The 72,089-nt window shown below is 44.1% G+C and overlaps 1 protein-coding gene across 2 annotated transcripts; it reads right to left on the bottom strand.

The window, feature by feature from the left end:
• Window positions 1–37,782: 37,782 nt before the first annotated feature.
• On the bottom strand, window positions 37,783–61,937 carry DLK1 (delta like non-canonical Notch ligand 1). Of its 2 annotated transcripts, none has more exons than XM_029597948.1 (5): window positions 61,805–61,937; window positions 59,296–59,359; window positions 58,591–58,721; window positions 56,256–56,397; window positions 37,783–38,828 (listed from the first exon to the last, which is right to left on the bottom strand). In XM_029597948.1, the coding sequence occupies exons 3-5, from the start codon at window positions 58,679–58,681 to the stop codon at window positions 38,093–38,095; spliced, it is 969 nt and encodes a 322-aa protein (XP_029453808.1). In that variant the 5' UTR covers window positions 58,682–58,721; window positions 59,296–59,359; window positions 61,805–61,937; the 3' UTR covers window positions 37,783–38,092. The 2 variants fall into 2 exon arrangements, with proteins under 2 accessions (XP_029453808.1, XP_029453807.1); XM_029597947.1 differs by lacking the exon at window positions 61,805–61,937 and adding an exon at window positions 60,803–61,075.
• Window positions 61,938–72,089: the final 10,152 nt, after the last annotated feature.

Raw genomic sequence — 72,089 nt, 5'->3', positions numbered from 1 at the left:
TAAAAAGTGCAAATTTAAGAGGCCACCCATTCAGATTTCACGTTGTCAATAAAAACTGGTTCTAACACTAATTTTTTTTTTTTACATGAATTTCGGATACATTCCACCAGCTTTATCCAAATTTCACACAATAAAATATAAAACGTACAACTTCTGTGTTTTGCTTATGAAGGAGGAAGAGAACATGTAAAAGTTAGAGAGATGCCAGATGGCGTGAATACTTAACAATTTCTCAAGCTCAAAATGTGCCACTTTGAGAAAAGCAAATCTCTAGCCTCACATTTGCACTTTAAACTACTGTAGCTGGAAATTAGCAGTTTACCTAACTTGAAGATGCCGCTCAGTGTGTAGTATACTGCACAAGTTGTGTTGTTTAAACTATAAGAAGATGAATTTTGGTGTAAGTGCAAATTATTGAATTTAATAGGTAGAGTTTTTAATGACTCCATTGAGAAGAAGGGCATCAGAGTGGGACAGACCTCAGGATTTATTTATTTATTTTATTTTATTTACAGATTTTTATATACCGACATTCACTCTGAGTATCACATCCTTGTTAATCTGAAATTTTAGTGTACAACAGACCCCCAAGGGTTTGCACTCCTTAGCAGTGAAATAAAGAGAGCCAAGATTGCTGCTGAGGCAACAGATAATATAGGGACCTATTTACAGTACTAAAGATTTTCTCCCATTTTGCCTGTATGGGAAAAACGCTTAGTAATAAGTAGGGCTCATAATTTTCTATGTGTAGCAGGAAGCAGGAGAGGGTGGAGCTGAGAGGAGGGAGTATCAGGTGTTGCTCAAGGTAAATATATAGGGGCAGATTTTTAATCTTACGCGCGCGGGGTACATTTGTGCGTGCTACCCGGCGCACACAAAAGTACACCCGATTTTATAACATGCGTGCGCTGCCGCGCGCATGTTATAAAATCTGGGGTCGGCGCGCAAAGGGGTGCACACTTGTGCACCTTGCACGCGCCGAGCCCTAGGGGAGGCCCAATGGCTTTCCCCATTCCCTCCGAAGCCGCTCCGAAATCAATTGACAGCTGACTATTAAGCTTGTTTTGGTTCAGTGATATACAGTCTATGAACCCCATGCAGAACACCTTATTCATTCATTCATTCATTCATTCATTCATTATGATAGTGGTCTTTAAAATCATGAGAGATCTAGAACGGGTAAATGTGAATCAGTTATTTACTCTTTTGGATAATAGAAGGACTAGGGGGCACTCCATGAAGTTAGCAAGTAGCACATTTAAGACTAATCGGAGAAAATTCTTTTTCACTCAACGCACAATTAAGCTCTGGAATTTCTTGCCAGAGGATGTGGTTAGTGCAGTTAGGTCCGGATTTTAATACCTACGCACGTGGGGTATATTTGTGCGTGCTACCTGGCGTGCACAAATGTATGCCCGATTTTATAACAGGCGCGTGCAGCCGCGCACATGTTATAAAATCCAGTGTCGGCGCACGCAAGGGGGTGCACACCAGTGCACCTTGCACGCGCCGAGCCCTAGGAGAGCCCCGATGGCTTTCCCCATTCCCTCCGAGGCCGCTCCGAAATCGGAGCGCCCTCGAAGGGATCTTTCCTTCAGCCCCCCCACCACCACCTTCCCCTCCCTAACCCGCCTCCCAGCCCGACCTAAATCCCCCCCTACCTTTATTTTGTAAGTTTGCCTCAGGCCCGCCCAAGCCCCGCCCTGCCCCTTTTTTCAAGCCCCGGGACATACGCACATCCCGGGGCTTTGCACGCGTCGCTGGGCCTATGCAAAATAGGCTCGGCTCGTGTAACCCCCCTATGTGCATAACTCCAACTGGATTTACATGTGTAGGGCTTTTAAAATCTGCCCCTTAGTGTAGCTGGGTTTAAAAAAGGTTTGGCTAAGTTCATGGAGGAGAAATCCATTAACTGCAATTAATGAAGTTGTCTTAGGGAATAGCCACTGCTATTACTGGCATCAGTAGCATGGGGGTCTACTTAGTGTTTGGGTACTTGCCAGGTACTTGTGGCCTGGATTGGCCTCTGTTGGAAACAGGATGCTGGGCTTGATGGACCCTTTGTCTGACCCAGCATGGCAATTTCTTATGTTCTTGTGTTTGTAGCCAGCTATAAGAAAACTGGCTGCCATTAACCTGCCAGATCAACCCTACAACACAAGAAATGTGTAGCCTGCCAGACAGTTCCAGGTACACGATGCCTGCTTTTCCTGCTAGATTTTTAACTCATTCTTTCCCTCATAGCCTACTAGACAGACTCAGCTACTTATGCCTGCATCTTCCACAGCGTTCAGCTGTAGGGCCTGCTGTAGGCTGTCCATTATTCACTGCTGTACTTCCATTCCATGACCTGCTGCTGCGCTGCCACATGCTTCTCTGTAATGGGGGGTGCTTCCACGTCCTGCCTCATCTTCACCCTCCACCAGAAGACCTGTCAGGGTGCTGTTCTTATCCTGCTAGTTGCAGGTTCTGCCCCCACCCCCACCCCCTCGGCTGCCTTGGTTCTTCCCCTCCATTGCATCTCCTGGCTCAGTCTCCTATCCATATGGACAGGTTGTGGTCTTCTTACATTATACTGAGGCTTCTCTATATAGTTATTCTTGACAAGAATATTAATTAATGTAGTTTAACTTGGAGAGGGCGATTTCCAAAGCAATTTCCATGCATAAAACAGTGTTTTATGTGCAAGAATGGAGCCTTTCAAAACTGCCTACCCTATCTGTGCATACAGTTATTTATTTTATTTATTTTTAACTTTTATATACCGACATTCTTGCATTAAATGCAAAATGTGCATATAGTGCTGCAAAGGGCATATCTTTGCATGCAGATAGGAAAGGAAAGGCGTTCCTGGAAGCGGGACTGGGGATGAGTTAGCATGAGTGTGCCTTAGAAGCTTCAAAAGTACCCAGATATATTTTACCAGAAAAAAGTATGCCCATAAATAGCAGAAGAATGCCAGTGTATGTACTTTAACTGATTCAGTTTTCAAAGGAAATATTTTCCATTTACAGGTAATAAATTCTGTGGTGGATTCAAACCGTCGGCCACTATGCCAGTCAAAATCCAGCTGCACCGCTGAATATGCCTGTCTATCTAACAGCTAGCTACAAAGGTTTATCCAGCTACCTTTAAAACCTGCAGTTATAACTCATCCAGCTAAGTTAGCCGAATAAGTAGTTCTACTCTGGAATGTTCCCATCCCCCCCCCCCCCCCCCCACTTAGCCAGCTAACTATTTAACTGGATAATAATTATCCTGCTAAGTGGTGGCCATTGAACGTAGCTGAATATTGAAATAGTACCATTTAGCCGGATAAGTCTGAACTTCTCCGGCTAAGTGGAACTGAAAATGGTGCTGTGTGGCGCCTGTTCACCAGAGGGTGATAAGTTTGGTCCAAAATGCCATCTACTTGCCAAAACTCATATCACCTTAAATGTTCCACGTGGAAAGGGGCCTATAGACCCTTCACTAAGGTCTATGCTCCTCCTATCAGAGGACATATTGGGGTTCTCGAAGGAGTGAGCGGACTGAACTATTTCCCATAGCACGCCGCATTAGGGTGTTGGTCAGAGAAACCCTGAGAATATTATTAGGTGAGAAGCGTAACAGATGGGCCCTGCATGATCTGCTGACAGTTTTCAGAAACGCACTTCTCAGAGCCAGTTACTTGCTGTCAAATCATCTTTATTTCATCTGTCAGTGTTTAGTTCACATTTAAAGCTTCCAGTTTCTCTCCTGAGACATCAGGGTCACCTCAGTAGGATGCATTAATAGTCAATTGGAGACCAGCCCAATTTCCTTGGACCCATATAGAACTCATTTCTCAACTGCGTCTTTTGCAGATTTGAAAGCCCTAACTGAAGGCCGCAGGCATGTCTGCTTCTGGGTGCAGGTAAGCTCTCGCCCCCTGAGCTCCCCATCTGTTTCTCTGACTCTCTCTCTCTCTCTCTGTCTCTGTCTGAAAGGCAATCTCTCTGGCTTAAGACACATGGTGATTCTGTAATTTAGCCTCAGCTGTGTCTCCCACTCACTAACACACCTTTCCCTGTCTGCTGCCTTGATCCTAATTAATTCTCTACCAAGGATCTCCAGATTACATTTCCCAGCAATGCTTGCTTTCTGTTCCTTCTGCCCTTACAATTCCCTAGCCAACTCCTGCTTCCTTTTTCCTTCTGTTGGGTTTTGAGGTGGGCCGGTCTGATTACTCTTGAGGGTTTAAAAGTGAGGGTATCTTCCCCTGCCCTTTGTTCTTTACAGGAGATGTTGCAGTGAAAGAAGGAGAAGGTCAGACTTCTGTCTCCCTGGAGGAGACTGGAGAGGGAGGAAGCAAACATCCTATCTTCCAAGGCCTGTAGTGGGTATGAAGGGCCACACAGAAAAGTCCCTGTGATGGTGCCTTGGATACTTCACAGACTTGGCTGTTCCAGAGGGATCCAGCTGTGGAGTGGAGAGTATCCCCACTCTGAGGGGGTAAAGCTCTTACTCTGAGTCTGTCTCTCTATGGGAGGGGGAGAAAATCTGATCTGAGTTCCAAGAGTAGCAAAATGTGTCAAGAGCCTGTCCTGGGGCCCAGCAATGAGGAAAAGAAATAAGAGTGAAGAAGAGGCAATGGTGTCTCAATAACGAGGTATTTGGGACGGCAACAGCGGGGGGGGGAACCAAGTTTAGTGATTCCGTTTATGAATCTAGAAATAGAGATGGATGTATTTACGTAATACTTTTCTGCTGCTAAAAATCTGAAATTTAGATGAGTGTGTAAAGTAAACAAAACTACTTCAGCACTTCAGTTGAGAAATTAGAAGGAGAGTATATGTTACTGTTCCAGATCACTCGATTTAAAGCTCTACTTTCAGTACAGAGTGCCACCTGCTGTATCCACGGTGTAGGTCTGTGGCCTGAGGTGTACAAGATGTGGGAGAAACTATGGTCCAAAGCTTAGAGCAGACAAAATAGCTGCTGAGATGCTGACAACTGTCAAGCTATACTGAATGCAAATAAATCATCCTTTAAGAATTATAGTATTTACATTATTACAATATTTGGCGATGAAGTTTTAGTATTGTTAATTTGTATTCAATTAATTATTTAACTAATTTAACTAATTTACTTAAATTAATTTAATTAATTATTTATGTATTTAATTAATTATGTATTTAGTTAATTTAGTATTGTTAATTCAATAGTTAATTTGTTGACTTCATCCTCAATTGTTAAAGTAATCGATGTATCTAAAAACATGAAGTTATCCCACATACTAACTCTACCTTTCCCTTATAGATTAATCTCTTTCAGCCTTTAAACTATTGTAAAGCTTGTTACTATGCCATGTTATACTGTGAACCGATATTTATACTCATTGTAAAGCTTGTTGCTATGTTATGTTACACTGTGAACCGAGGTGATGTTTTTTTACGTGCCCCGGTATATAAAAATTCTTTAAATAAAATAAATAAATAAAAATAAATATTGCAAGTTGAATTTTGCCAAATCTTGCAATTAATCCAGTTTACCGCCACCTGTAAACTTGAATGCACATTATTCCTGTACTGAATATACAGAATGGATAGCATATTTCTCATTGTATAGGATTGTAGATAGACTAAAAAAGGTGGATGATGTGAACCATCTTATTATACTTGCTTTCCTATTACTCCTTTACTCTTTAATCCGGGCTGCAGAGTTCATTGACATTTTTCAGTAAAAAAAAGTTAGATTATCAATAAAAATCTGGAACACTGTTTGGGCCTAGGCCGAGGCCAAGATGCTGGGGTCACATTCGGGTGTAGGTTATGGTCCATGCTTTGGGCCTCGGCCTATACCCAAGGCAAAGTCCTAGCCTAAGGCCTAGGCCTAGGTCTGATACATTCATTTAAAATGAATACAACAAATAAGGTGGGTCATTTATCAAAATGCTATAAGGCATTTTCACATACGTTAAGGGCTTATTGCATGCGAAAAGCGCCGTTAACGCATGCGAAAATGCCTTTAATGCCTTTAATGCATGCGATAGCACCATATCATATGGTGCGATGCAAATCCAAAAAAGAGGAGGAGTTAGGGGCGGGAGTGGGCTGGTTTACCATTTTGTGAAGTCCTATTGCATGGCTTTAACTACACCTTTTTCAGCTGGGTTAAGGCTTGATTACATTTTGTGATGTGTTTTCACAGGCCTGTTTGACTAGATTTGAAGCACCAGCCTAGCTATCCAGGGGGAGGGAGGGAGGGAGAGAGAGAGAGAGAGAGAGAGACTAGCCATAATGCCCTCACCCTAGATAGGTATTTATATCTCTATGGGAGGCCCACCTAGTAATGCGAGGTGAGGGTTAGGTATCAGTGTAGGGGGTTAGGGGCCCCTTTGACATTCAATGTTAGATGTACGAACAGAACAGTGGTCTCTTGTGAAGATTTGATGACCCTCGGAGTAGGAAACTCACCCAAAGATAAGATTTGTGCAATGTTCTCTCAACCTAGCTTGATGGAATCTTCACAAGAGAGCACTGTTCTGTTCGTATGTCTCACACTGTGTTGTGTCCGTCGGTTCCCGACGCCCTCTCTCCACCCTCCTTACCTCCTTGGCGCCTCCCTCTTCATCCATGGGAAGATTGGCTTCCATGGCGTCCTTCTGCTGAGGTCCTCTGGCATCCCCGGACCGGCTAGACGCTGCAACCTGCCATGTTTCCTAGAGGCCTAGGGGCGCTCAGCCCCAACTGAAGTACCGGCGATGACGCGAACCTCTGGGGCATCCCCCTAAGATGAAGTCACCCGCGACGGATATATAAGGTCTTAGAATTTGCTAATACACCGAGTTAGCAAGGAATGACTACAGACTCGCTTCGACTTTCCAAGCTACTCTGCCTCCTCGGACTTAGTAGGGGTACCCGCTCCTCGGGGGCCTATACATTCCAACTTCTGGGCTTCTATGAGACATTGTGTGAGTGTTACCATCTGGTTCAGTACATGAACTCTGCATACCCTGCCTACTCACTATATTTCAGTTTCTTTACAGCTCAGTCTCCAGGGATTGCTGTTCCAGTATCTGAGGGACTACAGCTCAGCTGGGCATTCCAGCGCACTACTGCCACCTCTGGTGGTTCAGTATACTGTCTAATAAAAGAACTAGTGTGTGTCTGTCTCCATACTCTGAGCCTGACCGGTGGTCCCTCTTGGCATTTTCCCTGGGGGCGTGGTCATCTGCCACCGGTCCAAGGATCCACCCACAACTCTCCTAAATAACAACAGATTGCTAATCCCAAGCAGACTGTTAACTCCGAATTGAACACATTGAATGTCAAAGTGGCCCCTAACCCCCTACATTTGTTAGGGGTTGTGGACCCTTGGGCCGGTCGGGACGAGAGATGGAAGCTGTGGAGGACCTCAGCTACAGGTCCCAACCGGGAGGCGGCTTGATGGACGGGGTGGCTTTGAATGCTGGAACAGGAGGAGTCCTATGCGACCAAGGACTCGGGGATGACCTGGAGGCTGGACAACGTTGGGCCCTGGAGTATGATCTCTTCACCCTGGAGACCGGCGCTCCCCCGAGAGGAGCTCGTAGGAGCCCGGCCGCTGGGACTTCTGGAGATTCGCCCTGGAAGCCGGAGCCCCCCCAGGAGGAGCCCGTAGGGGCCCAGCCGCTGGGACTTAGGAGAGTCTTCGGGCCAGTGGAGCGATGAAGATCCGAGACGGAGTCCAGGAAAGAAGCAAGTCGGAGTCGAGGATGGAGCCGGGTCGAGTCAGAAGTCAGATGTCGTACCAAAGCCAAAGGGAATTCCAGAATCGGAGTCAGGGACGGAGCCGGGTCAAGCCAGAAGTCAGATATCGTACCAAGCCAAAGGGAAAGTCCAGAAGCGGAGTCAGGACGGAGCCGGGTCAAGATGGAGAATGGTCAGCAGGCAAGCCGGATCGGAGCGAGGCGAAGATCAGGAACGCAGCAACTGGAAGCAGGAAACCCTGGGAACCTCGTTGCAAGGCCAGGAACGCTGTGGCTGCAGGACTTAAATAGCCCTGCAGCGTCTGACGTCACCAGCCGGCTGCTTGAATCTCCCGCGCTGGCCCCTTTAAATGCAGAGGCTTGCCACGCGCGCGCGGCTAGGGGGCGGGGCCAGCCGCGGGAGGACCCCGGCTGCTAGCTCTGCGTGGGAGCGCCGTGCCCGGGGCCTGCATGGCCCGAACGGGGCTCGAGGAGGTCTGGGACTGAGTCGGGGTAAGTGGCGGTCCTGGGGCCGGCCCAGGATCGCAACAACATTAATACCTAAACCTCACCTCGAGTTACTAGGTGGGCCTCCCATAGAGATATAAATACCTATCTAGGGTGAGGGCATCATGGCCAGTCTCTCTCTCTCTCTCTCCCTCCCAGGCTGGTGCTCCAGGAGCTTCAAATCTAGTCAAACAGGCCTTTGAGAACAAATCAAGGCTTAACACTACTGAAAAAGGTGTAGCTAAAACAGCATTAAAGCCATGCAATAGTACTTTGCAAAATGGTAAATCCCACCCCAACTCCTCCTCTTTCTCAGGTTTGCATCGCACCATACGATATGGGATATGGTGCTATTGCATGCGTTAACAGTGCTTTTTGAATGTGATAAGCCCTTAACGCTTGCGAAAATGCCCTAAATGACCCCCACAGCTAGCAAAAATAGCATTTCGAGGCATGTCACTTATTTTGATCTTACTAGAGAAAGCATTGTAAATATTCACCCTTATTATGGACTGATCACGTGTATACACAGAGAGAGAGAGAGAGAGAGAGAGAAAATGGGGAGTAAGGAATGCTGAGGGTCTATTTTATTTTATTTGAAAACTTGGGCATCTGGATAGTGTTGTTAATTTTAAGAAAGGAATGAACCAAACTATCAGCAAAAGCAATAAGTCCATAAGAAATTGAAAGAGGAAATTTAGCCGGAGTCAGCTGTGTAAAAAACAGTCTGATATCCAGATCCAGAAGAAATAAAGCACATATTTCATGAACTCTGAAAGAAACTAGAATTTCAATGGGCAAAAGAGATAATGGAAATTGAGGCAGGAAATAAAAATGTCATTTCTGTTGAACTTTTTATGAAACTGATTTTATACATATTATCTGATCTAATATCAACAAAGAAACATTTATTTATTTATTTGTTAATTAAATTTCTGGATCACTTTTCAAAAAACTTCAAAACAGTGCTACAACATAAAAAATATAAACAAATATAGAAGCATAAACAGTGTAAAATATAACTATAATTTATATATAAGAAAAACAGTATAAGATATAAGAAAATAAATATGAGATATAAATAATCATAATGCAAATCTCAGCCAACTGCTAAACTATAATTACAACCTAAAGATTATTAAATGTATTCATAGGTTTATAATCCCAACTCCCATCTAGGCACAATAACCAACAATATAGACATTTCCATCGTCGGCTACTCCCCATGCAAAAATCTGCTCTGACAACTGTAAAATGAATAGCCTTATACCTTTATCATCTGCAAATTTATAGCTAATTCCCCTAGATGCAACATATTTCCAGACAGCAATAATCAACACCCAAGCAAACAGCTCTGAGGTCAGCTATCTAAACAGGAAAGACTCTTAAAAAAAGAAGTTTTAATTATACATTGGAAACACAGCTAGTTCTCCTTCATTAAGACCTCTTTAGACAAAGAGTTCCATAATTGGGGTGCTGCAACCCCATAATTGGGGTTCTCTCCAACCTCATTACTGACAGGGATGGTGAACATAGGAAAAATTAATTAGCTGACCTCAGAATCCATGGAGGAATATACCCGGATGATCGAGATTTCAAGTCTGAAGGGTTATTCCCTCTTAAGGCCCTGAATGCCAAAGTATCGTAGAGGGAGCAAATGAAGGCTTTGCAAAATGGGAGTAATTCTATCCCTGCCCATAATTTTCCTTGCAGCGATATTCTAAACCAGTTGAGACATTCAACAATTGGAAAACCCACATAAAAGGGATTGCAATAATCTAATTGAGAAATGACTGACTACATAATTGTTTTCAAATCTGAATTTTGAAGGCAAGGACACAGCTGGCAAACTAATTGACGTTTGACAAATGTATCACTAGCAGTTCTCTGGCCTTGTTGATGCATTGTATTTTTTTATTTACTTATTTCTCATTTCTTATATACCCGACATCAGATACCAGATCTGGCCAGAGCGGCTTACAATAAAAACACAATAAAATACAATCAATGTAAACATACACATAACCAAAAGAAGAGCATTATAAAAATACACAATAACTTAAAAACCCTAAAATAAGTACCGGCATTACAATCTATGTAGTCAAGCTACAATGGGAAAAGCCAGGCCTTTACCTTTTTCCTGAAATTCAAATAATTTCCAACCTCATCTCCAAAGATGCAGAGTTCCATAATTCCGGACTGCTAATCGAGAACACCCTTTTCCTATGCACTGACTTAGAAATATCTTGTCTAGATAACTTTGAGCGAAGATTATGAGCGGAAACATAACTCTTGATCTTTACTTGTAAATACTCAGCACCTCCTCCATTTAATGCCTTAAACATCAGGGTCATTAATTTAAAATTAGCCCATTCTTCAATAGGTAACCAGTGAAGGCCACTTTTAGTGACCTGGAGGGCAAAAATGACTTGAGCCATTGTATAACATTATTCACCAATCCCAAAAGGGCTAACCTACTCAGGAAGGTATCATACATGATATATTGAAAGCTGTGGACAGATTGAGCAGTGCCAGTACTGCAGACCTGTCACCCAGGCTAATAATAATAAGTCTGAATCTTTGAGCTGGGGTCTCATCAGTCTCTTCAGGTAAAGCACACACAGCAATAAAACATTCTCCCTCTTCTCCCCATACTAGGCTGATGAATAATAGAGAAAGCTGGGGGAGATGGCTGGGGCACAACTACGTTAAAAGAACCCCTTCAGAATCTGATAGCCAGGTTTCAGTAATTCAAGCAAAGTGTACAGCTTGATCTTGTATGAGAGATCACATATTAAAACACTTTTTCCCACTGACTGATCTAGCACTAAACAATGTTACAGGTAGCTGTGAAAGGGCTAACATGAACATCTCGCTTGGAGATGGTAGAAGTATCAGCCGATTGAGGAAAGGTTAACTCCCATAGAATCTGTGGGCATCTCGGAACCCAAGGGCCTCTATTAACCTTATCACTTGCACCTGCAATCATGAACATATCAGTGATATGAATGTAGATACTATGAAGTCTCCACGAGATGGCCCTAGTTCCCAGCTCTTTAGTTACCAGCTAAGAGGGACCTGCCATTCCAAAGAGCACATGCTAGAATGGGTAGCCCTTAGTCCATGGGGGAGGGGGGTTGAAGTGAGGAGAGTGAGGCAGTGTAATTTCACTTTTAGGAGGGAAAGAAGTGTTTTCAGGGTGCTCTCCAAGTTTAGGTCCCAGCCTAATAATAGAAGGACTAGGGGGCATTCCATGAAGTTAGCAAGTAGCACATTTAAGACTAATCGGAGAAAATTATTTTTCACTCAGCACACAATAAAGCTCTGGAATTTGTTGCCAGAGGATGTGGTTAGGGCAGTTAGTGTAGCAGGGTTCAAAAAAGGTTTGGATAGGTTCTTGGAGGAGAAGTCCATTAACAGCTATTAATCCAATTTACTTAGGGAATAGCCATTGCTATTAATTGCATCAGTGGCATGGGATCTTCTTAGTGTTTGGGTAATTGCCAGGTTCTTGTGGCCTGGTTTGGCCTCTGTTGGAGACAGGATGCTGGGCTTGATGGACCCTTGATCTGACCCAGTATAGCAATTTCTTATGTTCTTAGATAAGGAATGGACAGAATCTGCCCTGCCGGGTCTTGGTGAGGGATGCAGGGAAGAGAAGAACAGAAAGTAGTTTTATGATTTTTTTGCACACGGTATTAAGATTTTTACTGTTTTTACCTGTATCCTCTGGGAGGTAGAAACCCTTCTCCAGAGGTGTATGAGGGACATGTATACCCCCTTCACCCATCCAGAGGAGGTTGCAGAGACCTTTGAGAGAAGACCCAGTGTGTTTTTGGCAATATAAGTGTTTTTTCATCTTTCGGGAAGAAAATATTTTGCTGCCCCCCACCCATAACTGGACTGTAATAACTGTTCCAGTAAAGGTAGTTCCTTCTGGAGGGTCCCATGTTCTGAGCAGGAGTTGAAAAGGGAAGGACAAAGAACATCTGGAGAGCCCCTAATGGGAGTTTCCACCCCAGGATGCAGGACACAAGCAGGTTAGATTTCTGGAGTGCCCTCTGGACTTCAGGTACTGTGGGGAAGGGGACACCCCAGCCCCCTTGGGACATCAATTCATTCCACACCCTAAATGAAACACCAGTTCCAAGCTTCAGTACAAAGGGACACTTCCACAGCGAAAGATACAACTTAAACAATATGCTCCCTTAAGGATAAAGAATCCGGATGTCCTTGGACACTTCATTATTTACTCATATTGATTCTTTTCAAATCAAGCACAGTAAACTTTAATTGAACACCTATCTAGCGAGTCCATCCTGATTTGTCATGGTGCATGTCCCAAAGAGCTATGGTTACACACAACAGAGAATGTTTCCAGTGCCTGGGCCCAGAAGATTAGCCTTCCCCCCACTGAAAAGAATCCACCCCTTGGAGACAGAAGAGTTAGGTTAAAGGCAAAGGAGCTAGCCTAGTCTAATAAAGTCTTTTATGGCTCTTTGGAAACAGATATATTCACCAAAAAAGGGTTGCATGAAGAATAATAAGAAAACTCCAAGCCTGCAAGCGTCTCTGAACCCCAGTTCTTAAAGTGAATATATTTCCCTTTACCTGTCATCCCTTGAATACAGTCCTGGTCCTGGATAGCATCTGAACCTATCTCTGCCAGAACATTCCTCAAATACATAATACAATAAATAATCATCAAACTAGCTAGTCATAGTGCTCTCAGGATTTCCTCAGCTACTCCTGAAGGGGCTTCCATAGGGGGCAAACTCCTTTTAGTGCACCCGTTTGGTGACACCCCGCTGGTGGCATTCGACCTCTGGCGTTAACGTGCCTTTTTTAGCCCCACTCCCAGAAATGACATCAGGAGTGGCTGGGGCTTAGCAGAGGCAGCATTTGGGCAAGTAAAGCAAACCAGGAACAGGCTCTCCCTGGATCAGATGCAGGCCACTACAACCTGTGAGTTTGCTGGGAATGTTGGCTGCTGGACCTCTGACACTGAATCTGCCTTTCTAGCTTTTCTCTCTGAAATAAGATGAGGGAGTGGGTAGGGCTTACAAGCAGCAAGGCAGAAACAGAACAGGTTTCCTGGATTAGTTGCAGGCTATTATAGCCTGTTGGCTATCCATGATCAGACAACTCCACTATATTGCATAGTCTATTTCAAAACACAGATTGGGCGGATGAGTATTGCAGCTTGTGACGACATATATATCGTCAATTGAAATGTGAAAACCTTGGAGAAAAGAAAGGCAAGTTTTGACCTGCGTGCATTAAGAAAAGGTACTGGAGTGTAAGTTGTAAATAATCAAGAAGAGCTTCTCATTCTTGTTGAGGAATATGATTCTTTGTCTTCCAAATGTCGTACATAAATGCTTATTGCCATAGCATTGCGGTGACTGATAACGTTTCTCCAGGAGCGCAGAGTCTTTGTTACGTTGCATGCGACACACTGAAAGCTGGAAACCAAGAAGTAGATAAAATATTGGATAATAGAAGAGACAGAATGGATATCAAACCTCCCCCATTATTCCTACGAAAGAGAGAAATGCATTGAGCTGTTGTAAAATAAGGTCATCCAAAGCCAACTTTTGATACCATTCTATGCAAGGTTAAACCTTCTTTCTCAAATTTGTCTTCAAGAAAGATTTTTTTCTGCAGCTGGAACTTACACTTGATTCATGTAAACTAATAGGGTTTATTTGTTATGAGCTGTGACTTCCACAGAATTTACGCAGGTCCTTTGGAATCTTCAATGTACCTGAAGCTTATAAAAATAAAGACGACTCAAATTATTGCGTATGTTAAAACTAAAGTATGTATGCCTGGAATAGTTCTAGAACGTGCTGCTAGAAAATATGAGTAGAAAAGATAACGTAAACAAGTCTGGGAGTTGCATTTTTGTAGAACTGGCAGCTTCTGCCTGACCAGCACCGATCTTGGCCAATGCAGCTTTCTCACCACAATCTCAAACCACACCAAAGCACACCATTCTACCTCTTATCATTTTGCCTGTGATTAGGAGCTCGCAGACAGAGAGATGGACAGACAGACATTGTACAAGAATGATTAAAAAGTGAAGAATCGAGAATTACCAGTTTTATATAAAGAGCTCTTGGGGCAATTTTAATACTACCCATGTAGTTTGCAGGTCCACAGGTCAAAGACCTCCAAGTTAATATTCCAAGGGAAATTCCCTGAGGAGTTTCTCTTTGAATATTCAGGCCAGCAAAGACCACTGGTACTTACCATGGACTTTGCATCTGCTTTGCCGTGAGCATAAAGTATATGCCTAATGCTGTCCCTTTTGCTTGTGTCTAAAAGTCATGTGCACTGTGAAAGTGCAAGTTTACGTTGGGAGGGAAGTTTGCACCCATGGGGATAACTGCTTGGTTACACAGAAAATTCCTTTGAAAATTGTTCGCTTTAAAGTGCAACAGCGCAGGTAATATGGTTTATGCGCATAAATAATTTTTTATGCATACTAAAGCACATTTTTGTGCATACATTTTTGGGTTAGTGTTTGGGGGTTTTTTGACTCTCAATGCAGTAGCATACTATTAGCTTACTGTTTTAGTTGTGATAGAAAGCAAAACTGTATGAGAGAGTTTATGGTTGGTATGTGTGTTTGAGGAAGGTTGAAATAATTAATCTCTTTTTTTTTAAACCTACAGGCCAATCCAATGCAGTGCAGTGTGCTCTGCTGAGTGCAATGTTTAACCCGTGGTTGGATGCAGGTTTTGGACATGCGTTCACAACCCTTTATTCTATAAGGGGATTAGCGTGTCCAAAACATGCGTCCAACACCCTGCAAAACTAATAGCGCTCATCACATGCAAATGCTTGTTGTTGAGGCTATTAACTATTCTCTTCCGATTCAAAAAAAATAAATCTGCACCCAACCTGCACATTTTTAGGCTCAGAAATTAACGCCTGCCCAGAGCAGGCATTCATTTCTGAGCATCCCAAAAATGTGTACAGAAAAGCAGAAAATATCAAAATACTGCTTTTCCGTATTTCCTCTGACTTAATATCGTGATGATATTAAGTCGGAGGAACAAAAAGGACAGAATGTAAAAAAAAAAAAAAAAATTGAAAAAAGTGTGCCAGCAGTCAGGTTGGGAAAAGGGACGCTCAATTAACAGGTTAGGAAAACGGACGGTCGTAAAATTGAGCGTCCCTTTTCCTAACCCGCTGACAGCCAACCTCTCCTGGGCGCCTGCTGCCAAGGAGGTGCTAGGGGCGCATGTTTTTCCCTAGCACCTGCTTGGCAGCGTGACCCCCTCATATAAATATTCAAGTGCGCGTCCAGGAGAGGTGGCTGGGCACATGTTAGGAAAGCGGGCACGTGCTAGGAAAGCGGGCACTCAACACTGAGCACCCATTTTCCGCGCTGATTTATTGAATTGGCCTGAAATGCTTGCAGAAGTCATGAGAGCACTGCACAAGGATCAACTACTCACAGAAGCCCCTGCTTCCCTTTAGATCCTCAGGCTCATAGGGTAACAAACATTCATTAGAATAACAAAATACGCCTAAGTTATCTGAGCTGCCTGTTTAACATAAAGGCTATAGCTTCTCTCCACAAACAATGAGCTAAGCAGTCCAATGTGTCAGGGACAGGTCCTGGACTGAAAAAGAGCCCAAATCTGCCTGGCGACAAAAAGCAACCTATCCAAAGGGGCGAGTTTATCAGACAGGTTGGCTCACAGGTAAGTATTGACACAGTAGGGCAGCTTCTTGGTCAAGAGGTTACAGGATTGAGATTGCGCACCTTGGTCCAGAGTTGCCATGTAGCAGGAGCACTGACACCCTGCCCCCTTGGGAAAGGGGGGCAAGAAGACTGAAATGAAGGAGACGCCTTTTTTTTTTTTTGGGGGGGGTGGCTCCTGTTTGACTATGCATGATCTGTTTGACTATGTATGACCCGCCTGTTAAAAACAGCAGGGGAGAAGCATGGGGAGGCCAGCAAAAGAAGAACTATTAATATCTGAAGATGACGCCCAAGCCAGCACCTCCTGCCCCTCTGCGATGAATCAGGTGAGCTCCTGTACCCTGGAAGACTGCACATGAGGAAGTCCTGCTGTTATCTGGCTGCTCACATTGAACCTGTCTTTTTTTTTTCTTCAGGATTCAGACAAGCCTCTTTAACCCGGCAAGCAACTGGGGCCAAAACACCTTCTCCCTTCAGCAGAGTCTGCCTCCAAGACCTCCCCACAGAGGCTGCTCCATGGTGAAATGGAAGGTAATCTCCTAAAGATATGGGGATAGTTAGCTAACTACATTGATTAATATACCCTCAGCAAGTAAGAGCCTCTGATATGTTTAAGTTCACTAATGATGCAGAACTTTACTCAGTATAAGTCTATGTTGTGCTAAGGACTGTAGAGACATGTGTTGTCCATTTTATCCTATCTGCTGAACCTGATATGTCTGATCAATAGAAGTCTGATTCTGAGGCAAACTGTGGTCTTTTCTAAGTTGCTCAGGTTGCATATATATACAGCAGGTAGTCCATTTCTGTAGTTCTTCCCCTCCCCCAGAGACAGATAAAGACAAGAGGGAGGAGGAAGCTGGCTGCCATCCACAGATACAGAATACTCTTATATTTTCCTACATTCATAATTATCTGTCTGCTTAGAAGGGTTTTGTGCTTAGAAGAGATCATACCTTTTTACCAGTATGTAAGAACAGGAACATTTTGCAATTATCATATGAAGTCCAGCAAAGCATGGGGAAGAGCATTTGCCCAGGAAGAAAAAAAATGGCCACCTGGAAAGTTGCCTTCACTCGGTCTGGCTAAACTTATGTGCATGGTTTCACCTGGATCGCGAGAAGGCAATCCCAGGGGCATGTTCTGAGCAAGAAGTGAAGTGCAGAGATTGTATTTTCAAATGTATGCATGAAATTGTCCATACAAACTTTATCCGCACAAAAAAAAGTAGGAGAAGAAATATCAATTTTTCCTAAAAGAACATTCGTTCTTTCCCTTTGAAAATCAGATAGAAAGTTTATGGATATTTTGCACCTATGCGGGTGGTTAGAAATTTGCCCTTCTATGCACTCAGGTCCTCGAGTGCCACCAACAGGTCTGGTTTCCAGGATATTCGCAATGAATATGCATGGGATATATTTGCATGCAGTGCCTCTATTGTATGCCAATAGGTGTCAGGCGTATTCCTTGGGTGCATCCTGAAAACCAGGCCTGTTTGTGGCAGTCGAGGGCCGGAGCTGCCTACCCCTCGTATAAATCATGCAAACATAAAGAATCTGCCCGCGGATGAGGTCAGTAAGGTCCATCTAGTGGGTTTGCCCATTTTTTTGGGGGGGTGGGATGGGGGGAATGATCACTGCTGATGTTTCTCTTCCTCTCCGTGCATCCACCACTCGTTCTGTGAAGCTGCATTTTCTAATGTTACTCCAGGGTTTACATGAGGGTTAGGCGGCTCCGGTCCTCGAGTGCCGCAAACAGATCTGGTTCTCACTATATCTACAACGTATATTGCATAAGATATATTTGCATGCAATGGAGGCAGTGCCTGCAAATATACCTCATGCTTTCAAATAGCCCCTGACTCCTGGATTAGGGAGATGCCCTTGGAGTGTGGAGGCTTGCTACGACTAGTTGTCGCTGCTGCTGCTGCTGCGAGATAAGTTTCTCTGTATGTGACTAAAAAATTGATAGAACATATAAGTCTTAAAATGAAAGGCTTCATTGCAATATAATTCAGCACTATTCATCCACAGGGGAGGGTTTTATTAAAAATGATTCGGGACCACCTAATGTTGAAAAATGAATGCTATTTTCCATGCAACTAATGTGGGTGAAGTTTCTGCTTCTTAAATGTTAAGTAACTACTTTGTAAATTTCTTTATGAATTTTGAACATTTATAAAGCCACGGTGCACTATTTGATATTGTTAGCAAGAATTCAAAGTGTAAACAGAGAAAGAAAAGTGGATAGGGGACTGGAGGGACAGAATGTTTTATGCTCAAATGCTGCCATCAAGTGGAAATGAAAAGTATTATTTAATACATGACAACAGCAAAATTCTTTTTTTATATCTAAAAGAAAAAGCGTACTCCTCTGCCTTTCACCTATCCATCTGTCTCCCTTCCCTTTCTTCCACCTCTTTGTCTCTTTCCCTTTCCTCTTTTTGAGCTCTAAATCTCTTCTCCCCCCCCCCCCCCCAGCTCCTTCCACCTTCTCAAATATTCCAACTCTCTTGCCCTCTACCTCTCTACCTTGTGCTCTGGGTCTTGTTGTCAACCACATATTAAAATTGCCAACTCATTTTCCCCCTTCGCCACCACCACTGTAAGCATTCTCTCCTCCTGTCTCCCCTCCCCCACCATGTGGGCTCCCTTGTACAGATCTCCGTGCCCACCCCCTCCTCCTTAACCCATAGACCTTTACTCTTTACCTCTTCCTCTCCCTTTTCACCTATGAAAGCTTTCACTTCTTGTCCTTCCCCTCACCCAATCCTCTCCACTCACATCATCTTTTATATGGGGAAGCTGAGGGGACCATTTCCTGGACCAGCTGCTGGATGAAGAGTGTGGAAGCAGCGGTAACAACAGCGGGACGTTTCAGGTGAGTGAGAGGGCTATGAGGCAACCTGCTCTCACAGTCCCTGCAACGGTTTCACTTCCCTACATGGGTTTCCTTTCCAAGCAGGAAGCCTGCTCATGAAAGTGAGATAGAGCCAATGTGGGGTCTCTGAGCACGAGTTGGCTCACCGGCCCTGTGCTCTCTCTGACCAGAGCTGTAGCTAGCCTACGGCCAATGTGGCCAGTAACTAACCCACCATGAGGCTGGCAGTGCAAGAAGAGCGTGTGCTTCTCCTTTCCCCCTCCAAACTTGGTGGCCGGCGCCTCTTTCACCCCTCGACTAAAACCTCAGCCACACTGTTTGAACTGCAGGGCTCTGCCTCTGCAGACCCCCACAGGATTCAGACATCGGTGGTTTGATCCCTGCAGTTCAGACTGCCGTTGCTTGAATCACATGAGGCTCCTTAGCGACCGAGCCACATGGTTCGAATAATGGGGCTGAGATTTCAACCGTGAGCCGGAAGACGAAAGAGGCGTTGTATCAATAGTAGAAGGAGCCTGCCAAACAAAGGATGTGGGGATTTGAGAGAATACAAGGTATAGAAGGGAAACCGGGAGAACAGGGGAAGAAGGGGGACTGGGCAACTGGGGAGTGAGAGATCGGGTGGGGAATGGGGCACTGAGGGTGGGAAAGCAAGATAGGAATGGGGACTAATGGAGAAATCAAGGGAAGAATGGACTGGGAGGGTGGGAGAGCAGGGGGAGACCTGGACTGGGGACTGGTCTGTCATCTTGGGACTGAGGAGAGAAAGCAGTAAAGAACATGGGCTCAGATACTGGGTGGTGGGACAGTAGGGATAAGCGGGGATAAGGGGGTAAGAGCAGGATCTCAGTGTCTGGGGATGTGGGGACTCAGAAGGACAGGGAATATGAGATAGAACGGGAGGGGAAGCAGAACAAGGACTTGGAGATGCTGAGAGCAGGGACACAGACTGAGCAGTCTTTTGGGGCAGTCACAGAAGGAACTTGGCAATTGGGTGAGTATGAGTGGGGGGTGAATTAAATGAGCTGTGAAAGGTATGAGTCAGGGTGTGAATGACCTGGAGTACTGGAGAGAGTATGAGAGGCAGTGAAAAAGTTGTTGGGTGTTATGAAGGCGAAAGATGGTGGGAAAGGGGCTTGGAAGGGAGTAAAAGAAGAGCAACAGACGTCTCGGGTAGGCGGCAAAAGACAGAACAAAAGGGCCAAGCATGAAAAGCGTGACAAGGAAGGGAGCTGGAGCTGAGAGAGGCAGAGAAAAGTAGATGAGGGTTGGGTTGAGTGTGAGTACAGAAGGTGGAAATGAGGGACCAAGGAATGGGTGAAAAAGAGAAAAGGATTAAGAGGTTTGGGAAGTATGAAAGATGGAGGGAACGGGAAGGGGTGTTTCCAACAATGGCCAATCCAGATTACAAGTACATGGCAAGTATCCAAACATTAAGTAGGGCCTGTATTAGTAATTGTAGTGCTTCTCTCTTATAATTAAGGTTGTTGCTGTAATAGTATGGCTGTGTACTTCAAAGGTTCTGAGTATGTTTTGTAGTGCATCACAATGTGCCAGGTTGTGGAGAGAGTGTTTAGTTCTCAGTGAAATCTAGACTCTGATTGGTTTACTATAATAAAAAATCCTATAATTCAATAGAAGAAGAAAAAAAAGGCATGACATTATGGTTTAAGGCACACACTCCTTTTTCACCCCCTACTGCTGGTACAACAAGGAATTGTTTTAAATGAATTTCAAAAACACAATGAGTAAGGGCAATTGTTTTTCAATCGGGGGCCCCAGATGAAACAAAACTTATTTGTCGCATTCATTTAAAATAAATGCATCAAGAATAGGTCTAGGCCAGGGCCTCGCATATGGCATAGGCTGAGGCTCACTGCAGGGACCATGGCCTAGGCCCAAGGGCAACACCGGGATCTCAGCCTTGGCCAAGAACCAAAACGGCCGATCAGTCACTTACCATTGGGTATCGCGAGCCAGGCCAGGTCCTGACTCCTGGGCCTCAGCCCAGACCCAGGCCCAACGCCAGAGCCAGGACCAGAGGCCAGGTCCTAATGCCTGGGCCTTGGCCTAGACTGGAACCCAGATCCAGGCACGATGCTGAGGCCTGGTTCGGAGGTTGGGTCCTAATGCTGGGGCCTCAGCTTAGACTGGGGCCCAGGCCCAGCCCAGAGGCCAGATTCCAATGCCAGGGCTTCGACCCGGACCCAGGTCCAATGCCTGGCCCGGGTCCCAACACTAGGGCCGTAGCCCAGCCCAGAGGCTGGATCCTGACACTAGGGCTGTTGTGGGAGCGCTAGGGAGCGGTCCTGATTCTGGGGAGATTACTGTGCCTTTGGACCATGGCACGACTGCAGAGAGGAGCTCCATGGAAGCGCCGAGATAGGCAAGACATGTCCAAGCATGGCGAAACAGGCTGACCACCGGAGCCCTAACCTCTGCTGAACCTGCATGCACCGGTAGAGTCCCAGCAACGCAATGCTGGTCTTAGGGTAGCCCTCCAGCCACTCGCTAGCCCTTTTGGACTTGCCACTAGGGAGCGGCAGATGCGACAGGATGGACAGAGGTCGAGGACAGGCAATGGTACTGGAACTTGGAACAAGACAGGAACTCGGAGACTTGGACAAGGCTAGAAGACTTGAACAAGACGAGGGCACTTGGAACTTGTAACTCAGATGAGACAAGGACACTTGGAACTTGGAACTTGGACGAGACAAGGACCCTTGGAAATTGGAACTCAGATGAGACGGGGATGCTTGGAACTTTGAACTCAGACAAGATGAGGACGCTTGGAACTTGGACGAGATGAGGACACTTGGAACTTGGAACTCAGATGAGATGGGGACGCTTGGAACTTTGAACTCAGACAAGACGAGGACGCTTGGAACTTGGACGAGACGAGGACACTTGGAACTTGGAAGGACTCATACGAGAACTAGGACTTATGATACTCAGAGACTTAGACAGGCACTGCCCCTCAGGGCACCCTACACAGCCAACGAGGGCTGGTTACGGAGCATGTGGAGAGCAGGACATGCACAGAACTGAGACTCAAAGCGAAGGAGGAATCTGGGCAGTGCTCGAAGACAAATCCAACCGGACGAGGACTCCAGCCACCGGAAACGGACACCGGATCGATACAGATTTACTCCCAGGAAGGTCAGCTGGAGATGAGGTCCAGGGCGAGGCAAAGCTGAACTCAGAACTGGGAACTAGCGGTACTTCAGGATCAGAACTCGACAAAGGACATTAGGATCAGGACTCGGAACTCGGAACTTGGGACATCAGGATCAGGACTCAGAACTTGGAACTCAGAACATCAGGATCAGGACTAGGAACAAAGGGCATCGGATACAACAGGATATAGTTGCATCAGGGCGTCTGGATATCTAAGGCATCTTGGCATCAAGAACCTCTGGAGATGAGGACATCAGGGACGTTTGGAACACAAAGCATGGAACATCAGGTACTTCTGGAACGGAGACATCAGGACTAGGAACATCCAGAGACTGGACATCAGAAGACAAAGACGTCAGAAGACAGGAACATTCAAGCATGGGCCCAAGTCCGACAAACAGGTCTCAAAGCTGGGGCCTAGGCTTGGACCCAAGACCAACACCGGAATCTGAGCAGGAGGTCAGATCATGATGCCGATGCCACAGCCCAACCCAGAGGCTAGATCCCAATGCCAGGGCCTTGACCTGGACTTAGGCCTGACACTGGGGTCCAGTTTGGAGACTGGGTGCCAAAGCCAGGTCTGCAGTCCAGCCCAGAGTCTGCATCCTGACACTAGGGCTTCGGCCCAGACAAGGCCCAACACCGGGGCTTGGCACGGAGTCCAGGTCCCAATGCCTGGGTCTTGGCCTAGGCCAAATCCTGTGCCCAGGAGGTAGAGAGGTACGGTAATAAAGATATTTTTAGGGCTAGTTTGCATGGGAAGAGTATATGACATAAACCAAGTGTTCTTTTGTGTATGATACTGGTTGAAGCCCATTGAGGGCAAGAGCTTGTGGATTAGTTCAAATTGAGCACTGATTTTTCTGATATTCATTTCCCATTTTTATGGTTAGATTGACAGTGGATTGTCCTCGGAATGTTGGTGTATTAGATGTTTACCTGATTTTATAATTTTATAGCCTGTCTAAATCAGGCAGCAAAATGCACATGTAAATTATGTCAATTTTCAATGTGAACTAGCGAGCATAGTTGAAAATTATGCCACCACATTTTACCTGTGCATGATCACATGCACGGAAAACTTTCGAGAAAATGCATGCACATGCTCATAAAAATGCAAAAGTATGCGGGTAAATCCAAAGCAGTCCCAAACTCCGCCCCCGAGAATACCTCTGCTTAGCCCGGGTAAACTTACACAAACTTACAGGTCACAAGTGCATAGGCTTACCTGCCTATCGGGTGGGCAGTTTTATAACAGGACTTTTCCGTGGGTAAATCACGTTTACCCACAGAAATGGTTTTGAAAATTACCCTCACTAGATTCAGAATAGTACACAAGGGGCAAATAGTTTTGCAAGCAGAACATATGAATGTTCAGTTATTACGGGGAACAATCAACACAATTTCTTGGGGGGGGGGGGGGTTGCCTCATTTCACTTCTGAAATGACACAAAACCCAATGAAATTTCATTGAGTTTTAGTCCTGTCATTTTGTCATGGCCCATGATCTCCCCACCACCCTGAGAAAGCTCCCTGCCCCCTCACCTGTGCAATCCCCAGTCGCTCCTGCCACAACAATGCCATAATCCAAGATGGGGTTGGCTGACCCTCTCTCTCTCTGCCTTATTAGGACCCAGGAACATGGAACAGATGATGGCAAGTGGAGGGGGAAGGGGAGTCTGGAAGGGCAAGGAGCCTGTAGGGGGGGGGGGGGGGCAGGTGGAGTTATTGATCAGGCCTCGGGGCTTCTTTGCTGTGGCGCAAGGATGATGTTGATGTACCGGGGATGCAAAGAAGGGGGAGGGGCTTGATAGTCCTTCTAGCAGACATGAAGTAAATGGAAGAAGAAGGAAGCCAAATATCAAAAACCGGGAAAAAGTGACAAAAATCACAAGCTAAATGAAAGCAAAACTACGATTATTACTTTTTTTTTTCCCCTACACACCCTTGGCGTGCACAGAAACCATGGGGAAGGTAATTCTCTGAAGCGCGTCTATGGGTAAAGCTCCTTGACCAATGGGCTCAATATGCAGGTAAAACTATGCTCGCATGTCCTCTCTGTGTACGGGCGTGGAGCTGGGAAGGGGTTTGCACTCACCTGCACACTTTGGGATTTTAAAAAGCATGCACGTTACATTTTCCCCTCAAAATTTCGGAATACATTTTTAGCAAGTGTCATTGATTGTGGGTAGATTTTGTGAGAGAATTTTCAGAGGTGATTTATGCTCGTCAAGTCCCATTTTGAGCATTGGTGTAACTTAGGTGCGTGCTTGCCAGATCACTTAAGTACGATGTTGCAAACACTGCTCCGATTTTCATGGGCAAAAAGCATTTTTCCCGCAGAAATCGGTTGATATAAAATCCGGGGTCAGCGCGCGCAAGGTGGTGCACACTTGTGCACCTTGCACTCGCCGAGCCCGCGGGGAGCCCCGATGGCTTTCCCCATTCCCTCTGAGGCTGCTCCCCTACCTTCCCCTCCCTTCCCCTCCCTTCCCCTATCTAACCTGCCCCCAGCCCTACCTAAATTCCCACCCCCCACCTTTGTTGTCCTATTTACGCCTGCGTAAATAGGACAACAAAGGCGTAACTTGAGCGTGCCGGCCGGCTGCCATGCCGGAGGCCTCGGTCCCGCCCCAGGACGGCCCCCGGATTGGCACCCCGCCCACACCCCCTTCCTGCCCCTTTTTCAAAGCCCCGGGACATACGTGCGTCCCGGGGCTTGCTCGCATCGCCGAGCCTATGCAAAATAGGCTTGGCGCGCGCAGGAGGGGTTTTAAAGCGTTACGCCCATATGTTATGGGCGTAACGCTTTGAAAATCCGCCCCAATGTGCTTTAGGTGAAAAACGTACTTGCGCAATGAGGAAGTGGAAGCGCATGCGGACACATTTTCTTGTGCAATTTTCGCTTTGAAAATCAATGCAGGATAAAAAAAAAAAAAAGTAATTTGCTTGTAATATCAAGTCATTTGCAAATTGCTCTGTTAAAGGTGAATTTTAAAAATCCGGGCACACACCAAAATGGGGAGATGTGCACATATAGGACATGCACGTGTCCACCCAATTTTAAATGCCGCTTACGTGCGTGCACATCTCCCGATACGCGAATATCTCACTTTGAATGAAAAGGGGGGGGGGGAGGGGTTGGTGTGGGCGGGGCATGGGCATTCCAGGGTGGGGCCAAGAGAAGTGCACACAAGTCCTTACACGTCTGGGTGCATGCCCAGGTCCAGTGCCGCATAACTTTACTTCTGCTATGGAGGAGTTATAAGGTAAAAAAACAAAAACAAAAACAGGCATCCCTGAGTGGTTTAAGGGGTCTGGGGTAATTGGCGGGAGTATAGGCTAAAGAACTAGGGGGGGTTTAAGGACCTAGCTCTAGACTGGGCAAACTGGTGGATGAACTGGTGAAACCGGTCATGGCATGGACGTGCGCCTGTTATAAAATTCTCCCACTTGCATGGCTCATACCCATTATGTGCACAGCTATGCACACACCCACTTGCAAAATAGGGCTCACACATACATGTGCCCAGGCTATTTTATAACATACGCGTACGTGTGCGTGTATTTTATAAAACTGTCGCGTCCCTGGGCAAGTGCCGTTACACCCGCGTCAATGTGTGCCTGCGCGCCTGTTTGAGTTACCGTCTTATTGCACAAAAAATAAATATTTGGAATGTGCTGCTTGCTTCACATATTATCCTAGCAGGTTAAATGTGATTTCAATGTGTGTAACTCCTGGGGCATGATGGATCCTTTACTTGGCACCCAGGGTCATATAGGAAGAATAAAGGATGGAGCCTTTCTGCTTAAAACTCCTCCATAGTCTCTACCTACCTCTCCCTTGCTCCCTGGATAGCTTTACTCTGAGTGCATAGGGTTCACTGATTGGGGGCGAACAATAGCTCTCACACCCTGCTTCTCTGGCCTCTAATTCACAGCGCTGCCAGTTTTCCCTGTCTTTGCGTCTAATAAACACACAGGAGAAGAATAGTGGTTTCCAACTTCTTTACTGATAGTTTGAACAGATGACTGAAAAACGTTTACACTTCTCACATTTGATTAATAATTACACAGAACTGCATGTTCCCACACGAGGGAGCAAAACCCCAGACCTCGCTCTTATTTCCTCATTGAGCACCCCCCAGCCTAATGGTACACTCCTTTGGTAAGGGGAAGCCAAAGGTTCCTTATTTACGCATGCTAAAAAAAAAATGAGTGCCAGCATGCTAAAAAAAAAATGTAGCATGGACCTGAGTGAATGAGACTCACGGATTTACTTACACAAACATTATGATGGATTCTGTTTGCTTTTTTATTTTTATTCTAGTGGCTCAGCTTTCAGAAAGCAAGAAGGCTACAGTATGCCTGCTTTATTCTGGTAGGGGGGGGTGACTTCTGGTAGGGGGGGGGTGACTTCTGTTTCTCTCTTGCTTCCTCTTTACTGAACACAATGCTGACCTGCGGAAACCTCTGTACTGTTGGACAGCTGCAGCAGAATGACGTTGGTTGCGCTGATGGGTGGGAGCCCAATTCAAACTGCTAAGCTCCTAATAATAAAACTAGGATGAGCTCCCAGACAAGTAAACTTGTAAAGTGATTTTGTGAGGGTGAAATTTGCCTTCTTTCAATGTGGACAGAAGTGTTGCATTTAATTACACAACATAAATGTTTTTAGTCACATTGAGAAGAGACATTTCGGGGGGGGGGGGGGGGGGGGGAGATAGATCGCATTTTCAAATATGTATAACAAAGTTATACCTGAAGAAAAAGGCCAGGTGCAAATAAGTGACCTGAAGAATAGGCCGAGCAGATAACCAAGAATTCCCAGATGCCTTTGCGGTATTGTAGCCTGTCAAAGGTGAATGAACTTTGAGTGTTTTTCTGAGCATGACTTGCAGAATATCCCTGAGATCGACCTACTGGCAGGCTCTGCAAAGCCTATAATTACAGGCCAGGAAGGCATCAATGACAATATCTGCACCACAATACATGGAAACTTATTTTGCAGGAAATCAGGATGCAAGCTTTTGTCTTGCAGATGCCTCTTTCAAAGAACAGAAATCAGTTGAAAAGAAGATCCTGTGAGGTTACAGTTTTCAAGTAAACCCTGGTGCCAAGAAATGGAATTCATGCTGAGCTTCTATTCAAACACTAGACTTGTTACCTGTTTATACAACAAAGAATATCAAGAGAAGAACAGAAGAACAAAGCCAGCAAAGTCATTGATAAAGGAATTTTTTTATGGTGGGAGGAGGAACAGGGTTAGAAGAATTCTTAGTTGAGGGAGGTCCTCACAAGCATTTCCTATACAGGATAGATTGTCATGACAATAGCATAAGGTATTTTTTGTAAGGAAGTCTTTGGCCAGTTACGTCATTCATTCTGGAAGCTTCGGGAATGTTGTAGTTTGATTATATAAGTCAGGGCATGTCAGAGATTCACTGAGATGCAAGTTACTACAGATAGAGGGCATAGTGCATCTCACAAGAACACTTGTCTTTTAAGAAGCCAAATAAATTTGATTAAAAAAAACCTCTTGCTGATTTTGAGTGTTCTTGTGCCCTAAGCTTTAAGTCCAGAAAAAATTAGACGGACCTTGCATACTTTGTCCCCCGGGCAAGTTTTAAACATTAGTCAATGTGTAAACATAGATATAAACATGGAACACAATGACAGGTAAAGACCACATGTCCCATCCAGTCTACCTGTCCACATCTCTGGCTCAGATTTATCATCCCTTTCCCTCCTTCAGAGATCACCTGTGCTTGCCCCATGCTCACTTACATTCAGATACTGTTCCCCTCTCTGCCTCGGGAAGGCCATTCCTTGTGTCCACGGCCTTCTTTGTAAAGATATATTTCCTTAGATTACTCCTGATTACTCCTGAGTCCTGATGCCATGACTCCTCATTCATGCTTTCACTTTGAGAATTAGCGTGAAGCCCATGAGTATAAAATGCATATGCACTCTCTGGTCCCAATGTGGACTGTTTGAAAATTGGCCCTTAAATGCACTTTAATTAAAGTGGATTGCAAGCTCATTAAATGACAGGAAACAGAGAGTAGGATTAAGTGGTTCATTATCTCAGTGAAGAGAGGTAAACCATGGAGTGCCTCAGGGATCTGTACCTGGACCAGTGCTTTTTAATATATTTATAAATGATCTGGAAAGGGGAATGATGAGCGAGGTACTGAAATTTTCAGATGACACAAAAGTATTCAGAGTAGTTAAATCACAAGTGGATGGTAATAAATTGCAGGACGACTTTGCAAGACTGGAAAACTGGGCATCCAAATGACAGATGAAATTTAACATGGACAAGTGAAATGTGATGCATTTAAGGAAAAATAACCCATGCTGTAGTTTCATATTTTGTTTCATGTTAGGAGTTACCATGCAGGAAAAAGATCCAGAGGTCATGGACAATTGTCAGCTCAGTTTGCTGTGGTGGTCAAAACAACAAATAGAATGTTAGGAATTATTAGAAAGGGAATGGTGAATAAAATGGAGGATGTCATAATGCCTCTGTATCACTCCATGGTGAGACCGCACCTTGAGTACTGTGTTCAATTCTGGTCAACGCTTCTCAAAAAAAGATATAAATGCACTGAAGAAGGTACAGAGAAGGATGACAAAAATGATAAAGGGGATGAAATGGCTCCCCTATGAGGAAAGGCTAAAGAGGTTAGGGCTGTTCAACCTTGGAAAAGAGACGGCTGAGGGGGGATATGATAGAAGTCTACAAAATAATGAGAGGACTAGAATGGGTAAATGTGAATTGATTGTTTACTCTTTCAGATAATAGAATGATTAGGGGGCATTCCATGAAGTTAGCAAGTAGCACATCTAAAACAAATTGGAGAAAATTATTTTTCACTCAACGCACAATTAAACTCTGGAATTCATTGCCAGGGGATGTGGTTAAGCCAGTTAGCATAGCTGGGCTTTTTAAAAAATTGGACAAGTTTCTGGAGAAGTCCATACATTGCTGTTAGGTTGACTTAAAAGTGAATTTTAAAAGCCTGACGCATGAAGAGGGTGGTGGATGCCTTGAATGCCCTGCCCGAGGAGGTGGTGAAGATAAAAACAGTGCAAGATTTAAAAAGGGCATGGGATAAACACTGTGGATCCCTAAAGGCAAGGGGGAGGGGAATGAAGTAAGTGGCATGGGGGTGATTTGCTGGTGTGGTGTATACTACTACCCTTAACAAATAAGGCTTCATATTGTGATGCAACTCCAACATTGCTCTCTGCTTCAGTGGCGGGGGGGGGGGAGGAAATTGGTCTCAAACAGTAACCAACAAGAGGCCTGACCATGGCGGTCTGAGTAACTGATAAGTAAGGGAAACTGATAACTATGGGAGCTCGCTGGGCAGACTGGATTGACCATGAGGTCCTTTTCTGCCGTCACTTCTATGTTTCTATGCCAGAATTAGGGGATATGTGAATATGTTGTGCCGGCATGTGCGGAGCAGATTTTAAAAGCTGGCCAGATATACGGATTCTTGCTGCTATGCGCACAAATGAAACTTTTTTTAAAAGGGGCGGGGTGTGGGTGTTCCAGGACTTAAACCATGAAATTTGCACCCAAATAATTACGTGCGCTGGGGTCCCTGCTGCGTAACTTTCACTCTAATATGGATAATGCGTAAGTAGTAAATCAAAACATAGGCAGATCATCAGGGTTTTAAATATTGGGGCTAACAGGGGAGAAGGGAGGCTATTAAACTAGAGGGGGGGGGGGGGGGGTTGGAAGTCCTATCCCTTAACTGGGCAAACTAGGAATGAACTGGAGAAATGGCCAATGGTGTTGGCATGCGTGGCTTTTAAAATTTCCCCCACTTACTTGGTAGAAGTGACATTTCTGTGCACAGGTGCATGAAATCAGTTTTAAATGACTAATGTGTGCACAACACTATATGATGGTCATAATTTGTTCGATTTGTCAGCTTCCTATGCAGGGGGTTCTTCTTTTTTTGCATTGGATTATTTACTTCCTTGTAAGGACCTCTTTCCGCTTTCAAAATGTATACCATGTTGTGCATTAGGGATGTGCAGAGGGACACCATACGTTGCATTCGTGATTCGGATTCGTCGGGGAGCAGATACGTTGCATTCGGCCATATGGCGCCCCGATGCCTTAATACGGCGATTTCTATTCGTGTCCCAGCTAAAATTAAAATTAACTACAACCCCCCACCCTCCTGACCCCCCCAAGACTTACCAAAACTCCCTGGTGGTCCAGCGGGGAGTCCGGGAACCATCCCCTGCACTCTCACACCCTCATTTGCCGGTTTCATCATGGCACAGATAGCCTTTGTCACAGGAGCTACCACTGCCATTGGTCAGCCCCGTCACATGGTCATCGGCACCATCTGCGCCGATCGCCTTTGCCCTCACTATGTCACAGGGGCCAACCGTCGGTACCTGTGACATAGAGAGGGCAAAGGCGATCGGTGCCATTTTGAGTACTGGCATCGGACGGCCGGCGTGCAGGAGGTCGCTCCCGGACCCCCGCTGGACTTTTGGCTAGTCTTGTTGGGGGTCAGGAGGCCCCCCAAGCTGGCCAAAAGTCCCTGTGGATCCAACAGGGGTCCCGGAGCGACCTCCTGCACACCGGCCGATGCCAGTACTCAAAATGGCACCGATAGCCTTTGCCCATACTATGTCACAGGGGCTACCGGTGCCATTGGTCAGCCCCTGGCACATGGTAGGAGCACAAGATGGCACCGATAGCCATGTGACAGGGGCTGACCAATGGCACCAGTAGCCCCTGTGACAAAGGCTATCGGCGCCATGATGAAACCAGCACAGAGGGTGTGAGTGCAGGGGATAGCTCCCGGATCCCCCGCTGGACCACCAGGGAGTTTTGGTAAGTCTTGGGGGTGGGTTCAGGAGGGTGGGGGGCTTGTTTAAATTTGTATTTAGGTGGCCGTATAATTCGGGGGGGGGGAGATTCGTGTATTTGTGGGGAATCGCGATACGTTTCGCTTCCCCACGAATACTACGAATAGTGCAATATACGTTGCGGATCGCCAATACGGCAAAAACGAATGCACACCCCTATTGTGCATTATCATTAATCATTAGGTCACATTGACTGCAGAAAAGATTATCATTTTAAGAAGTGCACATGGTCTGCCCTAGTTGATTTACTGAATGGCTTCCCCGTCGTCCAACCTTCTCTAGTCTAGGTTTCTCAGTATAGTGTTGTGTAGAACGTTCAGTACATGCAGCCTTAAACTGTGATGTCTATAATGAGAAGCAGGTAATCAAATCTTCTTTGGGCATCTTTGAGTATCTTCTCATGGATTTTATTGATTGACTTCGTTCCCTTCTTTGCCTTCTGGTGTGAGTAACAGAATGGAGGTGTTTTCTATCCATACTGTTTTGAATAACGGGAAATATGGACTTGATTATAAAAATTTGGGAGTAAGAAAATCAAAACAGGTTAGAAATGTCAGGTCCTTATCCTGGGTGTTGACTCCTCATGTGATTTTTACTTTGTCGTTGTCCCTTTTTTAAATTAATGCCCAATCTCTTACGAAGAAAATCCCCATTATAAATGATTTGATTATTGATGCTTCCCCTGATATTATATGCATTACTGAAACCTGGTTTAAAAAGACTGTGTCAGAGAAGCAATATGGCCACGCACTGAGAGCCACACTTCACCTCCTTTCTGGCTCAGCGAGCTGAAATTCGATTGATTTTCTTTTCCTCAAAACGACAGGAATGCCACATACAAAGAGGAAGGCAAAATTAAAGCCTTATTCCCTTACCTCAGCCCCAGAGTCAATTCAGAGGAGTGTCACGGAATGGTTTGGCATCCCTCCAGAGACTCCCGTTGAGGGGACCGCTGCAGGAATGGACTCAGAGTGGGGCCCTGCCTGCCTGGTCGAAGAAACATCATTGAGTCCAGGAGTGCCAGTAACGCCATCTCCACCTCGTAACGATGGGTTTTGACCCATGGAAGGGCCAGGAACTGCCCGAGACATTGTGTCTGGATTGGAGACCCTGAGAGGCGAACAGAGGGAGAGCAAAGTCCCATTGCATGACGTGCCTGATACTCAGGCATCGCCTGAGACACCCGGTTTGGGGGCCATTGGAAGCCTCCCCTCTACACCTCAGAAAACAAGCACACCGACAGTGGAGAGACTTAGTTTGAATCTGCAACGTGATACCGGGACAACTTCCAAGACGCAGGTTGGTAGAACTGTAACATTAAGACCAGCTAGTATTACCCTAGAAATGTTATGTAATTACATAGCGAAATTAGATACATCGATTGAAACTCTGACACAGGCAGTAGTAGAAATGAATACCTCTTTAAAAAAGAACTTAGAAATAATTGATGGTCATCAAGGGAAAATTACAGAAATTGAAAAGCGGGTAGTACAAGTCGAGAAAATTCAAAGTCATCAAATACAGGCAGAAGGAGAGCTCAACAAGAAATTGGAAAATATGGAAAACACTGTACAAGCAACAAACTTGAGAATTGTGAACTTTTCTGTTATTAAACAGCTGGGTCCAGTAGAACCTTTTAAATCTTAAATAAGTCAAGTGCTTAAAATTCCAGAGCAGTATATGCCTGTGATTGTGAAAGCTTTTTATATTCTGGATAAGAAGCAGCAACAAAATTTAAACCAACAAGAGGATAAAGAAGGGATAGAACAAAAACCTACTGCTGATTCTTCAGTTAACATTTCGGACCTACTTCAGGTTTCACAAGAGGATATTGAAGTAAAAAATAGAGGAACATTATTGGTTAACTTTGTTTTTATTACAGACAAAGAAAATGTGTTAAAAATAATTTTCCGGTCTAGGCTTGTGATGTTCTACGGGCAAAGGGTATGGGTATACCCAGACCTGGCCAGGTCTACACAACTTCATAGGAAAATGTTTTTGGCCTTAAGGCAAGAGGTGGTTGATAAGAGTGGATACTTTTTGCTAAGATATCCATGTAGATGCGCTCTAAAATATAGTGGGGAAAATTACATGTTCACTGACCCCGAACATCTTAAAAGTCTTGTGGGAGCAGTAAGTATAGCTATATAGAAGTACTGGAGGGAAAGGTGCTGTGTTATTCCTAAAAATAAAGAGTTTTGTTGTTAATATATCACTCATGTTACGATGCTTCCCCCAATGTTTCCTTTACTAGGTGGAGTTAGATTTAATGTATCATGTAAAAAAGATACAATACCTTGCGGTGAAGTTTAGGTATTAGTGTAGGGGGTTAGGGGCCACTTTGACATTCAGAGTGTGACGTATGAACAGAACAGTGCACTCTTGTGAAGATTTGATGACATTCAGAGTGAGGAAGCTCACCCAAAGATGAGATTTATACAATGTTCTCTCAACCTAACTTGATGGACTCTCTGCCTGGGTAACATCAAGATTTCTGGCCAAGTGGGCCAGCTTCGCAATTTGCAAAGCCATATCGCACGGCTTAACACAAATGAAAAAGGGGTAGTTAAAATCCACGTTAAAGCTGTGCGATATGGCTTTGCAAATTGCGAAGCCGGCCCACTTGGCCAGAAATCCCACCCCAAACTCCTCCCCTTTTCCTAATTTGCATCACACCATGTGTTATGGTGTTTTCGCATGCGATAAAGGTGCTTTTTGCATGCAAAAATGCCTTAATGCATGCGAAAACGCCATATAGCACTTTGATAAATGACCCCCTAAGATAGCTTATTTATCGCAAAGTGCGCTGTTACCATAAAACACACCCCTCTTCCTATCGCATGCGATAGTTTGATGAATCTAGCCCTTAATTAGTGATTTGACTTCGTCTGTTCAACAAAAGGTATCTCTTCCTGTTACCCTAGATATTAGATGGTCTGATTTTGAAATTGTAAGTCCTACAGAAATTGAAAGCTTGATTAGGAAATTTAACCTTGCAATTCACCCTGTTGATGCAATTCCAGTTAAGAGTTTAAAATCTGCCTCCAATATTTTAGCCAGACCCATTGCAAATATTGTGAATTTATCTTTAGAACAATGTAGCTTTCCTGATATCCTAAAATGTGCCATTGTTAAACCCATCTTAAAAAAAAGATAATCTTGATCCTTCCTGTCTAGAAAATAAATAAATAAATAAATAAATAAATAATTTTAGACCAGTATCTAATCTTTTATTCTTATTAAAAACTAGCTGTACCTGGCCACGCATTGCTGTGGCTCAATCTGGTTAAATGGAAAAGAAAGAAAAGAGAAAGCACAAGTTTCTGCATTTGCTCTGCTCCAGCCGTCCTAATTCCCTCCCCCCCTTCCCCGGCGGTGGACGGAGTGGCTCGGCGACTCTTCTACCCTTTCCTCCTCCTGTGTGTAACTGTCCGGCAGTCCCTACTCCCTCCCCCCTTCCCCAGCGGCAGAGGAACGGGCTGAGCCGTTTCTCGGAGCGGTGACTCGTCTGCCCTTTCCTCCTCCCCTTTGTGACACCCAGCACGTAGCGCAGAGCTCAATGGTCCGCACATGCGCGGTAGAGCTGCTCTCTACTGTGCATTTGAGGTCCGTCGGTCAGAGCCCATTTATATTGTAGATAGTGTGTTGCTTTTATGTCCAACAGATGGGGCTGTTTTTTCAAAAAAGCATGGTTTTACCTATCACAGGTGTGACATCTATATAATATAGGTAAATAAAACACGCGCATATTCGAATGCAACGTTGTGTCAAAATTTCAAAGCAATCGGTGAAGAACTTTCAGAGATTTAAGATTTTGAACAAACGAACATTTACATTTTTATTTATATAGATAATAGAAAAAGTCATTCAAACACAGTTATCTGAGTTTTTAGAAGAGAATATTCTTTATCCTGCAAAGTTTGGGTTCCGGAAATTTTTCCACATAGAAACTCTAAGAGGTTTTGATCCAGAACAAAAATATGTATTAGTCATGTTAGATATTAGCACTGCCTTTGATGCAGTCGATCACAACATTTTGTTGCAGAGACTTAAAGAAATTGGATTGATTAATAAGATGCTAAATTGGTTTGAATCCTTTTTAGAGAACCGTTCTTTTAAAGTTAAAATAGGTGATGAGGAATCAAAGGTGATTAACTTAATTTCGGGAGTCCCACAAGGCTCCTCACTTTCGGCAATGTTGTTTAATATTTACATGTTGCCTCTTTCCAAGCTCCTCTCAGGATTAGGTCTCATACTATGTTTACGTTGATGACATACAGTTCCTAATTCCTACTGTAAATTCTTTTGACCATTCACTTGATCTTTTAAAAAATTATCTTTCTTCGATCTGTCAGTTGTTATGTCACATGAAATTGAAGTTAAATGAAAGTAAGACTGAAATTATTTTTATTTGTAATAAATTAGACAGAGAAAAATAACTTTTTCTATCCAAACAGAATCAAGATTTTAGTCTGGTTACAGAAGTGAGAAATTTAGGGATACTGTTGACAATGAGATCAATATGAAAAGATCGATTAGGTGAACACAATAAAAGATGGTTTATATAAATTACAAATTTTAAAAAGGTTAAAACCTTTCCTATACACCCAAGATTTTAGAACTGTCTTGCAGTCTCTTTTGTTTGCTAAGGTAGATTACTGTAATGCACTTTGGTTAGGTTTACTTCAATGTACTCTTTGCCCATTGCAGTTACTATAAAATGCAGCCATGAGGGTTTTGACTGATTCGAAAAAATATGATCATATTACATCCATTTTGAAAAATCTGCACTGGCTATCGGTACATTTTAGAATTCAGTATAAATGTTTGTGTCTAATCCATAAAGCAATTTATAATGAAAAAAATGAATGGCTAAATGCCTCCTTGCAACTTCAGACTTCGCAATGTGGGGTGAGATCAAAGTATAAAGGGCAGTTATCACCTAGATTAGAACACCTGAACAAAGTACGTGAACAAGCATTGTCACTGGCCAGCCCTATTATCTGAAATGAGCTCCCTAGCGAACTGAGATTAGAGTCAACCTTTTCAAGATTTAAAAGGAAACTAAAAACTCATTTATTTAATGTGCTTTTGTAGAATAAATTAAGGAAGGTGAGCTTCCAGTATTTGCATGATACTGGAAGCTGTTTGAATACCATCCTGTTTTTTTTTAGTATTGATTTTAGAATGTTGATTTATCCTCATTCTATATTATATTAGATTGTATGCTTTATTGAATAATTTGTTTTGGTTATTTTATGTTGATTTTATGCTATTTTAAAATGTTTTAAAATTGTAAACCGGTATGATTACATTGGAATACCAATATATAAATTGAAATAAATAAATAAAATAAATAAATAGAGTGGAAAATGATGCTTCAAATTTGTGGAACACAGAAATGTAGTGTTTGTGAAGGGACCGATCCTCTTGGATGTACTGTGGAAAAGAAACTGAGAGCAAAGCAAAGTATTTTGAGAATGTTTTTCCTTTCTTTTCTCATGCATGTGAACGTTCCTTAAATAGCATCCTTCAATTAACAGAGGATGCAATTAGTTTTATTATTCAGAGATGGTGAATATCTGACACAAATGTTTCTAAGTTTCGAATCTGGATGAATCAAGTAGATTGTGAATATTTTGCATCAGGGCTTCCCAAACCTGTCCTGGGGACCGCACAGCCATTTGAGCTTTCTGGATATCCACCATGACTATGCATGAGAAAAACTTGCATATACTGAGTCTCTATGATATGCAAATGTATCTCATGCATAGTCATGGTGGATATCCTGAAAAAACTCTCCTGGCCGTGGGGTCCCCAGGACAGTTTTGGGAAGTCCTGTTTTACATGAAACTAATTTCATTTTTAAAAGGTTCCATCCTATATTCAATACCTAGGTGGGATGGAGGAGTTTCACCTTATAGGTGCTGCTACGTATATCTTGCCCACTACAATTCTGCATCCATAAACCATGGATGTTGTACATGATTTTGCATTATCACATGGGTCCTTCCTCTCATTTGAATATTGCACACAGTCATCTTTGGATTGGACATATGTTGGCCAATAAAAAGGTAGTACAACAGGCAAAGAATACAGTTTTCTCCAGGATGTATGCAGCTACTAGAGCTCTGCACTACCATCCTGGAACCAAATGAGGTGCAATGCATGCAGCTGAAAAGCCACCAATTTCTCTGGAAACGTAGACGATGCATGGCTGACTGTGTAAAGCTGTGTAAGTCCCCATGATGCACACAAGATGCAAAAACTAGCAATTTGAGCTTGAATTGCATTCATTAGCTTGCGAGGGATGGGGGTTGTTTGTTTTGTTAATTTGTTTTAATGTGGACTTGGATTTGTTTACCAAACTGAAAGAAACATTAACCCCCCCCCCTCAAAAAAACAAACAAACACAAAAGGAGCCAGGGCCTCCCCAGGCTCCTGCTGCAGATCCCAGGGCATTCCCAGGCCCCTCTAACCCCCCTCTTGATTAATCCAGGGATGGGGCCCAGCATAGCAGGAGTAGTAGACTCCAACCTCTAGGAACTAATCTGTACTGGAATACTGTAGTTGCAGCACATCACTGGGACTCATGCAGTTGATACTTGGATAGCTCTAAATGATACTGTTAATATTAACAAAAGTAGAACCTTTCATAATGTATTCATCTTAAAAGCACTGAAAACAAATACTTAAATACTTATGAAGTCTGATATATATATATATATATATATATATATATATACACACACACACACACACATACATATGTATATGTATGTATCTTGGTAAAAATGAAGCAAAGCAATAGTTTTTAAATATGTTTATTAAAAATATACATTAGTAAGATATTTGACAACAAAAAACAACTCAAAAAAAAAAAAAAAAAAAGCCAGCAACGACAACCCTGCCCCCCAAAACAAACAATCAGCAGAGCGCTGAGACAATTTTCTCTTAATTTTACAAAATTAAAAGATATACTTTCTCATCGTCAAGCTGGAGTTTGCTTGACTTTTTTTTGCCTTACAGTGCAATTTTTCTCCAGAAACCAGAAAGCTAAAACAAAACAATAAAAAGCCATCATATCACAAGTGTACTTAGAAGATGAATGCAAATTAAGAGTAAACTGCTCACTAGACTTTACATACTGCATGACGTATGTCGTTCTGTTCCGTACAATTATACTCCTTCTAGGCTCTTGAAAGAGCTTAAATAGTAGTGTAGGTTTTGCTGTAATTGGTCAGCTTGATCTTCTCTGGGAAAATAATGTTCACTGAAAGGTCCTCTCCAGTCTTTGATTTCATGAGGCAATTCTTCTTCTTGTGCAAAAGGTGACTATATTTAGCATTGGCCAGCCACATCTCACATTTTGAGAAAAACACAATCCCGGTTGTGCCCAGCACAACGAGACATGTGAGCAGGCCCAGAACGACGAAGCAGATCACTTGGCTTCTACTGAGAAAGGGGTCCATGTGCTGTTGAATCGTTTCCTTCATGGTGATCTTCAAGACCTCTTGTTCCTGGTGATGCATGGCTTTGTGAGGCCTGCTGTAACCGTGTGCCTGCCTCCTGCCTTCCTTCGCTGCCTGCAGGCTCGCATTTCTGTTGGGACGGTCGCAGGCTTCCCCCACAAATTCTGGTTTACATGTACACTGGAAGCCTCCTTGGGGATGCTCGTGGCATGTTCCCCCATTACCACAGGGGCTGCTGCCGCAGAACACCTCACGACTACTGCAGGACGCACCGGTGAAGCCAGCAGGGCAGCGGCACCTGAAATCTAAGCCAACGTCTGTGCAGACTCCTCCATTTTTGCATGGGTTGGGCTCACAATCGTCTACATCTATTTCACAAAAATTACCAGTGAAGCCAGGAAGACACAGGCAAGAGGCGTAAGATGCAAAACCATTGCCATCCACACAAGTTCCTCCGTTCTGGCAGGGAGAGCTAAGGGTAGAACACAAAAACAGGAGAAGTTCAGAAAAAAAAAGCGGAAAATTAAGAATCTGGTATGAAACATCCCATTGCTATATCATGCTATTTTCAATACATAAATCTCTTAGAATACTAAAAAAATAACAACAACAAAACACCCTGCACGTTGTACAACATTTCAAAAGTACACACACCAAGTAATAACATCTTCTGTCAAATATTTCTGAAATTCAAGTCGCTGCCCTACAATTCCTCTGAACCTCCTGGGACCAGCCATATTCCCAATGGTGTCACAAATGAACGCAAGTGGAAAGGGATGTGACTGATTGATGCTGTGTATGTGATTTCACTGAAAGCCACTATGAATCATTTAGAACCAGGGAATGCGAGGTAATTTGTGACACATATGCTAACACGTCTGCTCCCGGAGGTCAACTGCAACAGAGTTAACTCAATAATATTTACAAAATGATGAGTTAACAGGAGCATGAGTAACTGAATCAAAAAAAATGGAGAGACGAAATGACAACCCAGAGATGTCAAAAGCAAAGTGGTATAAAAAAAAAAAAAAAAGGCAAGGATGGATTTAATACAAGATATTAATATAAAACACCACCCAAAACAATATCAGTATAAACCCACAATAATATACTTCATTAAAAGCACATACTGGGCCAGATTTTCAAATCTACGCCCGATTTTTATAACATGCGCGTGCAGCCGCGCGCATGTTATAAAATCCGGGGGTCAGCACGCGCAAGGGGGTGCACACTTGTGCACCTTGCACGCGCCGAGCCCTAGGAGAGCCCCATTGGCTTTCCCCGTTCCCTCTGAGGCCGCTACATGCAATAATACAAAAAAATAATAAAAATCGGAGCGGCCTCAAAGGTAACTTTCCTTTCACCCCCCCCCACCTTCCCCTCCCTTCCCCTATTTAACCCGCCCCCCAGCCCTACCTAAATCACCCCCTACCTTTATTATTGAAATTGCGCCTGCCTCTGGCCATGCCCCAGCCCACTCTGGACCGCCCACACCCCGCCCCTTTTTTCGAGCCTCGGGACATACTCGCATCCCGGGGCTTGCGCGCATTGCCGAGCCTATGCAAAATAGGCTCGGCGTGCACAGGATGGATTTAAAAGGGTTACACGCGTATATTACGCCCATAATCCTTTTAAATTTCACCCCACTACATGCAATAATACAAAAAATAATAAAAATAAATATTAAAAAGTGTTCCAACGTGGCCATATTTCAGCAATTTGCTTGAATCAAGGGAAAAAATTTAAATATATGATAAATATGAAAAGCTACAGAAAAAAGGTTAATCCACCAGAGTCACTCATGCTCCATATGGTATAACTCAGCTTTCCAAATGTTTATCACAATCACCTAGTTTCTCCTTTGCTTCACCTATAAAAATAGAAATTTGAGAAGTATAATAAGGTGTCTGATCTAATTTAGTAACCATCCTCCAAATATCTTTTAATGTGACTTCATCAGGCATTAGTATTTCAAAATTATTAACAGATGAAACCAGGTGGCCCAGAAGGGCTACAGTCAGATAAAGCAATATTATCCTGCTCGATATTTAAATTTAAAGAAGGATTCTGTTGCATCTTAGAAGAACTTAAATTTAATAAAGACAAAGAGTTAATATCTGAAATCAAACATAATACAGAAGGCTGAGGTAGAGGTTGAACCTTGCCTGGATTTCCATACTACCATCCAATCCTGGCAGATTTCCTAAATGCAGAACACGATGATCCATTGGCCCTCTGATCGTTCCTTGAATTGGAGAGGAGGCAATAACTTTATTGCACAATCATGATTTTCTGACGGTTGTTTGGTCAATAATATTCCCTCACATAGATTACCTGAATAGCCTTCTTGTAGGCTTACCTAAGACTACTTTACAGCCTATTCAACTTTTACTCAATGCCGCCGCTGGACTTGTTTCATATACGAAACAGACCGAACACATTTCACCTATCCTCTGCAGGATGAATTGGTTACCTGTGTTTGAACGTATTAAATTGAATACAATCAAGATGATTTTAAAACTGCTTAATGCAGATACCTCTCATTGGTTGAATGCATTGCTTCAGATCTATAAACCTACTAGAGAGCTTAGATCATCGCAATTAAGTTTGTTAGATGTTTCCTCTGTGTGACAAGCACGTTTATTTTTCACAAGAGAGACGTCCTTTTCAATTGTTGCTCCGTCCTTATGGAATCTTATTCCATTCGAATTACACTCTCTGGATAATGAAAAAAAGTTTAAAAGATTGCTGAAAGATTTCCTACTCCATCATGCTTTTAATATTTTTTGAAAAATGTGATAACTCTATGAAGGCCAGAAGTTTAATTCCAATTCTGGGACACCCAGATTGAGTTTCGCTCCAAGGCATGATGTATGGTACATCTCCATCTTGTAACATCTTGATGGAATTTGTATGAACATGCGTGAAATTGTGTGGTTTCTATGAAATTTAATGATTGTTGATAATGACAGTTGTTTGTCAAGTGTTCTTTTTTTTTTTTTTTTTTAATATTATGTATGTTTCTTGTAAATCGCCCAGACCTTGTTTGTGTAGGGCGTTTAATAAATTTTAATAAAAAAAACAAAACAAAAAAACAAACAACTACTTTTCTTCCCCATTAACTGAGCAAGCAAGCAAACAAACACCGACGGCGCCAGCCGTCCATTGCTCCTACCATGTTACAGAGGCCGGCCAATGGCACCGATAGTCCCTGTCACATGGTATGGGCAAAGGGCCACCGGTGCCATTTTGTTTACTGGCAGCCGACAGCCCGAGAGTGGGAGACCCGGGACCCCTGCTGGACCACCAGGGACTTTAGGCAAGGGTTTTTTGTTTTTTTTTTGGGGGGGGGGGGTCGGGAGGGTAGGGGATTGTAATTAATGAAATCTGAAGGGTTGGGGTGGGCTGTTGTTTTTTTCAGTTCGGGACAGCCAATAAAAAAATTGGCCCAAATCGCGGGAAACGAAGTTTTCTGTGGCGGGCCAATAACGAAGGCTGAACCAAAAAGGTTCAACTGAATCACATCTCTAATGTGCGTACAAGTCGGGCCGGTACACGCCACACGGATGGTAACAGCCACCTGGACATGGGCGCACCTGCCACTGTGCGCACAAATGAAAAGTTCCAAAAAGGGGCGAGGAAATGGGCGGTACATTGGCGTTCTTGGATTTTATCTTAAGGATTTACACAATAATTTTATGCGCACAGGCGTGCTTAACTTTGCTTCTGCTTTGGAGGACGTGTAAGTAATAAAATAAAGACAGACAGCTTGGCAGGGTTTTAAAGGCCGGGGCTAACAGGGGAGAAGGGAGGCTATTAAACTAAGGGGGGGGGGGTTAAAAGACCTATTCCTTACCTGGGGGAACTAGGAACGAACTGGTAATGGCATCCGCCTGCGTGTCTTTTAAAATCCTCCCCATTTATGCAGTAGAAGCAGCCTTTGCGCACATAGGCGCGCGTCCACTTAAAACTGTGAACGCATGTAAACACGTTCAGGCTATTTTATAACATATGCGCATATACACATGCACGTTATAAAATGGCCGCGTACCTGGGCGCTGGCCGATCGACGGGCGCACGTGTTCCCGCGCACCTGTTTAAAAAAGTTACCATCCCTGACTTTTTCTCTTCCTGGTCAGGGCCGGTGGAAGCATTAGGTGGACTAGGCAGCCGCCTAGAGTCCCATACTTTTGGTGGTGGTGGTGGCAGTGGCAGTGGCAGGACTATGGCAATTGTTCCTCCTTGTTTTTCCTGCCCATGTGGGGGGCCGCATGCGTGGAACAAGCATGTGTATAAGCCCGCACGGCCAGAAGAAAGGAGCAGGAGGCAGAGCCGTGTTTGCCCGTGCAGCCAGAGGAACGGAGCAGCGTCAGCCTTCTTGACCCGAAGAATGAGGAAGATTCCCATCGCTGCACGAGACAAAAGGAGGAAACTCCTGATTCTTGTGCATTCTGGAGGGGGAGAAGAGTGAGTGAATGTGTGTATCTGAAAGAGGGAGAAGGGTTTGTGTGTGTGTGTGTGTGTGTGTGTTAGAATGAACATGTGTGCGAGTGTGAGAGACAGTATGTGTGAGAAAGCCTGTGTCAGAGTGAGAAAGAGTATGTATGTGAGCGAGTCTTTGTGTGAGAGTGTGTGTGTGTGAGTGAAAATAGATATGAGCATGAACATGCATGTGTTAGAGGGTATGTATATAGAAAAGCAAGAGAAGAAAGAGAGTGTGTGTGTGTGTGTCACATTCCCACCCACCCTTGACATCCAGAACAATCTTAGGGTGACTGGAAATCAAAAGTTCCCTTCCCAGATATGGAGAGTGAGTGATTTTTTTTTATAATTATTTCTTTTAATTATTTAGTGTTATTGATATGTTTGCTGTTTTGAAATATGCTACTGGTGTTTTGGAAATTTTTTAAATATTTCAAAATGTTTCATTTATTCATTTAATATCCTGCCTTTCCCACAGTATGAACACAATAAATATAATCAATCACATTACCCCAACCAACACCAAATATAATCCCACAGCAATACAATGACCATCATAAATCAATAACTGTCCCCCACCCCTTCCTGGTAAATCAATCCCAACAACAGCAATATAACTCTTTTCTTCACTCCATGACAAATTCCATGATTAAATCTAATAATTGGAAGTTATTCTATTCATCAGCTGTTTTGAAATATTTTCTTTTTATTGGTAATACGGTTAACTACTATAACTGATGTTTTATATTTCTTGATTTTGTTTTATGAGGCATGGTGATATTTCTGTTTTACATTGTTGCACTGCATACAGTGTCTAGCTTGTTCTGGTTGTCTGCACGTTTCTATTTATACTTCACGGTCTCTTTAGTCTGTATTTGGTGAGGATCTGTCTGTGTTCTGAAGATGTGACTAAAGTAAGGTATTCTGCTAGTGTTCAGGTTCGATGTGGGGATCTATAGCACCTTGACTTGTTCTGCTTTACTAATAGGAGGAATATTGGTGTTTTACAGCCTGGCGTAATATTTTCCGTGTTGTCTTTTCAAAGGTGGGGTTGTTGCTGTTTGAAAACTGGCAGTTAGTGCTGCTTTGATATGGGAGGTTTGCTATGCTGTACTTGTAATTCAATTTGCTCCTGTCTTTTTGAGGGCTAAGCCCATAGCCAGCACATGTTACAATAGGTCAAATATTATATGGGCTCCAATAGGGTTTTCTGATTGGCCCCACATCAGTGCATGTAAGTATAAAATACATGTTGTTGTGATATTTTACCTCAGAAGACTGTATTTTGAATGTCCCTTTTCATGAAAAATCTGTTATAAATGCATATAGGTGAATTTTCAAAAGAGTTACACATGTAAAAGTAATACATACCAATTTTCAAAAGTCATTTACTCAAGTTAAGTGCACTTAACATGGGAAAAACCTATTGACGATTCAATGGCATATATTGTAGCATTTTTCAAAACCCACTTACATGGGTAAAGTGCATTTACACAAGTAAAACCCAGTTTTAAGCGTGTAAATGCCTTTGAAAATTAATTTTTAATTGTATGTGGGGATGGCTGGGGAGGAGGGGGGAGCACAAGGCTGTAAGGTTCGCCTAGGGTGCCTAATACCTTTGCACCAGCCCTGCCCCCGACCTGAACATATCCTCAGGAACACTGCCTACAAATGTGGCTTAAAAAGTCTCCACTTTGAGGAAGGACAACGATGGTAAAATGCTTTTTTCCCCTGTGTCAATCGCTTTGGAAAATTGTCCTCTCAATTTAGATTGGGACACCAAATGGAGATGGGCAATTGCTGGGCAGCAGAGAACCCTTGCATGACGACCTAAAGAGAAATTCATTGTACTGCAGCAGAAAAATACATGATCATCGTTAGAGATTGGTTTTTTTTTTCTCTTTCTGGTGTAAAGACATTTTGGTCAAATAAAGTTAAATGGTACACTGCCTGGGAAGTCAGCAGTTTTGCTTGCAATTTTCCATTTAACTTGCATTGACAAACAGTGGGAAAGCTACAATTCTCATTGCACTGCTGGTTTCACATGTGAATGCTCTTTTGAAAGTGTAGACCAAACATATATCTGGAAACAGAAAATATTTACCGTGACTTATAGCCTGTTATATCACAATATTGACTGAAATTTGCACACCACGGGAAGCTGACTGCATAAACACAATTCTTACAGCCTGAGACTAAGAAGTACAGGAAAACAGGATTTTTTTTTTTTATCCATGCTGCAGAAGTGATGTCCCCTGTGTCCCCCCCCCCCCCCCCCCCGTAGGATTTACAATACATAAAGGAAATAAAACAACTTTAATACAGTATAATGAGTAAATATGATGTAAGATTACCCCATTTGCTGTACTATGTTAATAACAATAAACACACGCACCAAGTTTCAAAGCAGGCATGCGTACATAAATCTTGCTTTGAAAGTTATCTCTCTAAATTTAGCTGCGTACAATTGCACCCGCTCTTATGTAAGGGTAAAATTTTCAAAACTGCAGAAGAATGCGTGTTAGTCCAAAACCTGAGCTAACCTTGTCCCCAAGAATACCTCTACTCAGTTTGGATAAACTTATACCTGAAAAGACAGTATGTGTGGGTACATTTATCTGCATAATCAGCCCAGGAAATGTAAAAGGTTGTCTGTGCAGGTAAAGCATTGTTTTTACCTTCAGGAAGACATTTGAAAATGGCTCTTGTAATGCAATATTTATAATTAGTAATTGGTAAAATGGTAAATGTATTGTTTGTTTGCCTTTATCAGAATAGCCCCGATATTCAAAGTGTGTTCAGCGCTATTTAGCCAGATAAGGGGGACTTACGCAGCTAAGCAGCTGCCGCTGAATATGCGCCTACATTCAGCGGCCGCTGCTTAGCCGTACAAATCCCTGATATGGCTAAAAGTTACACGCACAGAAAGAAGGCGTGTCCTGGGCGGATCGGGGGTGGGGCAAGTTAGCCGCACAACTTGTATAGCTACCTACTGATATTCTGAGTTAGCGGCATAAGCATATATGTACGTTTCGACACTCCATGCAGCAAGTCTAACCTTAACCAGGTAGACTTATCCAGATAAAATGGTGACTTTCAAACTGGCATGCATGCACACGTTTATCGGCCCTTGCCCGGGTATGCGGCCATTTTATAACATCTGCGCGCATGTTATGAAACAGCCAGGCCGGGTGCACATGTGTGCCAAATTTTAAGTGGAGGTGCGCAAATCCTGCTTCCACCACGTAAAATTGGGGAATTTTACGAGGGGCACGTGCAGATTAGGGATGTGCAGGCAAAAAGTTTTTGTTGCGTACGCGATAGGTATTCGTGGGGGGTCAATTCCGTTTCATGCGGAAGTATGGAGAATTCAATAAGTTGTCGATCTGTAAATACGTTACTACTAAATTAACTACAACCCCCCACCCTCCTGACCCCCCAAGACTTACCAAAACTCCCTGGTGGTCCAGCGGTGGGGTCCGGGAACTCACTCACACCCTTGGTGCTAGTTTCATCACGGCGCCGATAGCCTTTGTCACAGGGGCTACCCGGTGCCATTGGTCAGCCCCTGTCACATGGCCATCGGCGCCATCTTGTGCTCCTACCATGTGTCAGGGGCTGACCAATGGCACCGGTAGCCCCTGTGACATAGTATGGGCAAAGGCTATTGGCGCCATTTTGAGTCCTGGCGTCAGACGGCAGGTCGCTCCGGGACCCCCGTTGGACCCACAGGGACTTTTGGCCAGCTTGGGGGGGCCTCCTGACCCCCACAAGACTTGCCAAAAGTCCAGCGGGGGTCCGGGAGCGACCTCCTTGCACGCTGGCCGTCCGATCCCAATACTCAAAATGGCACCGATCGGAAAGGCACCGATCGCAAAGGCGATCGGCGCCATTTTGAGTATTGGGATCGGATGGCCAGCGTGCAAGGAGGTCGCTCCCGGACCCCCGCTGGACTTTTGGTGTTTCATCCTCATTATGCCAGTGCCTCCGACACTTCTGTTCACACACACCCTAGCTACCAGCATTTTCTTCAAGAATGTGAGATACTGGGACTGGAGGAATTGTCAGCAGAAAAAGGGGAGGTGATATTGCTCCTGTATAGGTCCTTGGGGAGACTTCATTTAGAATATGGTGTCCAACTCTGGGCGGGGAGTGTTTTTGAGAAGCTGAGCATTTAAGAACATCGTTAAAGAGCATATGAAGATTGGATGGAAAATCCCCCTGAAGCAGAACGCAATCGAAACATGGTCATGTCGGGGTGATGTACAGTTTTCGACATTTAAGCTAAGTAAGTACCGGTTATGAATGTTGCTCCTGGACTTGAACAAATTTTTTGCAGTAAAATATTTTCCTCCCCTGAGGCCTCTTTCATGACTTTTTATAATTAACAAAGAAAAAAATATAAAAAAAGAAAGTTACTTGACTCGAAGTGAGCAAGAGAATTAAAGTACAATAAAGTTGGACCAGAGGTCGAGGCAGCTTGTAAAAATTGACTCTTTGAGGTCATGAAGGTCCTACAGATTACCTGTTAAAATCTAGAAAATTTCTCCACTGGGGTTTTGTTGGTGTATGTGTGATTTGTCCAACTCTGGAGCCCATACCTTCAAAAAGATATAAACCAAATGGAGTTAGTCCAGAGGGTGACTCCTAAAATGGTCAGTGGTCTTTGTTTTAAAGCATATGGGGATGGACTTAAAGATTTGCACCCTGGAGGAAAGGTGAGATAAGGGAATATGATAGGGACATTCAAAGCTTTCCATGCACAGGAGGTGAGCCTCTTTCAACAGAAAGGAGACTCTAGCACAAGCGAGTCATGCGATGAGGCTGAAAGAGGGTAGATTCAGGAGCAATCTTAGGAAATATTTCTTTATAGAGAGGGTGGTGGTTGTGTGGACCAGCCTTCCAGCGGAGGTGGTGGAGACAAAAAACAGTATCTGGAATCAAGAAAAAAAATGAGATAAATACAGGGGATCTCTAAGGAGGTGATGGGAATTATAATGCTAAATTATCTGGATGGATGGGAAGACTAGATAGGCCATTCAGACTTTTTCTGCCATCATTAGTCTATGTTTCTATGGAGGGTGAAACGTCCTTTCACCAGTGGATTATAAAGTGTGGCAAGCACGTATGTTTTCTTTTCTGCCAGAGGTTTCAGTCTCTCTTGCAGTTGCTTTTGCAAGTGGTCCACAAACTGTAACACCTCTGCTTCCATTCCCTCTTGCTCACAGAAGCCCTCTAACTTTTTCTCCAGAATATTTACTTATAGGGATAATCCTACCCCGAGTGATGCTTCTAGAACACAAATCCTGCTAGTTTCCTGCACTTCTCTATCAGATCCTCTAGGACCCCACCCAAGAGCATCCTCAATGTCAGGTGTAGCAAGTGTGAAAAGAAACAGATACCCTGAAAGCTCCCATCGTCTATTGCCTTTACCATGTTTGCACCACCGTCTGTCAAAAAGAAAAATGCCTAAAGACTCTTCTCTCTTCATTCTAGTTGCCAACCCTCCAGCATCTTTCTTATGGCTGGTAGAACATTACGTGAGGTATGATGGCTCTCCATCAACTGCACGTGCATAAAAGCCCATCTGCACCTGGTGCTCTATCCCTGCTAGAGCTGCTGCCTACCTCTACCTCAACCAGGTTCCACCAGTGTGCCATGAAGGAGAGAGAATCATGAATAATGTTTGCGCTAATCCAGATATTGCTCGTGAAATGCACTCTACTCCTCTGCCTTAGCCTGCCGCACCTGTATGACTATGGCACCGGTTATAGAGGGTGGAGATTTCCTTCCTACTAATCTAGTCCTGGATGGAACTTTGCAACTGGGGCCTAGCAGATGCTTAAAGCCCACATTCTCCACTACCTGCAGGGGATGGTCAGTCATTTCCCTGTTGCTCCTCATTAATACTTTAGATGCTGCCTGCCTCTTGCACCAGGACAGTGCTACAGGTACCACCCTCATTTCCTCTATGGTAGATTGCTGCACAAACCATGGCAGGGGGCTGCTGGCCTGCCACCTGACTGGTGGAAGAGGCCATGGGATCAGCTTGGGTGAATGTTTTCCCTTTTTCAACCCTTTTCTACTGATCTTTGCTTTCACTAGGATGCCAATGATGTAGGGTGCTGTTTCTGCAGGTGATGCTGCATTCCAGCATTTGTCAGATGCCCCACTTGCTTCCCTCGACTGACATCCTTACTACACTGAATAAAATGCAGGTCCTCCCTCAGATTAAAGTGCCTCCAGTTCAGGGATATCTTCCTTGTTCTCTTCTCTGCATTCATTGGGGCTGAAACTGGAGCTGAGGTTGAAGATGAACCCTGAGGAAAATACCAGGGGCATTACTCACACTCTCTACCTGTGCTACCTGCTCTTCCCTACCACTGCCAATATAATCTGTCTCCCCCATCACCACTCTGGAGGTTAAGACACTACTGACTATCCTCCCATGTAAGATTCTTCCTCAGAATCAATTGGTGAAAATACTGCTTTTGAGGCAGTGAATGCAGTAATCTTAGAGGAGTGCATTTACGCTGCTGATTTTGGGTGCTACACTTCTGCTTCCCATGCTCTGCTAATGCCAACCTCGGATTGCTCTCCCACCTTTTCCCTCTCCTCAAAAATACAAGAGAGGAACAGGTGCTGGTGGCACATGCTCTCCAAAATTTCAACTGCTTCTGCCTTGAGTTGCCAGTACTTTCCACTCCTGCCATTCTACAGCTAAATAAAGTCTCTTTTCAATTTAGGTGCAGGACTAGTGCCTTTTTTATTGCTGCTACTAGACTGGGCTGGATCTGCTTCAATTCCTCTGCCCCTGACATTCCCTCCTCTCCCTTTTCCTGACATGATGAAATTTGTTGATATGCACTGCCTACTAGAGGTTGGATATTATAAATGAATTTGATACTGTAACTGTACCTCCATTCATAGTATGAAGAACTTTCTGTCTCTCACACACACACACTGTATGTGTGCACACAGTAATGACTGTCTGATTCCACACAGAAAAAAACTGTTAATTAAACAGAACCAAAAAGAATGGCAGCCTAGTAAGACTCTTCATTTCAGTTTGCCAGTGTACTGTGCTCTCCTCACTATCCAGAGACAAAAAAATCTCTAGCAATTCTACAATCTCCACACTGTCTCCTACCCTGACTCTTCCCCCAATGAAGAGAAAAATCAATATCAGCAGCCATGCATTGCCCCTGTCTTTTGGCACAGTGAGACCACTAGAGCAGAGGGAAGATCAGAAGCAGCTCTTTACCAGGGCCAAATCCAAAAGTTTTTAAACGCTTTTTAAAACTATGGGAGAGCTTCGACAAAACACGTTTTTTTCTGCCAACGACTGGAGAGAAAATTCAGACTGCTTCTTGTACATGGTCAGACTTTATAGTGGGAGTAGCTCATAAGAACATACGAAATTGCCATGCTGGGTCAGACCAAGAAATTGCCAGTGTACTGTGCTCTCCTCACAGTGTCATTTGATCTAGATAGCAGCTAAGTTATTTAAAAAGATGCTGCACTGTGATTTGTCCTCTGGCTGATCTCATTACCAACTTGTCCTGACTGAGTTCGGACAAGGCTGTAATCTCACACAGTTGAGAGTTGGTTGCTATTGTTACCTCCATATCTCCACCTGTTTATTTACTACATCTCAGCCATAGACTTGAATGGGAAAAATAAATTAATGAGATGAATACGTTTTGTTTCATTTGTGAGACCCCTCCATTTCGGGTGCCCATGAATGAAACAAATATGGACTCATTTGTTGTCTTTTACTCATTTGTTTTAAACAAATGCACATTCCTTTGAGCAAATTTAGATGCCTAACTCCCAAAGCCAGGTACCTAAACTCTTTGAAAACTGACCTCTAAAATTAGGTGAATTTTCAGCTGAGAGCTTAGGTACCTAAATTCAGCTGAAAGTCTCCCTAAATTTAGGTCCCTAAAATATAATAATCTACATTAGATGTGGTAATATGGCCAATCGTGGCTTAAGAAATAGACAAAAGAAAAAAGGCGACAGATTCTGACTGTTCCTTAGGTGTAGTTTATTTACAGTCAGAAAACCAGAATCAAACAAATAGTACAGCTCATCTTAACTTCAGGTAACATACAATCCTTAAACAATAGATCTCTTCCTACTCCCCAGGGCCTGTTTAACCCTTCTAGACCCTGAATTCTTATACTTTGGTGAGGGGCTCCTCCTTCACCAAGGATTCCTTGTGGAGTCTGGATCTTAAGGAGGATTGGGCGGGACAGGTGTGCCCAGTCCCTTAAGATAGTCTGAGCTAGTTTTCTATAGACTCTCTCACATACCTTCCCCCTCAGCTCAGCCGTATATGAACGAGTCCCTAGGGTCACCTCTCTGGACAGGAGATCTGCATTGATTGTTTCCTTTCCTGCCCTGTGTCATATTTTATACTTGAAAGAATGTAGGGCCAGAAACCACTTCATCACCCTCATATTGGACTCCTTACTTCTATTTATCTATTGAAGCAGTTGGTGGTCTGTCATGTGCATGAACTGCCATCTCAGCAGGTAGTAGTGCAAGGCCTCTAAGGCCCCCTTGACTGCTAAGGCCTCTTTCGCAACTGTTGAGTAACACCTTTCCTGAGGCATTAGCTTTTAACTAATGTATGCCACAGGATGTTTTTGACCATCATTCTCTTGGACTAAATCGGCTCCCAAGCCTACTTCTGAGGCATAGGTCTGCACCGTGAATGGTTCAGTGAAGTCCAGGCTTTTCAGAGCATATCACATCTTTCAGAGCCTGAAAGGCCTTCTCTGTTTCAGCTGACCACTGGACCTTCTCTGACACTTTCTTCAACAACCCTCCTGTGAGAGGCTCTGCCTTCTCTGAGTAACTGGGAATAAATCTTCTGTAGTAGCATGTGTTGCTTAGGAATGTTCTCAATTTCACTCTTGTTTGAGGCACTATCACCTGGGTGACTGCCTCAATCTTCTGGGTCTACAGATGGACCTTGCTCTTTCCCAGTGTGTAATCAAGATACTGGACTTTTTGCCCTCCCAACAAGCACTTCTTTGGGTTGGCCATCACGCCTGATTTCTTCAGACTGGTTAGCACTGCCTGGAGTTGGCTTACATGTGTCTTCCAATCTGGGCTGTACAACACGATGTCATCCAAGTAGGTGGAAATACACCCCTTGATGTGGGCAGAGCAGGCAGTCAATCAAGTGTTAAAATATTGAGAAGGCACCATGGAGTCCAAATGGGAGGATGGCAAACTAGAAAAGTTCTCCTGCTGACAAGAACGCAGTCTTCTCCTTCACTTCTGGCATGAGAGGTACCTTCCAATACCCTTTGGTAAGGTCTAGGGTAGAGATGATTTGGGCTGATCCCAACACTCAATCAGCTCATCCACTTGAGGCATCGGGTTTGCATCAAGTTTTGAGACCTCGTTGACCTTCTTAAAGTCAATGCAGAACCTTATACTCCCATCTGGATTTGGCACCAACACTAAGGGTGAAACCAATAACTGTTAGACTCCTCTAACTCCGAGCTGGAGATTTCCTTCACTTCAGTTTCAATGATGCAATGCCTGACCCCAGGAATCCAATAGGATCATTGCCATACCACAACTCCAGGAGATGTAATGATGTCATGCTGCACAAGGTGGGTACGACTTGATAAGTTCGAGAAGATCTACATGTTTTGCTTTACCAGCTGCTTTAAGTCCGAAATGAACTTGGTCCACTTCAGGTCTGACCTCTAGACCAAAATTTTCTTCTTTTATCGCTCCACATTCCTGTGGCAACCCACTTGTTCAGGAGGTTTAGCTGGTAAATTTGAGTTTTGTTTATCTGGCTGGGCTGTTTTGTAATCCATGGGCCCTGTTTTCTTCAAAACTTCATAGGGTCCTTGCCAATGGACTAACAACTTACCTTCCAAATGTGGGAGGTGGACAAGGACATGGTCCCCTAGCTGGAATACTCTTTGGACAGTGGGGCGATTTTAAGCTCGGACTTGGGTACCCTGAGCCTTTTCTAGGCATAGGTGGACCACCTCCCCAGCCTTTTTTAGGTAATCCTGTACTCAGAGAATGTAGTCAGTGAGGTTCTGTCTGGGATTACCTTCATCTTCCCAAGTCTAATGAGCTATGTCCAAGATTCCACTCTGTTCTCCTCCCATATAGTAACGCAAAAGGGGAAAACCCCATCAAGCTCTGTGGTATTTCGTGGATTACGAACAGCACATAGGATAGCAATGCATCCCAGGTCTTCATTTACAAAATGTCCTCAATATTAATTTGAGTGCCTGATAGAAGTGCTCAACAAGGCCATTGGTCTATGGGTAGTTTACTGAGGTATGCAGAGTTTTTACTTTGAGCAAGGTGCAGAGTTGTTTCATTACCTTGGATATGAATGGGATTCCCTGATCTGTCAGGATCTCCTTGGGCAGCCCAAGTCGTGAAAAAACCTCCATTAGGGCAGTCGCCACCATCAGGGTCTTCATAGTCCATATCAGAACTGCCTCCAGATATCTTGTGGCATAGTCCAGAATGACAATGAATAAATACTTATTTTCTCAAGCAGATCTCTCTAATGGCCCCACAAGGTCCATGCCCATCCTTTCAAAAGTGGTTTCAATTATGGGTATGAGAGGTGCCACCCGTACACCAGCAAGCTTTATCAGTTGGCTGGTAGGGCAGGATCAGCAATACAACTGGACCTGTTTATGTAGGCCTGCCCAATAGAACTGTGCTAATATTTTCTCGGGTCTTTTCCTCCTTGGGTGACCCCTTAGAAGGTGGCTATGGACAAATTGCATGGCATTCTGGTGATACAGTTTAGGAACTAGTTGTTGTTCTATCAATTCCCCCTGCACGCTTCCTTTGTGACTCCGTAGAGTAGGTCCCCTTTCATCACAAATTAAGGAGGACTAGGATCTGTAATCTGTGCTCCAGGGATTTGCTTTCTGTTCATCTTCTATATATGCTCCTGGGTCCACTTAAAAGGACTCATACTCCCTCTGGGCCTGCCTGCAGCTACCCAGGTCACCCTCCTTTTCCCACTCAAAGGGGTTAGGTAAACCATTCTGGGTGGGTTGCTGTTCTTCCCCTGACTTTGACCCTTCCTCCTCAGCTGCCTCTAAATTAACAGCATAACTATATTTGTCCTATTGGTGTTGCCTCTAGAACTTAGGAGTCTTAGAGTCTTTATAAAACATATCTGGATCATCCAAAGTTCTGAAAAATCCAATTCTTCAGTGTTGTGGCTGGACAAACCTGTTGTGACCTAATTCCAGAGGCTCTTAAAATTTGGCCAGTCCCGTCCTATCACCACAGAATAGGATAGCCAAGGAAGAATTCCCACCTCAATTTTGTCTTGGCTGACCATGGTCTTTAGTTGTACCCGGCTTGTTGGATACTGATGTTGGTCCCTGTGGATTCATGGTTTTTGAGAATTGACAAGAGCCATAAGATCTGTCACAAGCCAGCCCTAACCACACGGCCAGCAGTGACAAGAACACGCAGTACAAGCTGGAGGATCCCCCTATCCGCAGCACTGGAGGGGCAAGAAGACCTAACTGGAGTTGCAAGATGTCCTAACTGTGGTACTAGTAGGAACCGCAATATCCACCATAGCTGAGAAATGATCCATCCTCAATATCAGCAGAAGCAAGAAGACCCAGCATGTTGACAGGAGTCATAATACCTGGTACAGACCAGGAATCACTCACTCATAGAAGCCATAAGGAACCACAAAACCCAGGATCGGGTGATCCACGACCCATGGCGCAGAAGAGGAAAAAAAATAGGGTTTGTCAGGGAGTTTCCTACCTGTTCATTTTGGCAGATTTACATTGTGTAGTTATACATGTAAGGGTATATACATAACTTTACAGCATGATTCAAACATATAAAGGGAATTCACATGTCAAAATAGTCTAATCAAACAATCTGATTAGGCAACTCCTTTTTTCCCCTTGGCTCAGAAATCCTCTCTAAGCAGGAGAAATGCACCACCTGTGATATTTTGATTCAGGCCTAACATGATTAAAGAATCTGATAATTACAGAGGCCAGTTTTCAAAGGAAACTGGTCTAGTACAGGGGTAGGCAACTCTGGTCCTTGAGTGCTGCAAACAGGCCAGGTTATCCACAATGAATATGCAATGAGATATATTTGCATACAATGGAGGCAGTGGGGCGGATTTTAAAAGCCCTGCTCGCGTAAATCCGGGCGGATTTACGCGAGCAGGGCCTTGCGCGCCGGCGCGCCTATTTTCCATAGGCTGCCGGCGCGTGCAGAGCCCCGGGACGCACGTAGGTCCCGGGGTTTTTCGAAGGAGGCGTGTCGGGGGCGGGACCGGATGACGCGGTGTTTCGGGGGCGGGGGCGCAGCGTTTCGGGGGCGGGGACCGAGGCGTGGCGCCGGCCCGGGGGCGTGGTCCAGGCCTCCGGACCAGCCCCTGGGTCGGAAGACGGAAGACGGCACGCCAGCGGACTGCTGGCTTCTCGCAGACGTAAATCTAGGGACAAAGGTAAGGGGGGGGTTTAGATAGGGCCGGGGGGGTGGGTTAGGTAGAGGAAGGGAGGGAAAGGTGAGGGGAGGGCGAAAGAGAGTTCCCTCCGAGGCCGCTCCGATTTCGGAGCGGCCTCGGAGGGAACGGAGGCAGGCTGCGCGGCTCGGCGCGCGCAGGCTGCCCAAAATAGGCAGCCTTGCGCGCGCTGATCCAGGATTTTAGAGGATACGCGCAGCTATGCGCGTATCTTATAAAATCCAGCGTACTTTTGTTTGCGCCTGCTGCGCAAACAAAAGTATGCGATCGCGCTTTTTTTAAAAATCTACCCCAGTGCATGTAAATCTCTCTCATGCATATTGTGAAATCCTGACAACCTGGCCTGTTTTCCTTACTCAAGAACTAGAATTGCCTATCCCTGGTTTAGTAACTAAGCAGCTACCTGGGTAAATTCCCCAGACTGAAAAAGCTGCGCTCCCCTCCACAGCTGAAAGTACATACGCTGTGGATACCCTTACATGTATAACTATGGTCGTGGCAAAAAGGGACAGGCTTAGGGCAGGGAAGGGAAAAGTAGACTTGGAAACTTCATTTTGAAATCCTGAGGCATACTCTGTTGCATAAAGCTTGCATCTGCTGTGTCTGCTGGCTTGGAATTTTTACAGTGAAATTTCCCTTTGAAATTAACTTACGGGTCTGTGGATACCAGCAGGTTATCCACAAGGCTTGAATACTGTCCCTGCTTTGGCCAAGAATGTGCAGAGGTGCTCTTAAAGTTACCAAAAAAAAAAAAAAGACACCAGCCGGGTTTGATTTGTAATGCGCATCATTAAGATGACGCCATTCAGAAAAGTGAATGCAAAATACAGATATGCAGAAGTGCAACAGTACAATTAACCTAACTGAAAAGTGATATCTGAAATCAATATTTACCTGTTGATGAAACAAGGTCCTCTTTTAAGATGGCAATGGTTTCCTCTAAATCCCTGGGCACACAAACAAATGTATCCACCATCTCCTGTCTCTATGCAGGTTGAGTTGTCAGCGCAAGGCTTTGCAGAGCACGGATGAACATCTGCACTGACAGAATGCACACATCTGCGTTACTCTCACAGCAAAATTTTAACACAAATATGGACTGATGTGAAAAATCATCTCAGAATGATGTTATACATAACATTACAAAATCTCATTGTTGCTAAAACTTCACAGTATGACCTTAATTTTAAATGCATTCTTCTTGTAGTCCCCTTTACCAAGCTCTTCAAAATTAAGTGTGCAATCAGAACATTGTGGAGGAAAGTTACCATTGCACAATGCAGCTGGAAAGACAGCAAACGCTACCAGCAATCACAGAACATGGAGAAAAAGTGAGAAAGGATGTGAAAATGGACAGGAAACAGAGAGTAAACTAGACCAGAAATTGGCACTCAACAGCCATCAAACTTCATACTTGTGCTTGGTGAAAAAAAAAAAAGCGAAAGAAGATAAAAGGTTGAGATTTATGAGTTAGGAGAATGTAAAGAATTATTTGCAAACAGGGGACAGGAAATTTCTTCCAATTTAGTGAAGAACCTTCTCTGCTTGTATCAAATCTCCTTACAGGCCGATACAGAACAGTGCGCTCAGCCGAGCACACCCTTTAGCTCCCGTTTCGCCATGCATTTTTGACGCGCTATTATTACCCCTTATACCGTAAGGGATACTAGCGCGTGGAAACTGCGCGGCCAACCCCGCCGAAACTAACAGCACTCATCACATGCAAAATGTATGTTGATGAGCCTATTGGTTAGTCACCCGAAATACAGAAAGTAAAATGTGCGGTCAAGCCGCACATTTTACTCTCAGAAATTAACGCCTGCCCAAAGGCAGGCGTTAATTTCAGAAAGTACTGGGCAAGTGTACAGAAAAGCAGAAAAAAAACCCCCTGCTTTTCTGTACACCCTCCATCTTAATATCATAGTGATATTAAGTCGGAGGCACCAAAAAAAAAAAATCTGCCCGCGGCCTGGAAAACGGACACTCAATTTTGCTGGCATCTGTTTTCCAAACCCGTGGCTGTTAGCGAGTTTGACAAACGACACTGGTAAAATTAAGCTTCGGTTGTCAGACCCGCTGACAGCCACCGCTTCCGCCAATAAGGAGGTTCTAGGGATGCGCTACTGACCCTAGCGCCTCCTTATTAATGCCGGCACTAATTTAAATACTGAATTGCGCGTGTCGGGAGAGCGGGCACTCGCCTCTGAGTGCCCGCTCTCCCACAGTTTGTCTTTTTTTTTTTTTTTTTAAATCGGCCTGTTAGTAAGTATGAACTTCAATACTTTACTAGGGAAAACCAGAAAAGAAAGTGTATAGATTCAAAAGCGACAAAGACTAATGTGCATGGGATAGACACATGGGAACCAACATAAAACGGGAGACGAATTATAAAAACATTTGAAACTAGGGAGCAGTAATGCCAATCATCAAGGCTTCAACCTTGCTTCCATTCGCACATCTTTTGTATACATTTGTAATTCAATCAACTTGTAAAAATCTGTCTATATACCGTATCTCACATTTACCTCAGGCTTGGATCTTAGTTGGCTACGTAGTTTGTAGGAAGATATGAATGTCCAGATAGGGGGGAGGTGAAGGGGCTAGGAGAGAAGCACTTTTTTTTTTTTTTTTTTTTTTTTAAGTAGCTGGGATGCAGCCCCGGGGTTAATAGATAATTAAATGTACTGTAATGCACACTGTTCAGTGATATCTCATTATTGTGGAGAACAAGCAGCATCTGCAAAATTAACACCATACTGCAGCAGTCCTGCCTCAGAGTTGTGCCAGGTCAGAAGCGAACCAGTTTCCCTCTGTAGTCAGGACGGGAAGAAATAAGATTTAAAAAAAAAAATAAAATAAATTATATATATATATAAAAAAATCCACATACGATAAAGCTGTTGAATGCAAAACTGTGGCCTTAAATGGAAATGTTCACCTAGTAAAAGGACTTCTGTCATAGAGACTTTAAACTAGAAGTAATGGAAGCAGTGATTTGGGGAGGGGGGGGGTGGTCATTAAAAAAAAAAAATAATAAAGTAAGTAGATGATTTGTAAGTGCAGCAAGTTCCTCGGGTGTTTTACAGTCTACTGACAAGGGGGGGGACACCAAAATCAAGCCTTAGCGGACTTCCAACACCAGGTGGAGTGCTAGTCTCCAGTTTTGTTTTGTTTTTTTTTTGTTCTGCTGAATCCATGTGACTACAAAAAAAAGAAAGGACTAGCAAACCTGTGTCACAAAGGCTGCCCACCCATCCTTCCTGGCAAATGCACTGCCATGGCTTAGTACAGCTGCCATGCAAGCAGCCTGGAAAAGGCATGCACCGGTTGCAGAGAATCCCTTGCCAGCCAGGCTGACACCTGAAACATACAAAATGAGGGATTTTTTTTTAATAAGCTCGTAAAAAAGCGTGATTTGCATAATGCAGGAAGAGTACTAATGAAATATTCTAAATAATTGCTATTTATTCTAATGTCATGAACGTCGCCAGTGCTACAATTATTAGAATATTTCGTTAGAGCTCTTCCCACATGCTGCAAATATTGATAATAATTACTCTTTCAAAATGTAAAATTGGAAAACCAATGTAAAAATGTATCTTAAAATGAATTAGCCTAGAGAACTGCATAAACAGTCCTGAAACATTTTCTGGATTTATCAAGATAAAATAATAGTTCTGTCATCTAGATGCAGGCGTGTCCTACTATTTATTTTATTTAGCCATTTTATATACGGTCGTTCCAAGTGAAGATCACAACGGTCTACATCATGACATAAATATTATTGGTAATTTCGGTGGTCATCCACACATCACAGCCTCATATTGAACATTTAAATTTGCAAAATGCACCCCAGTACTTTGTTTAGTATTATATCAGTAGCTTTACTGTTTACCCTCCGTAAGGGTGCATTTTTAGCTTTCCATCTCATTACCTGCACTCTCCAGGTGTTTCACAGAATCCATTTACAGAGTGACATCCTGGTCTGCAATCTATTCCTACACAGAAAAAGATGGATACAGGTGCAAAAATATAGAGTCTTAGGAACAGCAAGCAATATACTTGATCTATCTCGCAGTATTTTCGGTAATATATCATGCAGTGCAAATCATTTACAGCAAAGCTTGTTGAGATCATCTTTAAACCAGCTGGAATAAATGTGAGCGGATTTGCTTCCATTTGAGGAATGGAGCGAAAGAGAAGTTTGGATATTTATTGGGGGGGGGGGGGGGGTTCCCCCAATATAAAATGTAAAAAGGAAAAAAAAAAGTCATAATAAGTTCTGACCAATACTGCCTGGTAACTGCACCACTAATTTTAAATCCAGACCTTTCCTTACAAATCACAAAAAAAAAAAAAAAAAAAAACTGGGCTCATGACCTTCCAGCCCTGCCAGCTGCAGGACATATTGCAGTTGTTTTAATTATGCCTCCATGAAATACTGTTACTCTCTTTAAAGTGCAGGTGGGACAGGATGAACAAACACATCAGTCAATGTAACGTTTTCAAGTACAGTGTTTGCTATTACCTGAACTAAAAATAGTTGCTAATAAAACTGTATTAAACATTTATGGAAGACATTTATTTAGTCCACCCCCACCCCCAAACACACATCTGCATGCCATTTAGGCTCATCATTAAAAATATAAAACAGTGGAGCCCTTTTCACTTTTGAATACAGTCTTCATTAATTAAAATGTTGCTCCCAGATCGAACAGACTGATGGTCCATTTTCTAATTCAGTCACGTAAACTTTTCCAAAACATGCTTAATATAGACAAATAATTTCTAAATGCATCACGGACAGCAACGGCAAGACTACAACCCAGATAAGATACTCAAAAGAACTCAGATCTAGGGTCTGAGGTTTTTATATTTTAGAAAGGCTCTATTTTATAACAATAGCAGCCAATGTGGAAAAAAAAAACTCAACATAAAATATTTGCTTAAAAGATAAGCGCAAATTAATTAACCAATCGCACACAGACAGGAGCTATCGGGAATTGTACCGCACTATTATTAACCCAGTGCTTCACTTATGTTCAGGAATGCAGATGGTTGCATCAAACATATTATGGAAACACACGTGACAGGTATCCTTGTGTTTTAATTAAGTGCAGTAAGTGTGAAAAGTTATTTATAATAATGAAGTGTGACGGCAAAAAGAGAGCCCTAAAAGTGGCAGTTAAAGCCTAAGGATCCAGTAAATGAGGGGAGCTGATAAGTCCAGCACCGTCGGCTACAGCTACCGCAATAACAATATAATATTCTGACCGACCAAACCCAGAGGCAAGTAACTGAGCACCGAAACTAAGACATTGTCGTGTGAAGGTGTCGAGCCTCTTTTCAGTGCCAAAAACAGCACAGTCGAAGCGGTGCAAATCAATGTTCTACAAGAAACATAATTACCGAAGTACTGTACATTCAATTCATCATCTCACCTTGGGAGGCAGAGACAGGAAGGGAAAATAAAAGCCAGCAGAAAACACAGGCAGCTTGGAAATCCATCCCCAGGTAAGTTCAGCGAAGGGCAGCATTTCCCATTGCGCCTGAAATAACGTGCTTTATAAGAGATGCAGTAAAGGACGCTGCCAGCTTGCCAGGACCTGCGCCCGCTCCTGGCAGCGTGCTCAGTAGTTGCCTCCTTAGCTTGAGTGAGGTTCCTCGCTGTGGAGCAGATGCGCGTCAACTATTCAGTGCCCTGTTACTTAGCATTAAAGACATCCAGGGCCAGCTAGGGGGAGGCAGTGCGCTCGCCATGGGGTGGCAGCTTCATGGGCTGGGAGGGGGTGGGGTGGAAGCAGCGCCCGGACCTCCCCGCCTCGCACGCTGATCGCGTGCGGCAGGCGGGGCAGGCTGCCGCCCTTGGCATCTGATTGGTTTCTCGCTACTCCACGGAACCAATCAGACGTGGGAGGTGGAAGACGGCCGCCATGTGCTGAAGGGGACAGAGCAGAGAGGATGGGGCGGGTAGTGAGAGACGAGAGCAGCAAAGCGGAGAAAAGGGGGAAAGGTATCAGCAGGAAGGAGGAAGAAATGGGAACATCAAGAGGCGGGCAATTTCAGAGAAAACAATAAAAAAAAAACAAAAAAAACCCCCAGCACTGGTCTCATTAGAAATAATTTCCGATGATGCCCTTTTACCTAAAACTTCTTCCTGAGGGGCAGCATGCAAAACCTCATGCAGGCTATGGATTACTGATGTATTGCAGTCTTATGTCTTGCATGAGATTATATTAGAGAATAGGAGGGGGCTTTCGCAGCCCTGCGACTCCGTTAGGGAGCAGGGCACAATTGGGCGGGTAAGGCAAGGTAGGCAGGGCCAAGCGGGAGGGAGGGAAGGGAGTAGAAAAGGGAGAGCCAGCACGGGCAGCCCCTCCTTTTCGTCCTGTGCAGAGCTGCTTCATCAGCTTCAGATCACCTCTAGGATCAAGCAACTTTACCTCCTTGCACGGCTGTGCTATATCAGTTTTGCTTCCCGGCTCCTCGTGCTCCAGCGCTGCCGAGCCCGGCCGGGGTGGCTCCTCTCTCAGCAGGGCTGTGCTGTAACAATTTTGCTTTTACTTTCACTTTGCCTCCAGCACGGCTGTGCTGTAAGAGGAGCAGATCAGCCAAAGGAGCAGGAACGATTTCTTTGATTACATCATTGGGTAAAGTACAAAAAGTTTGTGGCTTATAGGCAAAATGTTGAGAATATTAATGGTAATTTTGTGCTGCTAAGGTCGGGAAGGTATGCTCACCCCCCTCCCCCCTTTTGCATTGAACTGGCTCTGCATTACCAGTACTTTATTTAATGAAAAGGCTTTGAATGCATGGCTGCTTCTGCCTGGAATGTTATTTTATTTAAGGAAATGCCTTAGCACATGGCTGGTTATATATATTTTAACTATTATATATTTAGTGAAATGCCATGGGCACATGGCCACACTTTACCTGTTATTATATATATAGTTTATGAACTCATGGCTGGCTTTCAGCACAATGCTTGCTCTGCATTACTGGTTGCTGTATTTATTGAAAGGGCAGCCAGTGCAGGGCTGGTTACCATTCACTTGTAGCCTTTTAAGAAACGCCATTGAAGGGGTCTGCACATGGTGAATGCATAGGTGGTTAGAGCACATGGCTGGCAGTAGCAGGCTTGGTAGCTCAGTGGTTAGAGCACTGGTCTTGTAGGCTTGCTTTACTTTAAAATCGACGTTTTCTATGTATTGCTTTACCCCTCGCTCTCTAAATTGCTAGGAAGTGGGCAGGCTTCATGTCTGCCATGCTACCTCAACAACCTGTGGATGTGCTTTGTTATACCTAAGTAATCTGACCAATTAAAAAGTAGCCAGCATCCCCGTAGTTGGGAATTCTGATGATATGTCTATGGGACAGCGGTACGGCATCTGAGTGCTCAGCCAGGTTAACAGGATGTTTTTTATATTAATCCTAAAGGTGATATTTAGTATTCGGTTATTATTTAAAGGGACAGCTGTCCCATGTGCACATTTATACTGAATTATAAGGGGTACGGGACCCTCAGCTTGATAGATATGATTTAGGCTGCGCAATGCAGCTCCTTACAAAGTAAATTAAAATATTAATAAAAGGTCAGCTTACATCTTAGCATGGTATTGTGGTTCTTATTGTAAGGGCTTGCCAGCAGCCATCTTAAAGTAGCACATGGCAGCGGCCATTGTTGGGAGGTCAGCACATGGCAGCGGCCATATTTAGGATCGCCACGAGCATATTTTGACTCCGGTGCCGAGATAATCCCAAATGAGAGCCTGGTGGTGTATCAAAAAATAAAATATTAAGACAAATTATTAAAGTCTGCTGATCAATTAATTGTGACTTTGTAATACAGTATTTACCAGTACAGAATGGCGACAGCGAGCCAGTGGTCATCGACCGCAGCTGAGTCCGCGACGCAGCATCAGCCCCCCCCCTTGAGGCAGACGGGTCAGCAGTGGGGCTGATTGAAGTTCCAAGCCGGCCCCAAAATTCAAGGCCTAGCAGGAAGACCGTAAGGAAGGGAAAACGTCAGAAGCAAATGGGTACTTCCAATCCATCATCATCATCACTCCGCTACAACTCCTCTCAATGTAACAGCAGCAACACCCATTCCTGCAGTTACAGCTATAAGTGACTTAGACCTGTTGCTGTTGGAGGTTAAGGAGCATGCTGCCGCGCATGGCACAGATTGGCTTAGGCAGCGCATGTCAGAGTTTCCCTCTCCGTCTCAGGAGCGCCCACCAAGCGACGAGCCTCAGCAAGATTCCACATTGATCTCCTTTATTCCAAGGAGTTCTGTCGGCAGCTTCTCGCAAGAGGAGCAAGCAGGGGCATTAGTCGGAAAGAGAAAGCGCCCGGCGGGCTTGAAAACGATTGCGGCCGGGCCCCACGGTGGCGATGGGGCGCCCACGCCGACATCAGGTTCTGGTACTGCCCTCGGCTCACTGGCTGCAGCTTCTACGGCTGCTAGCACTGGGACCACCTCACGTGACGTGGGACGAGGTAAGCCCCAGACTTGCAACCCTTTATCATCATCAGATTGCAGTGATACTGAGAGAGTGTTAGCCCAAGTCGCTTTGCTCTCTATTCCATTCTCTTAAAAGAGAGAGGAATGTGAGCCAAGGCAATTCGGCTGCTGTTGTCTGGGGTGCTAATCCGGTAACCGTGCCAGAGATCAGTGGGCAAACGGTTACTGAATCAGGGAGGCTACAGAGTATGCTGGCCACTCAAGGTATGCCAGCCTCACCCGCTATTCCGGTGACGCACTTACCAGCCAACACCCTGCCAGCCCCAGTTCAACCTACTTTGCCGCCTGTAGATGTAAATCCTCTTTTACACACTGCTAATTCGGCGGTGCAAATTCCAACACAGCAGTTGGGGAATGAGGTTTTATGTGGGGTTATGTCCTTAGCTCACAGTGTGCCAGACACAATAAAAGACAAAATATTGAAGAGGGAGTACATTGACATATTTTCCCTCCTTGTTACGGATATGGAAGTGGAACCCGAAAAAGGGGGATCCGCTGAGGCGAAAGATAAGAGGGCAAAGGTTGCCAAGAACATCCAAAATTGGACCAGGGCTTTCCATATTTTTTGTCCGTGATTGTGGAACATGAGCCTGCACATGCTCCCTTTCTCATAAGATACATGGACACCATCTTGACAGCACAAAGGAGGGGAGGGTGGGCCTGGCTTAATTATGACATTCGTTTTAGGAAAAGCATGGCCCATAACCCCGCCGTCTCTTGGCAACACAGGTTGATTGACCTTTGGCTAGATGAGATGACCCTACAGAAGTCCTCATGGGTGGAGAGAGCGGGTACATCATACAGTCATCCGAGGGGGAGGGGCCTATATCAAAGGGATGGATTTTCCTTTCAAGGTTCGGGGAGGCAGGACACGTGCAGGCAGTTCAATGCTGGCCACTGCACATGGAAAAATTGCAAATTCAGGCACACTTGCTCCACATGCGGTTTTGGCTCCCAGCCAGCCGCTCAGTGCCGTACCTCCAGGGATCAAAGGCAGTTTCCTCAGCAGCAGGTGGGACGCTCACCTGATTTCGCGAGCCCCAACCCCGGTCCGCGTTGAGGCAATGCGCCCGTGGCTGGATCGCTGTCCCTACCAAACTGAAGCGGAGCAAATTTATGCTGGCTTCCTGTATGGCTTCCGAATCCCTATTCAATCTATACCCCCTTTAGCGTTAGACTGCCCCCCCCCCGAGCAATGCACGATCACTGGCGATGCATGAGGAGAAGGCGGATAAAAAAGTTCAAGCGGAATTGGCGCTAGGTAGGATAGCGGGCCCGTTCCCTTATCCACCTTTTCCAAATCTAGTAATATCTCCTCTGGGCATGGTACCCAAGAAAGAGAGCCAGGCCATTTCCGGCTCATACACAACCTGTCTTTCCCGCCGGGTAATTCGGTTAACGACCAAATCGACCCCCATTTGTGAAAATATGCGCTTAAAAGATAAGCGCAAATTAATTAACCAATCGCACACGGACAGGAGCTATCGGGAATTGTACCGCACTATTATTAACCCAGTGCTCACTTATGTTCAGGAATGCAGATGGTTGCATCAAATATATTATGGAAACACACGTGACAGGTATCCTTGTGTTTTAATTAAGTGCAGTAAGTGTGAAAAGTTATTTATAATAATGAAGTGTGACGGCAAAAAGAGAGCCCTAAAAATGGCAGTTAAAGCCTAAGGATCCAGTAAATGAGGGGAGCTGATAAGTCCAGCACCGTCGGCTACAGCTACCGCAATAACAATATAATATTCTGACCGACCAAACCCAGAGGCAAGTAACTGAGCACCGAAACTAAGACATTGTCGTGTGAAGGTGTCGAGCCTCTTTTCAGTGCCAAAAACAGCACAGTCGAAGCGGTGCAAATCAATGTTCTACAAGTAACATAATTACCGAAGTACATTCAATTCATCATCTCACCTTGGGAGGCAGAGACAGGAAGGGAAAATAAAAGCCAGCAGAAAACACAGGCAGCTTGGAAATCCATCCCCAGGTAAGTTCAGCGAAGGGCAGCATTTCCCATTGCGCCTGAAATAACGTGCTTTATAAGAGATGCAGTAAAGGACGCTGCCACCTTGCCAGGACCTGCGCCCGCTCCTGGCACCGTTCTCAGTAGTTGCCTCCTTAGCTTGAGTGAGGTTCCTCGCTGTGGAGCAGATGCGCGTCAGCTATTCAGTGCCCTGTTACTTAGCATTAAAGACATCCAGGGCCAGCTAGGGGGAGGCAGTGCGCTCGCCACGGGGTGGCAGCTTCATGGGCTGGGAGGGGGTGGGGTGGAAGCAGTGCCCGGACCTCCCCGTCTCGCACGCTGATCCGCGTGCGGCAGGCGGGGCAGGCTGCCGCCCTTGGCATCTGATTGGTTTCTCGCTACTGCACGGAACCAATCAGAAGTGGGAGGTGGAAGACGGCCGCCATGTGCTGAAGAGGACAGAGCAGAGAGAATGGGGCGGGGAGTGAGAGACGAGAGCAGCAAGGAGGGAGTGGGGGGAAAGGTATCAGCAGGAAGGAGGAAGAAATGGGAACATCAAGAGGCGAGCAATTTCAGAGAAAACAATTAAAAAAACAAAACAAAACCCAGCACTGGTCTTGGGTCATTAGAAATAATTTCCGATGATGCCCTTTTACCTAAAACTTCTTCCTGAGGGGCAGCATGCAAAACTTCATGCAGGCTATGGATTACTTCATAACCAACACAACTAAAGAATGCTATTTCAAACTCCAAGTGCTGAAAAATCTCAAACCTCTTCTTCACTTCAGTGACTTCCGGCTAGTAGTCCAGTCTTTAATTCTGTCTAAGCTGGACTACTGCAACTCACTACTGCTAGGTCTCCCAGCTTTATCCACCAGACCATTACAGATGGTGCAGAATGCAGCAGCAAGGCTACTCACCAACACTAATAAAAGAACCCACATAACACCTATTCTTCACAGCCTACACTGGCTTCCTATAAAAGCTAGAATCACCTACAAAACACTATCAATGATCCACAAGGATATAATGGGCATCGCCCACCTAAATCTAAATTCGGATCTCCGCCTCCACACTTCTCAAAGACCCATCAGGCACAACTACAAAGGTTCCTTATATGCTCCCCCGATCAAAACCACATTAACAAAACGAGCACTCTCAACAGCCGGACCCACACTCTGGAACTCACTACCGCCAGATCTACGCCAAGAGACCTGCCATCTAACTTTTAAGAAAAATCTAAAAACGTGGCTTTTCAGGCAAACATATACAGAACCACAAGTCTACTTAGACACTGGCCAAAAAGAAAAATAGCCCAAACACCAGATCCTAGTTTCACCTATACCCCCTTCAAGACCCAACCACGTCAGATCTGATCCTCTCACCTGTTTAAGACTTCTCTGATTCATCAGTCATCCTTAACTCATGCATTTCTCGCATATTTTGCACATCAACATGGTCTATATACTCTCATACCACAATTTAGTCTACCCTTTAATTTTTTCTAGATATTTATTCTCACTATAAACATACCAAACATTTACTTACGTCCTGTGGACGAGTTACTACTATTATTATCTATGTAATATTTAATTTATTATTAATAACTATATGTTATAGGTTATCTGCTACATGTTATACGTTATATGTTAAGAAACACTGTTCCATGTAACGCCTTTTGTGCGAAAGTTTTGTTATATGTAAACCGACCTGATTCGATGCTTGTGTTGAGAATGTCGGTATATAAAAATCCGAAATAAATAAATAAATAAATAAATTACTGATGTATTGCAGCCTTATGTCTTGCATGATATTATATTAGAGATTAGGAGGGGGCTTTCTGTGGATATGGCATGTTTTCAGCCAAAAGTTCAGTTACAGTTTCAGGTTTAAAAAATTCTATATATTCATTCAATATAGTAACCCTATCCAGATTGCTTCCTTACCCAAATTTTGTAAATTAAAAATAAAAACCCTTTAGATTGAAAAGAACAAAAGGCTCTCACATACATGTACACCTTTCAGCATTTCTGCATCTCCATAAAACCAACCGTTAAGCCTTCTAGATTAAAGGTAAAGTACAGGAAATGTTTGCTATAAAGCGGGCATTTCCCAACCCATCCAGGGGATCTCACAGCCAATGAGATTTTCAGATTTCCAATGGAATTATGCATGAGTCAAATTTGCATACACTGGAGACTCCAATATGTATATTTTTCTCATGCATATTCAGTGTGGATATTCTAAACCCACAACAGTCTGTGAGGTCCCTAAGACAGGTTTTGGAAGCCCTGCTATAGAATAATAATGACTTTAAAATTTAAATTGCAGACTTACTCCGAATAACTTTATTGCCAGTTTCTTCTACAGTTTTCTAAGACAGAGATTTTAAGTATCAACTAGGAAAACATTAAATCATTTTTAACCTTTTGCATTTACATCTTATTTATAACTTTATAGCATTTTACCGTTTATGTATAGTTATTACTCGCTGAGTATGTTGGATCAAGCGGGATATAAATCTTTTAAAATAAAAATAAAATGCAATGCTTTATAGGGGCTCATGGTAAATGATAAATGCCCAGTCCTGAATGCGGCAGCTCTTTACTATCTGCCAGACCCATTTCAGATGCTCACGACATAGGCAGTAAGGGGTGCAAGACTGGGTAGTAGGAATGTGCACAATTTTATTTTCATTTTGTTTCTTTTTTGCCCCTTTTGTTTTCTGTTTCATTTCTTTTTGTTTATTTAAAATGAAATAAATGAAACAAGCAACAACAAAAAAAACCCCCAAAGAAAAAATGTGAAAGAAAAGACAGAACAAAACAAAAGGGTGTTACGCGCCCCGCCCGCAGCCGTCCCCCGCGCGGGCCTGCTCACCTTCATGGTTCCACAGTGGGTCCCGGGACAACCTCACTCGTAGTTGCCAATCCTGCTAGGCCCCAGCATCCTGCGGCGGTGGTCGCCGGGCCTTCCACTGCTCGTCGGGCATCACGCCGAGGTTCGGCATCATGTTGGCCACGCCCATACGCGCCCGCATGCGGACTGCCCGGACTCATGTAGGGCCAAGGGCGGGTCCTAGCTCCGCGGCGCGCCCTGATTGATTCCCCGATATAAGGAAGTTCCTGTCTCTGCTTCCTTGCCTTGGCAGTCGGGTCGGCTTGTTCTAAGATTGCCTCTGCGCTTGAACCTGTTCCTGCTTGTTCCTAGTCTCGTTCCAGGATCCTTCTGTTCCAGTTCTGCTCCTGACTCGTTCCTGCATCCTAGTCCCTGTATCCTGCTTGTTCCTGTGTTCGTCTGTCTGTCTACCCAGGTAGTACCTTTGGACTGATTTTCTGGTACTGACCTCAGCCTGTTCCTGACCCGCCTGCCTGCCGCCTGCCTCAAGACCTCAGCCTGCCTTTGACCTCATCTGACCCTCTGTACCTGACCTCTGCTTTGCTAACCACTCCTCTGACTAACTTCTGGACATTGACCTTCCCTGCCTGACCTCGTCTCCAGATTCTGGCTTCGTTCCTCGCCTTGTCATCACCAACACTGTTCTGGTTCTCCCTGTCCCAACCAGCAGCCACCTTTGAACCTGATCGCGCTCCCCCCCTGTCTCCGTGGGCACGCCAGACTTTCACTCTCCTAGGAGATGCTGCGAGGCCCACCTAAGTGCAAGCGGCCTGGGTCCCTACGGGCTCCTCCCAGGGGGACCTCAGGCTTCCAGTGGTGAAGCTCTTCCCAGCCTCCGTCTCCTTCAGTGCTCCGCCCCCTGGGGGGCAGTTACCTCCTGTTCCCTTTCAGGAGGCGTTCCACTTCTGCCCCAGGACCAGGGTCCACCCCCGAGCGCAGCAAAGGGTCCCATTTAAGATGGGGGAACAACCCTCTTGAGTCCCCCCCTGTGATCCACCTCACCCCGGAACCATCGTATTTTTCTTTTTTTTCACAGGGCAGGAGCGATCCCCAGTCACTCCCACCTCACCCATGGCTGCTATGCTTACAAATGACGCTGGCAGAACGAAGCCGGCACAAGTTGGTGCCATTTTGTACAGGACAAAAAATAAATACAAGTCCCAGACCCAGGCTGATGCCCCTTTGTTAGGAAGATATAAACAATGGCACCAGCCTTGGTCTTCTGGCACTATTCCTAACCATCCTACCAGTGGGGGCATGAGCGACCAGGGTTCCAGGAGGGGGAAGGGATTGAGGGGGGGGGGGAGGGGGAACTTGTTGATGGCCACGGCGAAAAATGCTTTTAAATAAAAGGAAAATGAACTAAATGTTGTTCATTTTTCTTTCATTCCATTTTTAAAATGAATTGAAATGAAACAGGAAATATCATCATTATAATAATTTCCCATTTTGTTTCAAATGAATGCATATCCCTGATGTGTGTGCTGGATGGTAGGGTAAGGGCCAGAAGGAGCAGAGATTTAAAAATCCCCTTCTTCACACAGATCTTCATTGTGTTTGTCCTTCTGGAGCTTAGGGGGTCATGTATCAAAAGGATGAGAGAAGTCCCTATTCTGGACTAGGAGACTAAGAAGCAGATGCTTGTGGCAAGGACACATAGTGGAAAAGGAGTAATATGTTCACTGTTTCTTATTTAAATGCTCTTGTCCTACAGGTGTACTCAACATATAAGCTTTTTCTGGGTTCTGCTCCCTACAGCAATACTTGAATATGCAGGGCATTCATCATACTATTTGTACCTCCCTTGCTGTGTTGCTTTCAGCTTCAATTTTTCACTATTGTATTAAAGAAAAAAGTGTTTACAATATTGATTTACTACTATGTACTTATGTAAGGTACTGCAAGTAAACTAGAACAGGGAATTCATTACCATATATTACACATTAATGGTTACTATAAGAATTTACATACAGTTTTGGACAGCACCAGCAGTGCTAATGATTTAAAAATGCAACAACCCTCACACCAGTATGAAGTGCTTAATTAAAAGCTTTGAAAAACTGGGTTTTGTCTTGACAAAATAAGGTGGTTGGTTGCCTTTTTGGTACATTTAATTACATAGAAATAAAGCTCAACAAACAAGGTACTGTATATGTGAAGGATACCTTTCTGTTAGACTGACTTAGCAGGTGAGGCAAAGTCCAAAATGAGTCAGACAAAACATACAGGAAACAGCAAGCAAAAGCAGAGGAGACATAGCTGCCAATGTAGCTAATGAGAAAAGAAGAAAAGGAAAGGAAATAATGAGTGAGAGAAAATGCATCATCGTGCAAAGTCATGTATGTGACTGTTTAAATGTCCACAAAATTACAAACCTGAAAGTCAGAGGTGGAGCTGTGCATAATTGTAATCAATGATTCTTGTAATGGAGACTATGACTGTGCTGTGATCATTCCAGTCTATAATCACGTGAGAAAGGGAAGGAAAGAGCTCATAACTAGAGATGTGTTTTTGGATGATACAAAAGTAAAGTTTGATCCAAATGAGTTGATTTTGATTTGGTTCGTTTGGTTCAATCCCATTAAAAGTCTATGGGAGAAGCAAAGCCAGACAGAGTGGAGCCAGTTGGGCATGACAGGACAAGGAACAATATATGTATCATATGTATCTAGTTAAAAACCCCAGCTTCTTTTCTCTGTTCCAAGTTATTACTACCCTGTTTTATTGTAACTGCAACCCTTAACGTTCACTTGTATATTGTTACTATTACTACTACCTTTTTTAATTTTTGTTATTTATTGTTATTTATGACCTCTTGTTACCTCTTCACTTGTTAATTGTAAACCGACATGATGCGATACTCATCGCGAATGCCGGTATAGAAAAAACTTTAAATAAATAAATAAATAAATAACAAGCAGGACCAATCATATTTCAGCACTTTTTCAACCATCCTATCCTAGCTGATTATCTGCCTTCAGCCTCATTAATTAATTTTAACCATGGTCTTACTATATGAAACTCTCCAAGTTTCTTGACTTGCATGTTTGTTTTGATTAGATTGTAAGCTCTATTGATCAGGGACTGTCTTCTATATGTTGTTTGTACAACACTATGTACATTGAGTAGTGCTATAGAAATGTAAAATAGTAATACTACTAGTAGTAATAGTAGTAGTCTTTTTTTTTTTTTTTAGTTAATGTGAAACTAAAAGCACTTTCAGCAGCCAATGACCATTTTATTTTGTCATTCCTCTGCTGGACTTCAAAATGAGAAGAGGAAGATTTTGAAAGTCCTTGCTTCAGAATTCTAGAGTGAATAAGAAATGAGAAAA

The sequence above is a fragment of the Rhinatrema bivittatum genome, chromosome 4 (assembly GCF_901001135.1).
Source record: "Rhinatrema bivittatum chromosome 4, aRhiBiv1.1, whole genome shotgun sequence".
Classification (NCBI taxonomy): domain Eukaryota; kingdom Metazoa; phylum Chordata; class Amphibia; order Gymnophiona; family Rhinatrematidae; genus Rhinatrema; species Rhinatrema bivittatum.
Note: the sequence above shows the minus strand (reverse complement) of the source record. Positions and strands in the feature narration are given on the sequence as shown.

What these genes read in the sequence shown, in the direction of transcription:
- DLK1 (XM_029597947.1), bottom strand. Translation starts at nt 60,869, where the DNA reads ATGGATTTCCAAGCTGCCTGTGTTTTCTGCTGGCTTTTATTTTCCCTT. An exon ending in GGGCAGCCTTTGTGACACAG is followed by an intron (nt 56,398 to 58,590) that starts GTTTGCTAGTCC and finishes CTGTCAGTGCAG; the next exon opens with ATGTTCATCCGTGCTCTGCA. An exon ending in GGACCTTGTTTCATCAACAG is followed by an intron (nt 38,829 to 56,255) that starts GTAAATATTGAT and finishes TTCTACCCTTAG; the next exon opens with CTCTCCCTGCCAGAACGGAG.